Genomic DNA, 65955 nt, shown 5'->3' on the forward strand with positions numbered 1-65955 from the left:
AATAAATCTTTTCCATTTTGAGTGAAAAAGAGAAATGGAGCTCAGGGACACGTTATGTTTACAGGTTTTAACATTCCTACAATACACTTAAATATATATTGCAGGATTTTCACGGATTTTTAAAAAGTACCACTGTTTAAAAAAAAATACAGATGCACAACCCTGTTTGCATCACTCATACAATCTTACTTTCCAAAAGAAGATTTGGGAATCCAATAGGGGAAAATTGGGGACGAGCATGTAGGACAGCCCTCAATAAACATATCACCAGAATGATCGACATTTAGGAGGCCCACTTATTTTGATGATCCATCTGGAAAAAGAACATATACCTTTAAGAAAGGAAATCATACAAAAAATGTGAATGAATATTAGTGGTGCTATAAAAATATAAAATGTCAGTGCACTTAAAAACATTCTTTTTACTTTTGGATTAAAAAGTATATAATTAACTTATTCAGATTGAACAATTTTACCACTAACTATTATAGCGAGCCAAAAATAATAAAAAAATGTCACATTTTATTAGAAAACTGACAAATTAAATCTTGTTTAATGTACTAAAGAAACAAATCTAGACAGTCTTGTTTTATTGGGTCATCAGGTTAATACTTTATTTTGTTTGATTGCAGCAAAGAGAGAGGAAAGGGAGACAGACAAGGGGAAGGGGACAAGAAGAATGTCAGAAAAAGGAGACTACAGACTTTGGGAGATTTGTGGCCACAAGCCTTTGTATCAAATCTAAAGACAAAGTCATCAGGCGACATTAAAACATCTTTTAAAAATAACATTAACATATTCTGTGGGCTCTATATGGCACAGTATTACCCTAGACATGTACACGATACTGAAACAGTTAAGCCACACTCCTACATCTATGAACAGCTTCATAGCGAACAAAGCCATGAACTTTATCTCCAAACCACATTGAGAAAACTCTCATTTTCCATTCAAATTTCTTATGCCATAACAAGGCACCTTAGCAGTTGAAATCTGGCAGATCCACATCTTACTATAGATAGTTTTTTTTTTTAAATATCAAAGCAGAGGCACATTCATTTGAACTAAAACATACAGTAAATAGTTGTATATTACCACCAGATTTCCAGTCCAGTCACCACGATACGTCAATTTGCATGCTTTTGGTCTGTTTGATAACCATGATGGCAAACTATGGCATAAGAAATGGTCCAAAAACATAAAGGTGCCCATCTACAGGAATGGCTTGAGACAGTGTACTGGAGACAGCAAGGCTTTTTATTATTATTTTTGTTGGTTTTTTGTATGTTTTTGTTTTGTTATGTTTTTTTTTTTTTTGTATATTTTACAATGAAACTAACTCACAGAGGAGTCCAAAAGAAATATAATAACAACAAAATACAGAAACAGGTGGCTGATAAACTGCCAAGGGATTCGCTGCTTAGGCAGATTTATTTTGGTTTTCTTATTTGCACAGTCACACGCTCTCTCTCCAACTCATAAAAAAAGGCTCGAGCCACACTAGAGGGGATCTGTGATGCTCCCTTTTAGTCGGCCACATTGTGTTTTTTTAACACTTTTAGTCACAACCGATAAATGCATAAGTGCACGCACACACACCAAAGTACACGTAGTTCATTCAGAGGAGGTGCAGTGAGCTAGAATGTGTGCAAAGACAGGGCGGGGCAATTAAAAAACTTCTAAAAGGGCTACTTTTCCATCTTTCAAAGTGTAGTGTAAAGTTTGACAGAGATATGGAAGAAGAAAAAAGAAAATAAAAGCCTAAAAAAAATAAATAAAAAAGTTAAGAAAAGCTGTGCACACAAAGCCAATTTGTTGAGGATATAAAGAGTTCGGAAGCGAGTGTTGCTCATGCGGTGTGGATAACAAACCCAAAGTTTACTGACATGTTCCTAGGACTACTGTATATATGCATACCAGACGTTATACGGTTCTTTAACAGGTTACTTGTGTCAAAAGAAAAAAGAAAAAAAAGGAACTGAAACCAACTCTACCATTAATGCAGCTGTACTTCATTAACCTCGTGACTAAATTTACATTCAAGACCCCCCCCTTCCATTTCTCCCTTCTTTCACTCAAACCGCTTCCATCTGGTAAGAGGGCTAAACAACAAAAACAACATATTTAACAAAACAAACATATAGATAATTTTACACGTAACAAAAAGGCCCCTGGAGGGCTTCAGGAGAGTTTTGACCCACCCCCTTGGCTGCTAAGCCCGTCCTTTTTGTACCCTAACAAATGACACAGGATCTAGATCAGACCTTTTCCCAATCTACCCTCCGACATTGAGGATTTGGTATTTAATTCCCCGGCATCATTTCTTGTTGATCCTTCTGATTCAGAGCCTAACTGCTTTGTGCCCATACACTTTTGTCTTCCTATAAAGAAATAAGAATGCATGAAATCCTTCCTTGTTGTGATGATTGGGCCTTTTCCTCTTTTGAAGCAAGAGGAAACAAACTACATAATACAAAGGCTGACTGGTCTTTATTCTTTCCTTTTTTAATACACAATTCAAAGAAATGACATGAAAAAAAAATGGAAGTGCAATGGTCTACCAGCCTTTATTTTTTTGTTTTCACCCAGTGGCCAGCTACATTTCCAAAGCAGCTACATATGTCTCCTTTAAGTGACCACTACGTGTCTATTTTGTGCACATAAAATATAAACTATTGCAAATGCTATACAGATCCTACAGTGCCATCTTGTCACAAAATCATCAGGTTTGTCGACATCTGGAAGGATAGTTCAGGATTTTAAAAAAGGTCATAAGTGGAAATCATCTTATGCAGCATACAACTCTCATTTGTCTTCATTTAGTACATATGCAGATTAATTGTTACCAGAGCCTGAAGCTATCGGCAAACCTATGGGGCTAAAGCTGACTTCTATTATGCAAAGAATACTGAATTCTGAGGATCGTCAAAGCGATGCTCATGAACAGCCCTTGATGAACATTTAGGTTGTCATCACATGTGCATTACTTTAGATGGTTGAAGACGAAGAAGTTGATCTTTATTCACACAGGAAATGTCGGTAGCAAGAAGTCCGCCAACAGTGATCTTCCTGTGAAACACATTCTAAGAGCAAAGCATGTAAAGCATTTGCTTTTAAAAGTAAATGTTTAAAATAAAGTAACCTAGTGTAAAAAGTAAAAAAAAAAAAAAAAAAAAAAAAAAGTACTTTCAGTGAACCCTTTTTGTCAAAAAATTATTTTAGGCGCCTTATGTTCAGATATAATAAATAGATAATATCAAGCAAAAAGAAATGAACCCAATGCAAACATGAAAGCAGTAAAAAAAAAAAAAAAAAAAAAAAATTTTTACATAAAAACTGGGATTGGAGGTTTGAGAATTGCCAGATTGAAAGGTCAGAAAATGTCTGCGTTTTGACTGAAACTGAAACATTTATTAGGACAGAAAAAAAAATTTCTTTGGTCATGGGCCCCCCACAATCAACAGTTTTAGCTTCAGCTTCAATATTTCAACTAATCTAAATTTATATGAATGAAGATACTTAGAGATGTCTACTGCAGGTAAGATATTAACAGCTTATAACCTTTAAAGAGAACCCTGTTTCAAAAATCCCAAACTGTCCCTTTAAGAAGGTCAGACAAACTCTTACTTTCATCCATTCCCACCCAACCATTCTTTTGACTTTCAAACGATTTAGATATGAGGAATCTTTTCTAAAAGCACTTCTACACACTGACCTACAGTAGCTATCCTAACAAGAATAGGAATGCTGTGAGATTCTCACATGGAATGGTCTAGATTCAATAATCCACAAGTACTCCGAAATGCACGCACACTCATACCTGCTTCATCCAAACACTGCATGCACAAACTGTCCTATGTATATACGCGTGTACATGCTTGGGTACAGCTTTCATGGACAGTATGACAGCAGGATAACCCTGCATTTCCCGCTCCCTCGTACAAAAATACGCAGAGCCTCTTAGTGCTCCGGCTGTTTTGAGTCTCATGCCCTATCCGGACCCATACAATGCCTTCCCTGAAGATCCTCGTATAGTGGCGACTATAAAGGGAAGAAAACTGGACTAATTCTCCAAGCAACAAACACCCTGTTAGCAGTTTGTATTTCTATAATATAGATATAATAAGAGTCATAGCGGAAAATGAATCAAGCTCCAGAACGTCACACCCTACAAGAGAACAGGAGATGTAGAGTAGCAACAATAAAATAGATGGAGGGGTGACACATCACCTTAAATTTGGCCTACCCACCCTGTTTTTTAACTCCGTCTCCTGCCCTCTACACATAGTTTTGTGATGCTTAACTCTGCTCTTTGTAGAATAAAGTGTGCCAGTCAGCATGGTCCCCCTTCCCTTCACAGCTAAAAACCAAAAGGTTGTCCTCTCTGAGCTGTACACCTTATAGTGCATTTGTATCTTATTGTTTACTGCCGCTTCCATCTCTCTGCTTTTTTCCACTGCCGCTGCTTCTGTAGAGGCCAGGATTTGCAACGAGCGGGTGAGGTGCTGCACCCATGTACGGTCCAGCAGTGGCTGCGTAGTTGAAGATGGTGGGGAGGAAGGGTAGAGGCTCCACCTTATCCCCACCTGGAGCCATCATATTCAGAGTCACTGGAAGTGCTGCCAAGTTATAGGGGTAGGCTAATAGCTGGGGCCCGTAGAGCAGCTGGTAAGGGTCCGGATAAAAGGGCAGCTTGCCCAGGTCACCTCGATCAGGAACTATGACTTTCCCCAGAGGGCCAAAGGGCAAAGCTCCAGGTGGATAAGTGGACATGAGCAGGTTGTCTTCCTGCTTCTTAACAGATCTGTAGCTGTCAGGCACAATGAGGGGAAGGGGATAATCCTGGGCGGGGTAGTCAGCTGGGGTGGTGTCTCCCTGCTGTGAATCTCTGGCAAAAAAAGTGTCCTGATGATCTGGCTCAGGCTGCTGGGAGGCTCGGGGAAGAAGCAACGCATGTGCAGAAGGACGGTCAGTTGCTCCTGTGGGCAGGGTCAGCCTGTCGAGTGCTTGCGAACTGGGATGAACCTGCCGGCTGGCCTGAGCCATCAGTCCAGTAGTTGAAGGGGGCCGGCAAGGCGACTTGGGAGTTTGCCTGCGTGAACAGGCTCCATTTATAGTGGTTGGGGTAGACATATGTTGGGGTGATGCTACAGGGCTCAGAGGCTCCTCTTTAGGGACAATGAGAGAAGTTTGCTCCTGTGAAGGATGAGCAACTCTACTGATTCTCTCTTGCTCAATCTCCATGTTTCTCTTTTGTTCCCTCTGTCTCTCTAGCTCTTCTTCTGCCACCCTTTGCCTTTCAATCTCCCTCTCCCGAGCTAAAATAGAGGACATGGTCAGGTCTTGTGCTTCATTGGGCGAGGGACTCCGGGACAGGGAGTGGACTCTAAGATTTTGGAGCTGCGGTGGTTCTTTGTAACCTGTGTGTAAAATTGTACCGCTCACACTCTGCCTCTCTCTGTCAATAATGACCCCATCCCGTCTGGTGAATCCCCCCTCTGAGTTGGCAGCTGTTGTCATGGAAACAGGAGGAGCAGGAGTGGTTATTCTGGTCTGTGATGTCATAGGCACATTTGGGGAGGTGTTGGGAGATGTCACAAAGTGCAAAGGGCTGGCTATTCTGTGGATCTGACCATCTAGGCTCTTTTTAATTGCCGTGCGGTAGTCAAGACAGTCTGGTCCGTTCATGACAAGCACACTCTGGAGAGAGGAGGGTGCAGGAGGTGGGACATCAGGTTTTATGGGTGTGAGGTTAATTTGACTTTCTAATGGAGGATCTTCAGTTTGTTGTACTGGAGCTATCTCTGGAGAAATAAGTGCAGGTTGTGTCAGTTCAGGATCTTCACTGGTTTCTGGTTTCAGGAATTTGTCTTTAGGTTCGCTCAGATGTTCATCATGCTGCTGTGATGTCAAACAGTCGCCATTACTCGGCAGCTCTGCTGGAGAATAGTTGATAACTGAAACAGAAAGAGAATTGGGAGTTTGTCCTTTATCTGTACCAGGATCTGTGCAAAGAGGTTCAGCAATTGCTTTAGAGGGGGTTGTCTCTAAATTGTTATCTTCTCTTTCTCTTTCAGGAGAACTACTTAAGTCATGACGTCTCATATGGCGACTTAGTGCCGATGATGTCTTGCACACTTTATGGCACTGTGGACAGGTATGTCTTGATAAGGCTCTTCTGCTCAAACGACTCGGACTAAAACTACTACCCCCAAGTCCAAGCTGTCCCTCTTTATCTTCACCAAACTTTGAGAGCTCAGGCACAGATTTAATACCAATGCCTGTCACTTGTTCACCACATTTTGTGGCCACAGAGGGAGCCTCAGTGGGCTTAGGATGTTGGGCTTTCTGGTGGTCTTCCAATTTTTCCCTTGAGGGGAAAGTGGCCCGACAGAAGAGGCATACAAACTCAAGCAGATGGCTCAGCTCGTGTTTGTCTCGCTTCCTGGGGCTTGAGAACCAGCGGCCACATGTGCCACACTCTGCTGCATTCCCATTAGTCCAAGGCCTCCTCTTTATTCCTGTGGGAGCCACTGAGGTAGACAGAGGGGGCTTTGGAGCAGGGATAGGGGGGGTTGAAACCTTGTGACAGGCCTCTTGAACCTGTTCCTCTACATCCTGTTTTTTCTCCTTTAAAGAGGAAGAAAGATTACATTTCTTTATTTCCTCTTCACTTTCCTTGTTAAGTTTGGACAGTTTCTCAGCCTCCTCAGTGGTCCTGTCCTCTCCCTCATCTTGTGATTTCTCCGTTTGTTTATTCAGAAGTCTCTTCAGCCTCTCTGCTCTCCTCTTGAGTCGAATGGAGCGCTTGTACTTGAGTTTCCTTTGCCAGTTCTTTACTCTCTGTAGATGTGCTTGGGCCTTCTTCTTAGGCTTGTAAGAGTAGTAAGGTCGCCATAAATTATCCTCTATATCATTGTCACTGTCCTGCTCCCGCACCCCCTTACGGAAGAAGTACTCCCTCACCTGATCAGGGGATTTGGGCCTTTTATTTCTGACTTCCTGCTCCTCCATCTCCTCCTGGTCCTCCTCATCGTCTCCTGCTTTCTCTCTCCTGTCTCCTTCCAGGCTGGCTCTACTCAATGAGTGGTGTTTATGGTGATGGTGGTGTGAGTGGGTTTGGCGTGGCTCCTTGACAGATGACGTTTCACTTCGTTTGATTTTTGGAGGAGAAAGGCTTTTATCTCTTTTAAGATCAGTTTCAGAGATGCTGCGCTTCACTATGGCCTCCTCACCAATGCGTACAGTTATCTGGCATAATGGCCCTGATTCTTTGGCCTGTGAGCCTCCAGATGCTGATATCACCTTTGAGATTGCACCCTTATTGTGTGATTTGCGAGATTTGTGAAATGCCTTGCCTGTCTCAGTGTCTAGTCTGCTTTTTGAGCCCTGATCAAATGCATCTGAACTGTCTCTTGACCTTTTTCTATGATTATCTGTATTATCTTTTTGCTTTTTGTTTTTTTTGGGACTTCCCTTGCCTAAAATCTGGCTGCTACTTGTTTCAGGGGATGGGCTGGTCACAGGGCTCTTCTCACTTCCAGAAGTAACCTGATTGCTATGCACAATGACTGAGGATGACACAGCTGCTCCATGAACTATGACAGACGGTTTAGTATGTCCATATGTTATAACAGAGGGCATGCTTGTTTCTGTGCCTCTATCAACTTTAAAGGTTTTGAGCTTGTTGCTATTTGACACTTTGAAACTACCTCTCTCCTGCTCTAACTCTAGAGACTCACTTTTATGTGTTCTAACTTGGGGCTCAAGTGCAAGCTCAGATACATCTGTGTGCCCAGCAGCAAGAGAAATTGGAAAGCCATCAGGGAAAGCATCTGGATCAGGCTTCAAACTCTGAGGGGGGGCTCCTGCAATGATGCTCTGCAGGTCCCCTGGGCCCAAAGCACAGCCAAGGCCAGGCAGGGAGAGGGAGGGGGTGTCAGCTGGTGGAAGTAGGAGGCCATTATGTAAGCTGTCACTATAGGTCTTGTAAGGTCTTTTCTGGGAGCGCATGGGGAGAAGGCGGTAGAGCTTGAGGGCATTTGCTCTCTGCTTATAACCCCCATTTGCGGTCTTTTCACTGGATATAAGGCTTGGATTAATCCCATGAATGGTCTTCTGGTGTGTCTTGAGATTGTAGTAGGTGGCAAAGGCATCCCAGCAGAAGATGCACTGGTATCTGCGCTCTCCTGTGTGCCACACCTCATGTTTTGTGCGATACTCTGCCAGGGCAAAGACCTTGTCGCAGTAGTGGCAAGGATATTTGCGCCGCCATGAGTGCACATTAGAATGACGCTTCAGGCTGGATAGGGTCATATAGGAACGCTCGCACACAGAGCAGAAGTAGATCACGTTGCCGTCCACAACCTTCACAAAATGGTTCTCATCTCCCGCCAGCAGCTCTGAGGCTGCTGCATCACCAGCTTGGATACGGGCCAGGAGGTTCCGCACTTTCTTCCCAGGCCGCCCTTTGCTGATGTCTGTCTGTCCCACTATCACTCCCCCTTCCACCCTTACCTCACCTTCCTCCAACGGCTCCTCTTTTGGCTGTACGGTAAGGGAGGGAGGACCCAGGCCTGGCATCCTGCAGGACGCCTCGTGGGATTGCAGTCTCTTGCTGTGGATGAAAGCTTTGCCACAGTAGCGACAGCTGAGGGCGCGGCTGCCACGATGCAGTCGCATGTGGACCGTGAGGGAGGACGCTGAGCTGAAAAGCCGATGGCACACGCCACAAATCAGCTCTGGCTTCATGCTGTCCGAAGGGGGGTAGGAGGATGAGTGAGGGGGTGCGGTTAGACCCTCAGAAGGCGGGGGAGGTGGTGGAGGTAAGGGTGGAGGAAGGTGAAGGGTGGGTGGGTGAAGACTTGGTCTGTGAGGGCTCCCTGTTTTTCCAGCTGGCCTTCCTGTAAGTTTCTCTCTCCTGTCTGCATCCACACCCCTCTGATAGGCTGACGTGCCAAGACTGAAGAGAATCTGAGCAGTCTGAGAGGGTGAAGCTGTTCCATTTGTCATTCTGTGCCTTTCATCCCACCCGTCTCCACTAAAACAGCCTCCTAAAGTCCCACTGGAAGCTCTTGGAGGTGACTTGTGAATCTGACTCTCTGGACTGAGTTTGGAGCACTTCAGAGGAGGTGGAGATTTAAGATCCTTTCTGATAAATGGAGCCATTGAAGAGGAGGAAGAGGAGGGAGAGGAGGACGGAGATCTGTCATGTCTTGCCGGCTTAAAAGGTCTGTGTTTTACATCCATGGTGGCGTCCAGTTTCCACAGCGACCCTCTGTCTGAGCTCTTGGATGATAGACGCCGCCGTTGGGGGGAAGGGGAGGATGAGGAAGAGCTCTGACATCGGTCTGGTGAGGTCATTGACGAAGGGAGTGGGGCGGCACCAAGTGGGAAGCTTAGGGTGATTTTTGCGTTTTTAGGTCCATCATCCATATCCTCCAGCTTGTCATCCAGTGTTGTCTCTATACGATATCCGAGTCTTTTTCCCTTCATGTTTAACTGCTCGGTGTTCTCTTCCTCCTCCTCCTCAGATTGAGAGACCACACCAAGACTGTGGGCAGGTTTATTTAGTGGATCAGTCCTATTCACTGCGTACAAACTGACAGGCGGTTGTTGAACTGGGTGATGGCCACTGAGGGTCACCAACGATGGAGGTGGGGAAGACAAAGGTGACAGCTGCCGACTTTGGTGGAGTGCAGTATCCTTAGCAGCAGTGGATGAGTGGCAGACGGGAGTAAGGCAAGGATCCAGGCGTTGTTCTCTCAGATGTGGCTGAGTAAGACCCGCATGGGGGGGATCCCATACCTTCGCACTGGACACCATGACCAGTCCAAGAAATCTAGAAGAAAAACCAAAGAAAAAATAGCATTAAAAAAATGAACTATCGGGACATCTGCATTAGCAAGAATTAAAACTTTAAGACAAAACATGCATAGAAACAGCTACATTTTTGCATATTTAAATAACCGTTAGAGCTCCCCAGCATATCACAATGTCAGTGTCCACAATAAAAAAAATATCTCATAGGACTGAAATGTAATAATCGCAATTCTAGCTCTATGAGCTCAAATCTTCTATGCCGAAATAATACTCAGCCTGTTCATTGTAGTAGACACCCACACATCACAAAGATTACAGTGGCCAAGATGCTAAAGGTCACAGGAGGCTTTGAAAATACAGATGAGAAAGAGACACGGTAAGAAAGAAGGGATTTATCACAACTAGAATTGTTAGTCTATTTTTCCCAACAATTTGTGGAAACTCAATATTTTTCATACTTAAATATTCCCATTTCCTTATTTTGTCAAAATTGAGAAAATCATCAAATCTAATTTCCCCCATCTTTTAATCCATAATTTTTCAATAGGCCCAACTAATTCTTTTACACAAGCAGTCCTGAACCTGGTGAAGCTTTTTAGGAGAAGTCAAACCAAATAGTCCATGAATTTTGAGTTTCGACTGCTCAGGCATGATGGTTGAGTCCAAAGAAGCAGAGGGTAGGGGGAAGGACTGAATGTGCAGCAGTGCTGGTTTAGATTTCAGCATGCTAAAGCCAAGCTTTCAGAAACACATTCCAGAAATCCATCTTTCTCAGGCTGTGACACAACATTCCCTTCGCCTAATTGTAAGAAGGGTAGATTTATTCATGATTTCCCCAGAATAGTATGGTAACTTAGATCTGGGACATTAGCAATCATTAAAAATAGCTCCGCTCCCTGTTTGTTGAGGCACGTGTCTTCTTAGCATTGGGTTAAATGTGCAAGGCATGATGCTAAACATTTATTTGTGAAGGTGGAGAAAGGGACAGAGGGAAAGAGGCAAAGGAGGCACAGTGGCTTGTGTGATCTAAATGCTCACCAGACTGCTATTATCTCTTTTCTTATCCAAACTCCATCTTAGTGAAACAGCTTTGCTACAATTTCCCAAAAGAAGCTGCACACACACATAAGACATGTCAGTCTTCTATTGTTGTTTGAAGAGGGTGCATGCTTTCGGGTGAGCGGATCACAGAGTAAACAGACAATATAAGGCCCATAATGATGCGACTAGAATAAAAATCCACAGTCATGCTTTTCTGCCTTCATTTTGAAGCAGCCAATCTGCCAGGAAGGCAGGCTGCTGTAAAATTCCACAGGCAGAAACTAGGTCAGCCCTGTTATTGCAGAGCAGAGAGCTGTGGGGAGAGACAGGCTGAGGATGAAGGAGAGTGCAATGGTGACAGAGAGAGAAGGAGTGTGAGGGTAAGAGAGGGAACAGACCGGAGGAAATGAAGCAGGAACAGTCGGACTCAGCGCGCACCATCAGACAGACTGGAGCCCGTGTAAACACTGACGCGAGCTGCACAAACATGCTTTGAACATACACTCTTGCATAGCGACTTTCCTAAAGTTCTCATATGCGTTGAACTTTTTCACATTTCCTAACATTAAAGCAACAGGTATATGTCATGTTGTGATCTCGAGCGACAGACCAATGCACAGCAGAGCATCATTATGAAATGAAGAGAAAATGCAAATGAAAATCCTGCCATTCTTCTGTTAAATCTGAAAATAAGGGGTTAACTTTCACACAACTCACTGACTTTGTAAACCCACTTTTTGCTGCTATGGAAGCTGCAAGTATTTGGAGGCGTGTCTCGACCAGCTGTGCAAAATGAGTCCCTGAAAACGTTTCCCTTTCCTCTTTGCAAAGCAGCTTACTCTCGGTCAGGTTTGATGAGGACAAGGGCAGAGATATTATTTGCCAAAACTATCTGTTTGCCTATAGTGCCTCCCCACCCTTCACCTTCCTACACGGGAAAACCTTATGGGTCATTTTGAAGTAAGCTTAGGATTTTCTGTGTAGTTGTCTTTTTTTTTTTTTCTCCGGGGGGTTGGGGTGGGGGGTCTAAAATTGGTGGATTTGGACCTTCTTATTGCAATGTTTGCTGAGGTCAATATTCCAAAATAAGATTTTAGGGTCAGAAGGGAGAAAATACAAAGAGTACAAGAAAAAAAGGTCAAACAACAACATGGAGAAGACGACAACAAGAAAAAGGGACATGAAGGGAAGGGAACAAGTAAAAAGACCGGTATAAAGTATATATATGTATAAAGGGAGAAAAATTAAGTGGAAAAATGTGGAATAGGAAGAGAGGGACAAAATGTTCATTAAATAATGCATGTGCATTCTGTTGGTTTGTCTGTATCTATGTAATTGAATTATTCTTTTGTGTGTTGTCCTCTTATTTCAGAGGGCCCCTATGCCTGCCTTCGCCTTGGGCACATAATTTCTTCAGAACGCCACTGGATGGAAGGGCTCTATGAATGGCTGCTTTTAAATTTTGTATATTCTTAATTGGATTTAGCTTTGGACTTTCTTGCAGGTGAAGATGCTTTGATGTCAATGTTTCCATTGATGTTTGGGATGAATACCATGCTGGAAGGTTAACCTTTACAGCTATCTAAAGAATTTTTCAGCTTCCAAGATGTTTTCTCATCCAGTATTGCCTTTTATTTATTTGCAAATGCTCATAAATTTTCCTGTTCCAACTGAAAAAAAAAAAAAAATTCCCAAAGCATGATGCTGCCATTACCACGTTTCCCTCTGCTTCTGCAAATCATACAATGTATCAAATAGGCAAAATACTCAATAATGTTTCTGTCTGACCAGATTACCTACTTTTACGTGCCTGTTGGGTGCTACATCTTGAAAAAGTCCTAGTGTCAAGATGCTGATTATGTTCTAGAACAGAGGTCTTCAAAAGCGGGTCCGCGACCCCTTGGGGGTCAAAGGAGGTACTGCATGGGGGTTGCAAATATTTTGGTTGATTAGACTTTTTTAATATTTCCCCCTGCAATTTCCCCTAATTGAAATGTCTTTAAATACACATTAACATGAATTCAACACACTGTAGTAAACAGATAAATGGAGGCAGAAGATGTCTCTCATTTATCAATGCACATATTCAGCGACACACAGGAGCTCTTTCAAGCTGGGCACCGTTTCATTCACAACACCTGTCCCATCAACCAGGAATCAGAATCAGAAATACTTTAATAATCCCAGGGAGAAATTACTTTCGTTACATTACTCCATCTGTAATGTGTGGGACTATAGGACCAGTTTGATATAACACAATTTCATACAATATATATAAGTAGGGGGTCCCCGCTCCATCTTGACATCAGTTTGGGGGTCCTTGGCCTAGAAAACATTGAAGACCCCGTTCTAGCAAAGTGATGCGGATAGGGCTTTTCATATTTAAGGAAAACAATTAGATAATTATTATCAAAGTGTTGAATAATAAGACCAGAACTGCCATTTTCTCAATACTGTGAAGTCCACTTTTTTGCCGTTGTACCGTTTGCTATCAAATCTTTAGATCATGGATTGATTCACTTGCAACTTTTCCATCAGTACGCAGTGTTCTTCAGTCTGTTTGTTTGTTTAGCATTAAATCTCTATTTAAAATCTAAATTTTACAGAAATGTTGCTATTATATTTTAATGTCATTCCCAACTGGCAAACAATATTTACCATTCATTTATTTCGGAACATATTTGGTTGCATAGAGCAGAAAACAAATGCACACAACAATTTTTGGGTTCTTCTATGAAATTTTAAAAGACATATCTAAACTTCTTTCCACCTCATCATTTATGCCTTTCCTAATCAAACAACAGGCTCTTTTGCAAAATGATATTCAAAGCCCAGAGGTGAATCCAAGTGCAGCTCGAGCTGCTACTGGTGGGCACTGAAACGATGTCAACAGGGACAAAGAAAAACAAAAGCATCTTTTGATATAATAAAGTAAATAAACCAGTTCATGTCTATTCAAGATCCGAGCCGAAAATAGAACAGACGGCCAATCCTGTTTGTTCAGGCCTTCTGCCACATTTTGCTGCTCCGTTTTGATACAGGCCTTTATTGTCACTCGCATTTGCTGTGCAATAGATGTCATGCAGGAAATCCCTTATGGCAAGTGCCAGCTTGCTACAAGTAGGCGGACACACTGCGAGACAGAGCTGATGCTAAAAATTTTACCATCTCATCTGATGCATGTTCCATGGACAGGAAAATGCGCACAACGCCCCCCTTTTATTCCCCTTTATCTTCTTGTGACGCACATAGCCCGGTAGAGGCAGAGGCTGCACGACACGCCGTCTCGCTCAGAGATGGAGCTTTGAGATCATGCGCGTATGCATAGAATTGTGTGGCAAACTATTTTTGAAAACTGCCTCATCTGTGAAAACAGGCAGGCACAGGCATCGGGGTGCATCCATCCGCTTATCCGCCTCACGGACAAAGCATAAATGCAACTATGAGAACTGAGAGGCAATCGACAAAAAAGAAACCAAAAAAACAACTACCCTGGCTCCAAACCTCAAATGCAGAAGGATGTTCTGCAAAAAAAACCCAAAACATTGGTCTGTTGGTCTATGTAGAGTGCATCAATTTAGGCTTGTGGTAATGCAGAACCGCAGAGTAGCTGCTAAGATTATGCAGGACAAATTAAAACCAAGACTCCTTGCACCGTACAAAACACATTCTGTTCATTATGACAGAGACCTAAAACTAACAGCTAGACAGCCTCACTTTTAGGATGATTTTAATTTTTTATTTTTTTGTCAAACAAATGAACTGACATTTAACCGAATGACAAAATGAATTTTTAACATAAAAAAACAAAAAACAACTGTTTATTTATATATAACAAATCCTGCTTTAATTTGGGGGTTAATTCAAAACAAACAGCTTATAACTCTACTGGAGGAAACTATCATTTAGACAGCCTGTCACCAGGAGCGCCATCTCTGAGCTTGCATAACAGAAGGCCGGACGACAGAGGAGCTTGGCTGCTACATCAAGTCGAGGCCTTGAACCAGACGTTGAGCAATCTGTTTATTCCTCGCTGAAACTCGTACTGGTGTCGACAGACAAATAGCAGTATTTCCTGCCCTTTTTCCCTTAAAAGAAACCATCTAAAGCTCAAACCACAAACAATAACTTTTTTTCTGACTTCAAAGATTTTGAACACAATGGTATGAATGCAGAAAAATAAAATGATTCCAAACAGTGAATAGGATAACAATAATTTGGAAAAGATGTCTGAATTTATTGCTGAGGTTAAAAAAAAAATAAATAGGGAAAAAAAAACAATGCTTTCAGTTGTTTTTTGAGGGGATGGGGATTGGTCTACATTCGATACTATTTTGTCCAGTGAGAGGTTCAGACTTGCAGAAGGAAAGTATGTCAACTTAGGGAAAGGGAAAAATGCTGCTTTCAAAATATCTTCCATTCATAAAAAATGTTGGACTGACGCAGGGGTAGAGCCTCAGTCCTTGACGCAGCCCTCCCAGATGACACTATCTTTGTATATTGTCTTTTTCAAGCTGGGGTATGAAAGAAACTTTTTTTCATTTAAAAAATGAAAGCACCGTTAATCAAAAATAAAGATATCCATCTGTCTGTCTTAACTTAGCTCATCAAGCAGCATCTTTTCACAATAGTCAGACAAGTTTAAAGAAACAGTAAGAAATAGACTAACAAGTCAGTGCAGCTTTTAAGGCCAATATATGAGGAATTAAAGTTTGAGTTTGAGCAGGATATTAATCAGCCCTCCTCCTCATTACATTTCACTGCAATGGTGTTGACTGCCATGACCTCTGTGACCCTTTGAATGTGAGTTTAACACAACATAATATGGAAAACCCATTCTGTGTGCCAGGAAACATTACATTCCCAGTATCCACCAAATCAGCTTTTCATGCAGTTTCCTGCAGCCATGAGCTAAAACACCTGCACTAGGATGCTTCTTTGCTTTCAGCCTTGCTGTCGATGACAAAACGGAATGAGCAGCATGAGATAATGCAGGTCTTCTGGAGCATTTTTCTGTCCAGAGCACAGTGCTCTGCTGACTGTGCCATCTTGCAGCATAACCCAATCCAAGGTCAAATTCTGCGAGGAAACCGTAAGCCGGGCATACACAGTATGATTTTCTTGCCCTTTTCGGGACAATTCTCCAGTCGTGTTAGAATTATTTTGATTGTACGTCCTGTGTTGTGAGGTATACAGGGGGTAACAAGGGCAGATTAGCGTCTCACAACCACCTCCCGATCAGGAATCGTAATGTTAGGGAAAATCGAACATGTTTGAAATTCAGTCGGCCGTCGTGAAATGTTCGTTGACAAATCCTGGCGTTGAAGCAGAGTTACGAGCCAATTTACCAGAACCTCCAGCACTGCGTATGTGCAAACAAGGTAGCTCTTCTTCTTCTTCCAGATTGAGGAGTCCGACGTGTGGTTTTTGGTTGTGCAGTATGAGCAGGTAGATTGCATCAGAGTCGCACAGTGTGAGAACATGCATCGTGAGCTGTGAACTTTTAAACCCTGCTGTTTCATCGTACAGTTTGAGTTGTAGCTGCGTGCAACGATTAAAAAAATTGCACAGTGTATGCCCGGCTTAAGTGAGCTCAATCTCATGGCATTGGCAACAGTGTGGGTTTTCACTAGGCCTTGAAATTAAGGCTTGCATTTGAGTTGCCAATCACTTCTTGTAAAATATTATTTTTATTCTTAAGAGCATGTTGTTCATGCTTCTTTGTCCTCATTCCTGCTTAATGCTAATAAAAGTAACAGGGCCGTATCTTCATCTGCCTGGCAGGTATAACTTGCCTTTAAACTGCAGTAAGAAAACCTAGAACTTCCCTTAGTCCCTGAGCAACAATCACAGTTAAGCTTGGGTACAATTTGGAGGTGTGGGTGCTTCTCTAAAGCTGGAAGATCTACTCCAGTAGGAAGTGCATACTATTTTTTTATGTGAAAGTGACATTATTGTGACACTTTATTCATGGGTATATGTGGTTAATGGATTGTTTATAGCAACTTTTTACGTATACCCTTTTGCTTCCAGCAATAGGAGTAAGGAGAGGCCATCCGGAATGCAGAGCAACACACTAACCTACAATGTTGGTTAGTTGGTTAGCAGGCGTGGTCCTCCTGTAAACTCTGTGAGGTACAGCTCACACTATCGGGCCCTTTTGAATGGATACACTGGCACTGCTGTTGGTTATGCTTCATTCAAGACCCCAGCATATGTTAATACTACGATAATAAACATACAACCATGGTATCCTTATGGGACTTCTATGTACACTTAAAACAGACAGGGAACTCTAACACACTTTATCACTCTTGAGGGGAACCCACTACACTCCTAATTTGCACCAGAAGACCTCTTCAAGAGCTTGCAAAGACCATCCAGGCACTGGCTCATTTAAAGCACTCTATCAGGTGTGAAACGGATCACATACATCTAAACCTTTTTTGTTTTTTCTTATCCAATTTGAGACTGCAGAACAGAAATAAAACAGAATTGTTTTCTATTTACTTCAGTTCAAGCTGTTTTCCAAATTTAAGTACGTAAAACCCTAACCCCACCTCTTCAAAACTAAGCTTATTAAAGTGATAGAGCCAAAAAAGAGACTGACCCCTGGTTTAGAAGACTGTCATGTGGTAAACACTATTTATAGCTGCATCCAATCCTCATTAATGCCACAATCATAGAAGTACTTATTTGTCTAAAGTCTACCGGTAATTTCTCACCGCTTTGCATTACAGCTAGATCTCATGTAGTTTTAAAGTGTCCATCTTTTCACCTGCAGATTGACTAAGGTCTACTAAATAATGACCTTGCTAAACTGCTTGTTAGAGGTCTCTGTTCGGACACCGAATTTTACTTTTATCCAGCCGACTGATGAGCATTTTAGGTTATGTGAGATCAAGGCAGTTGACTAAAGAAATGAAAGCCAGCATGTTGGGATTGCGCCCTTTCATCCTGAACCCTCTAAACCAGGTAACATCCTCGTCTAAACAAGACTGAAAGTATCCAGTAATGAGAACACGTCTGACACAAACAATCACCTGCTGTGAGCTGAATATGGAAAGAAATACAACTTCAGACGGTATCTGAGCTTGATTCTTTTGACAACAGCCAAACTGTGAACACACCTGAAATGTCAGTAAGTGTCTGTCTGGGTAGAGAAAGCTGCAGGGAAACGCTGCAGCAGGTCAGAGTATGTCTTTCTTTTCAACCTTGTTTTCACGGTTATTTCTGCTTTAAGATTTTTGAAGAGTTAAATTTTATCATGGATGAAACGTATGACGGTGTCATCTGGAGTGTGTGAGGTGTTAAGGAGAGTGTCTTGAATGTGCCAGTTGGGGAGGGCCTCTGTGTTTTTTGGTGAGTGGCGTTATGGTCAAGGGAGGAGCTGGATAGAGCAGCCAGAAGGACTCAACAATCGAGGCAGCAGTTGGTGTGTGAGACGAGGGGGTGGGGGGGGCACATTGTTAGCCGCAACAGCCACTGAACTCTGCGCAACCCCCGGCCAAGGGTGCGTGGTGAAGCCAGCCAGATGGGGCAGAGAGCAGGGAGGAGGTAAGGGGAAGTTGATGTGGCTCATGGAGTGGATGCAATGATTGAGGAAGCATGACTCGTTGGGGTGACGCCGAAAACACGTCCATCTCATCTTCAAAATGTTTGATTTCCTCAACTTTCACAGTCCTCAGCATAATCAGCCATGCCCTCACTTCATGTACCATCACACATGACCGCGTATTTAGAAGTGAACTCACCGAGCTCCGCTAGCTCCCATGAAAATCCTCATATTTGATCTCACCGCAACTCAATTTTGGGAGGCGTTTGGGACACTCTACAGGCGAAAGATGGATCCACTCCCATTAAAAGTGGCGCAACACTTGGGACCTATTTAAGGCACTTTCTTTCTAGAACATTTTCACACATCCAGTCTCCAGAAAGTGGTGTGAAGTCCCTGTGGGAGTCTGAATTTTAAAACAACAGAGATATGCCTCAGCAGAGATGCACCAATGAATTTATCCTTGGTCGACTATGATTGGTGAACTGGTAAGCTGTTTGTTTTTCTATGGATTTAATTATTCCTAACTAGCTCTCACTTAATTCTGAGAATATAAATGCTTTTACCAGCTTTGTGACCTCATCTGAACTTTGAAGGTTTCATTTAATTAAGATATTAGGAAAAGTTTAATTTGCCTTAATGTGTAAGTACTAAAGAAATCCTTCAATTCCTTCACTTTTTTATTGGATTTAAAACATTTACTTATATAAAAAGTCCTGAAACACATTTTGTTATTCTTTGTGTGTATTGAGTTGTAATCACCAAGAGCTGGAACTATTATGCCTGTTCTAAAAAAAAACTGGGAAAAAAATGTAATATACACATACATACTAAAAAAGTCAAAATGCTTTTTTTTTTTTTTTTCAAAACTTAGAACAAGTAACAGTAAGGGTTAAAAATGAAACTAAACTAAACCGACCTTTATGCTGCTTTTTTTAGTTTATTAAAAGTCAGATGAAGCTTAAGACCTGTATTTATGCAGAGACATTTTAGACGACAAGGTAATGAAAAGGGGGGGATCAATTTAGACATAAAACTGCAATTATCAACAAAAAAGGCTTTTTTTCATTAATTCAAAGGATTTCTATCTTTCTCAGTGATCCTAATGGAGATCAAACATGTTGTCTTTCATACTTTTACTTCCTTTTTATAGTGGAGCCCTCCTTGCCATCACCCTAATCTTTAGTCTGCTCCATCACGTTAATTGAAACTCCAAAACTAAGGGATTCATTTTAACATCAATCTGCAAAGTGGAGGAATAAAGTTGTGCTTCTCTGTATGCTTTGATGCATAAATGTGAATACTTTTGTAATTTACTCAACTCTATCAAGGAAGTAGTGACACATTTAATCTCTTTTATGTGACATATTTCTTAGGAGTAAAATCAGAATCAGCTCAAGAAGGGATAAGATGCTTGAACCTCACAGGAAATGGAAAAATTATATCATCGGGGGGGAAAAACTGATATACACCGTGGATTTTCAGACTTAGCAAAGCTTATGGTTGCAGTGATCGCCAGGAAATGCAGGAAAGTAAAGCAAAGCAAAGCGCTGCTGCAGCTTCCTGAACATTGCACATCATATTTAATAAGAAAAACTTTTAAAGCTGGTCAAAACTGCATCAAGGGCATTTTTTTAGCAGCTGTAAGACAGGTGTCTACATCGCTCTCAAATTAATAATCTTTCTAAAAGGGCTGTTTTGAAACTTCAAAAAAAGTTAGAAACAACTCTCCCTATTGGCTGACCTGTGACCCTCCACGCTCTGCAGCAGCATGCATCACATTTTCCATAGGTTGAGCACTGAGGCTTGACTTGGCATCCATGGAAACCTGGAATGTGGAGAAGCTGGCAGCAGATGCTGTGTTGTTTTGGAAAAGGAGGGTCTGGGCTGCAGCAGGGACATCAATGTGCCCTCTGCTGCTCCATGCAAGAGAAAACAAACCAGCGGAAAACACGAGGCTGGTCAAAATGGAGGACAGAACCGGACCCAGTCGGCTTAGCGGCTACGGTTATCTCTATTTCACATATAACTTCACATGGTGCTTCCAGACAGAGGTGGGAATCTGTTTTTTTAAAACCTGCCATCATATTTAATGCATCCTCTGGTGTTTACACCCCACAGACCCCCCACACAACCCCACCCACTTCTCCTCTCCCACCTTTGGTGAAACACAAACGCACGAGAGGATTTCGACAAATTAAAAGTTTCATCGCAGTCTGAAAAGGAGCCTTGAAAAAGAGCTGCGTGGTGCGTCAGCAGGGGAGTATGACGGAGACGAGGCCTGTTACTGGCATTACGCACGCACAAACCCACGGACGGAGCCAGCAGAGACGCACATACACGCTCCAACACACACACACACACTGCATAGACACGCACGAGTAAATTAAAAACCTTTTTCCTCTTCTTCATGCACAGAGCAGAGCCACCAGAACAGCAGCGGTGGAGTGAAGCAGAAAAAAAAGATAATAAAAAACAAAAAAAAAAAAAAAAAATATATATAAACAAACAACCAGGAAAACAAGCAATTTCAGCCTCTCCTCCTCTTATTCTCCATGTCTGTCTCTCAGGAAGGCGAGCATAGAGGAGAACCTACCTCGGAAAACCTCCTGCTGCATTTTTGCTGCGATGTGTTCTCTCCCTTACACTCTCTCTCCCTCTCTCTCCCCCCTTGGACTGTTAGTGCGCACGCCCGCTCACTGTGTGCGTGTTTGAGAGAGAGGGAGAGGCGGTGTGCACACACATACAGGCAGCAGTGTGTGATTCTCACACTCGAACTTGCTTGCTCTCCTTCACTCACTCCCATTTTTGCTTTTTTTTGGTCTTTTTTCTTCTCTCACACCAGTTCTCGACTCCTTAAAAAGAGGAGTTCTTACTGGTTTTGCTCTATTTTTCTAAAAAGAAAATATCAAGTGAATCCTCAACCCATATAAACACCCTCAACTGTCTCCCCACCTCCTCTGAATCCAATCTTTTTATTTGGAAGTGTTGTTCACTCTCTCCAAGACACACACACACACACACACACAGAGATACTTTATATACACAAAGCCCAGGGATAGGGAGAGGGAGGGAGAGGCAGACAGAGTGGGAGAGCAAGCAAGCAAGAGGACGCCATTTAAGCAGTTTGCTACGAGCACTGCAAGTCCCCAAAATGGCTGAAAACAAACAGGAACCACGCCAACTCTAAAAAACCTGGGCACCAAGGACGGACGGATGGAGGGACGGGAGGACGGAGAGGGGAGTGAGAGAGCAGTGAGCTGGAGGGACAGCGGGGAAGTGAGACAGTAGGAGAGCGCAAACTGGCCCGCAGTCACATGGTGGGAGAGAGAGCTGAAGCCAGTAAAGTTGAGGGGAAAATGGAGGTGATACAGGGCCGCCACTGCTGTCTAGCGCTGGGTTTCAATCAACTTTAGGGTACCTATTACCGTCACGTTACAATAGGAAGGTGGAAATCGATGTCGCAACGACATCCTGACTCTATACCCTGCTGGGATGGGGGTCAAACACCTTAAAAGGTAACTCAGGATAGTCAAAAACACAAACACTTTAGCTGTTTAGAATGCAATGAAGTCATGGGACAACCGTTGACAAGTCAGTCAGAAAATGGGAGGGGCTGACCGCCCTAAAGATGGTGTGAAACTGCAAGTAAGGATGTTTTAGATGAACACTTCTCACAGTCCCAGAACAGGGGTTGACGGTTTGAACGGCAGCAGATCTGTCGGAATCTGACAAAATGTTTATTTCGGGTAAATCTGGTGATCTTTGACTGACTGAGGACAATTCCTTTCTGCCACAGAAATCGACAGGTGTTCAGACAGACTACAGTTAAAAACAATCTCTGATTATTGCTGTCATTGGCGTTAAGGTTAAGTATCTGAACTTGTCTTAATGGGTTGGTCTTTGCGTTACAGTCTACATTTTTAGATATGCTTTAAAAAAAGGGGTTTGGTGTATTGTTGAACCCTGCTTTAAAGTGCTACTCATCGTTATCTCTATCTCTCTGCTGTGTCCCTTGGTCCGAATGACTTTCAAAGAACAGATGGGTTTATACTGAGATTAAACCGCACACCTGACTTACTAATTAAGGGGCACATGGTAGTTCTAGTTGTAGTTAGAGGTTTCAGAATAAAGGCAAATGAACACAAGCACACAACACCCAATTGAGGTTCTTATTTGTAGCAGGTTTTCCAACATTTGTATGATTTTTCTTCCACCTTACAGTGATATAGCATAATAAACGATAAGGACCATCATCTTTATTGGTCAGACCAGACCAGCAGTTGTTGTATCAGATTAAATTGTTGCTTTGCAATGATTGCCCTAACCTACTGGCAGGTTACAGTGAAAAAATTTTCAAATTACATTCAATCCATCAGAGGGAGAAACTAGCCCAGGTTGCAGAATTGGGGTCAAACAGGCTTCAGGCTCATGTCTTTCCTCAACACATGTGCTATTTTGCAGTCATGCATCCCAACAGAGAGCTGAACGTTATGTTTTCAAAGGCCTTAGAAGCCCGCTCCCACAACATATTTTACATCTCTATCAAAGCATTAGTAGCGGTATCTGGGGCAGCTGGTTTTGAAGTGTAAAATCAGTGGAATTCCCATTTCAAAGAGAGACAGGGGAAAAGTTGGACCTATGTGAACAGAAACTGAGGGCGCTCATTGACAGTCCATGCCCCCGGCTAAAAGGGTTCAAGTGTTGCCAGAGACAAAGCTGGCCAATTAAATGCTTTTAAAGTTACCTGGGGCCAGACTGGAACTACAGGGATACCATTAGTTTGGGGGTTTTTTTCAACGCTGCTACTCAAACACATCATCTGGGCTCTTAAAACCATTGATCGTCTCTAATTCGTATGTAGAGGGTACTGCCTTGAATCCAGTATGATCCCCTCAACCCCTGGAGGGTTACATTTTGTTTCTGCCCTGACAGGAGGAGGATGAAAAGTCCCGTTCCAGTGGAAGAAAGTCTGAGTCCTGTTTTGCTACATGACCATCATACTTCCCGCTGTCCCTCTGAGTGGTGACCGCCCGGTCTACACCGCCCCCCCCCTCCCTCTAGCTCCAACGCTCACACAAGCACACCAAGTGAACCTTGACGCCAGCAAACCAACCGCCCTCCCCTCCATGGCCTTTCCCTCTCTCCCTCTCTTTCATCACTCTATCTCAGCGTCTTTGTGCGCTGCCATACTTGTCTCCATGGGAACCGCTCCGGGACTGGGTGTTGTTCTTGTGACCTCTCTGGCTAACGGAGTTGGACAAACTTTTTTCCCCTCCTGCTACTTCCATCCTCTTTCGTGCACTCTTGCACGTCTTCAAAGTATGTCCAGCAGCGTGTGTTTGTGTGAGAACATGAAAACTGGATGTGAAGTTATAAAAAAAAAAAAAAAAGACAAAGGAAAGAGAGCCCTTCTGTATGAGACACAAACTGCCCGTTGGCAAAAAAAAACAATGTGTGTGTGCGAGCAAGGCAGTCACCCAGTGCACGCATGTGTTACGGCATTGTTCTGTGGCCACAGCCGGTCGCCAGCTTCGTACTGAGAGACACCCCCTGTCTTCCACATACGCCTATTCATGGCTGTTCGGCCGAACCTGATCCCAGCTTTTCATGCTGCGCCATAAAGCGAGCCATCTTGGTGTAGATTCTGAGCAAATTATCTCATCAACACTTCCTTGAACCAAAAAAAAAAAACGACTTTTAATGAGTGCTTGTTGATTTTAATTGACTTGAACAACTTCAAAAGAAGCACACAAGCATTACCAGTTGAATTATGCAGTTCTATTAGGCTTTGGGTGTTTTTTTTTTTGTTTTTTTTTGCCCAATGGTCTAACAGGTGGATGCTTATCCAAGCATCAAAGACATATATACTAGACGCGCAACCCAATATCAACTCTGCCTAACCCGCAATGGATAAGGTATCAACAATGGATGGATGTTTATTCGTATTAATACACCGAACAGCAGTAGCTGTATAGATTTTAAATACAAAAAAACCAAAAAACTACTAGAACGGGTCATTCATGGTAGGTTTATTTTTCTGTCTTACCTCACCTTTTACAACTTCTCATCAAGTGGAATTATTTTGATTACGATGGTTGGATAAATTATAGGTTGCAGGTTTAAATTTTTACCAGACGAAGCCTTTGCTTTTCATAGCAACATCTACAGTTGATTTCTGTGTTCACTGGAGGGGAAAAGCAGGGACAGATAGGGAGAGTTAAGTTTAGCTTTGAGACTGTTCATCTTACATCCCTGGTTGTCCCTTGCATTGATTGTAGGGTATTTTCAATGTTTATCAAAAAGACAAGTACAAATCAGGTTATTATGTAAAATCCAACATCATTCAGATGCCTTAAAGTTCTATTGGGATTCTTGAACTTTAAATAAACTTTGTGACAAACTTTTCTAGCCTGACAGAGTTAAGCTAAGGTTGGCGCTCAGCCCCAGTTTTTTAATTGTGATGTTTTGTTTGTTTGTTTTTTGTATAAAATCTACTGGAAGCCATCCCCCCAAATTTTTACATGAGTCGGTTTCCATGGAGACTGAACATCAACGGATTGACGGACATTACTGCTGACCGAAGAGCTATGATGATGTTTTTTTAAATCAAATGAAGCTTAAGCTTAAATAAAATCTGGAAAATTTATCAGCTTCACCTGAACCACCTGCAAAGTCCATCGTTCATCTCCAGCCCAGTAACTTCGGGGCCGCTTATTCAAGCATACCTTGATTCTCAGCATCAGTCTTCTGCCAGAGCCAGTGCCCGAAATAACTTATGTTGTTTATGTCTTTATCTGCTTCTGTCTCCTCAAACCCAATTGGCCTTGGTAGATGGCCGCTTACACTGGTTCTGCTAGAGGTTTCTTCCCGTTTAAAGGGAGTTTTCCTCTCCACTGTCGCTACAAGCATGCTCAGTGTGAAGGATTCAAGAGAGTCAACGAGTTCTCCCGAAAAGCTGATTTTTTTATCTTTATAAATACATCTAATATTTTCCTTTTTTCTTTTTCTTTTCAGCTTTTCTCTATGGGAGTCTCTCCAGGTTGAACTTCTTGTTGCGCTTTGGCATAGAAAAATGAGCAATGTGCTGTATCCCTCCGTCTAATAGTAATCTTATCTTCTTATATCTGAACAAATGTATTTATTTTGTTAACATTTCCTTGATTTTATAATTTTAAAATTAAAAGCTTGCTTTGTATCCTATCACATCTATTTCACTTTATTATGTTAGGGAAGGGTTATTGTAGGGTCATTATGTATTTCATTTCATTTTACTTTTAATGCGGGTATTTTATGTGGGTAGCAAAGTTTACAAAGTTAGGACACTATAAAATAATTTTTTGGTTTGAATATTAGCATTTTGTTTTAACATGTTCCCTGCGACAGACTGGCGACAACTGGAGGTAGGCACCAGCACCCTTTGCAACTCCGCTTGGGATAAGCGTGACGGAAAATGGATGGATGTTCACCAATTATACGTAGAAATATAACAATGTTGCAATGCAAAAAAATCTGAGAAGTGCCTATAAAAGGTCTGATGATGTTTGAAGAAGACGATATGTTTGCAGGTTTACCAAGTCCAACTGTCAATTGTTTTCTCCAAAAACAACAAGGCAGCACTGAATTTGCATTTAAATAAAACAGAAACAAATTTTGTCAGGCTGAAGTGAAATCTTCATGGATGTCTAATGTGTGAAAGAACTACGTTTTAAGCATGAGGTTCATTGACATTTGCACATAAACCGAGACTCCATCTGGTGTGCTCAATAATGCTGTGATTCAGGCCTGAAATCTGGCCTGCACTGATCACCAAACTTGGCTTCGTGCTTCCGGGAACAACAGCTGCATGAGTCAGATGTCTTGCATTAGATGAAGTTCACCTTCTAAGTCAGTTTCACTAAATGAACAGGCACACCTGCAGTTAGACTGTGCTGTTAAAGTGCAAAAAAAAAAAGCCTATGTCTGATAAATCTGATGCTTCACTAGAGGTGGAAAAATATAAGCTGCAGCAAAGGAACCATTAGAAAAATTGCATAAATATTGTATTTCTTCTTACTTTCAGGTTGTGTCCTTCCTTTCATGGATAGTTGCGTGAAGAAATCCAGAGGCATAGCTAAATGTTGATAAACATCGCCAGTCATCAGAAGGAAAGGATGACTAACCTACACGCCAGCTGACTTGGCTTGAGATCAAGGTGGGGTTGCAAACAACGCTTGAGTTCAGATATCACCGGCTTCTTAAAGAGGAAGCTGTGGCTTTACAAAGCAGCCAACTCTGCCTCTGCACACAGGAACACAGGCACAGAGACGCAGCTATTTTTTTTATACCATTACAAAAACAGCATCAGGGTTGTTTACTTTTGGAGTTCCACATGAAACTAAAATAAAGTGGTGTTTAATCCCACAGCATTGTCTTACAGACACAGAGGTGGTGTATAGAAGGAAACCAACTCTCAGCAGACAGTGGGAGAGATGAGCGTGCTGGAGCATGCCTTCTACTAATACTTCTCTGTTTACAGAGGCGTATATCAGGGCTGCAGCATAACCAGACAATCTGTGCAACCGATCCATCAGGGAGGACTCTCAATGCAGAATCAAGATTTCAAATAATATAGTTATAGGTAAAGTGTTTTCATTACCTGCTACATAGTTTTAACCAAAGCATAGGAGAAACTTCTGATTCCACTATGGGTCTGGAAATATTTTTATGTTACAGATTTATTTAAAGTTGAGTAACTTTAATGTTCTGTAAGAGTTGCTATTTAAAAGTCAGCAACTCATTCACAGATTGTAATAGTAAGATTAATCTATACATCTTAGATTACATCATTTGATTAAAACCATCTGGATTTTAACTGCATGTATAAAACCAATAAACATTTTTTTCTGGAGACATTTACTGTAAAATTAATAATTATTTCCAGTTTAAAAGCATAATTTTACACCGAAAGAAAATCAGTCATTTAATGATAGTGCATTTACGCACATGTTAACCATTAGTGCATTTATGGGCACCCCCACTGTTTTTGTTGTGTGTCATTTTACCAATACAACACCAGTTGTTCTTAAGCTCTACCATCTCTCAAAGTTGGAATGAACCTAAAGAGGGATCAGCCTCTCCAGATCATCCAGTCAAAATCCATCTGGCATGTTCTCTCATACTTTCGCTCTTAGACTATTATTCTGCTGGAAGACTGAAATACATCTTTCTGTTCTCTGTCAGAGTCCATCAGTTGGTTTTATTAAATAAAAAAAATCCTGCTATTTCAAACAGTTCATAATTTTATGCACAATAAAATGGTCGACAAGGCCTTTAAAAGAGAAGTTTATCTTTTACTTGTTTTCTTCTCCTCTCATCCTCCACACAGTGGTTGGTGACAACATAAAACAGGGCCCTCATCCAGCCTACAGGCCGGTAGCTAAACGAATTGCCCTCTGTTCCTTATATTATACTTATACCCAGGAAGACAGTAAAGGATTACTGAGTAAAGAATCCTGGATGCTAAACTTTAAAATAAAGTACTAATTATGAAAATGCTTTTCTTTTTAAAGGAGCCAATATTAGTGACACAAGTGATTTTGTTCAACACGATTATTTCCTAATGCTAACCAGATGTTTTTAAAGTTTCAAGTGTCATATAAACAAAAGTTTGAATTACTTTCTTTATCACAAACAAAAAGAGAGGCATTAAGGGAAGTCAGTCAATTGAATTCAGAATAGAATTTAAAATCCTCTTTTTCACAAAAAACCTAAATGGTCAAGCTCCATCTTATATCAGAGATACGATTGTTCCTTAAGGCTCTAACAGAGCACTTCACTCTCAATCTGCAGGTTTACTAGTGGTTCCTAGAATTTCTAAAAATAGAATGGGAGGCAGATGGTGCACCTCTCCATAATTTTATGTGACAGACAGGAGGCATCTGATTGGTCAAATCTGCATCCGCTCTACACTATGCGTATTTTCTGTTTGGTACCTTACAGGCTTGTTTTGTTTGTATGACCGCCATTGTGGAAAACGTCTCGTGAAGATGGACTAGCGAGGTGTGCGAGAACGCTGGGACCCTTTTTCCACCTGGTTCCCCGCTCTTTTTCGCCCTCATGTCCCTCCGTTGTCGCACAAACTTGCCCCTTGCGTTTTTTTCACTTCCTCACTGCCTCGACCATATCTAGACCTCAGCTAGTTCCTGACTGTCCCTCTTGCGTTGTTGCGCAGAATAACATAGTACAGACCACGGTTCAAAACTGGGCAGAAATCAAAAATACCTGCGTCATAGCTGCGGCAAGCTCACTGCGACACACTGCTGTGGTAGTGTAACTGGCCCTTTATCTTGAGCTGTCTCTATGGTTATGCTGCTATAGGCTAAGACTGCTGGAGGACATAGGAGCCTCTTTTTCATCATTCTGCTTCATTCTATCTATTCTCCCACTCTACAGTATTTGTTAGTTCAATCTCTAATGTTATGCTCTCTCTGATTTTTCTCATAGTAGCTTCGCCTCATCTGTTCCTGTTTGGCTGCAACACCATCCTGGAGAGAAATATCAGCTGTGCTGCTGCCATCAACACCTTTGTTTATAGATGTTTTTCAGTGTATTCCTGTTTCTCTGACTGTGACTGGCTTGATGTGCTTTCTTCATCCTCAGACATGGGAGCTGGCTCGGAGCTCGTCTGCCTGGCTGTGTGTTTCCTGGACAGGGCCGCCTTTTACTGTAGCCTTTTGTATCTCTGCTTCTTACTGGATGTCTGCTTCTGTCTGATTAAACCCCAGTCGGCCTCAGCAGATGGCCGCTCACTCTGAATCTGGTTCTGCTGGAGGTTTTTTCCTGTTAAAATAGAGTTTTTCCTCTCCACTGTCGCTACAAGCATGCTAAGTGAGAGGGATTGCCTTCGAGTCCATGAGTCGATGCAATCAACTAGTTTTCCCTAGATATAAATGTTTGAATCAATTCGACTGTATGATCTGGTGAACTGTAAAGAGCCTTGAGATAACATGTGTTGTGAATTGGCGCTATATAAATAAACTGAATTGAATTAGTCCTACTGTATAAGATCCCTTTTTTAAAATGTGATTAATTTTAAAACCAAACCCTACTCTAAAAGATTCCTCAAGGTAACAATTAATCAGTTCAATTAAGTTTGGATTAAAGAGATACAGAAGTCTTTTCAACCCCTTTCTGGAAACTGATTGGAAAAATCATACGCCTTCTTCATTCTAATGTGAAAAGATTGCTGATTGAACCCACATCCTTCCCTTCCTGAAAGATAACAGTGAAGGATGGAAACCTGCATTTTTATCTGGATGATTTAATTCGCTTAAAACTGTCCTGAACAGATTTCAAAGGCCTCAGGAAAACACACAAAAAAGGGTTTCACCCAGTCACCTGATGAGTGCTGTTAGAGCGTCACATACAGCTATTCTAGACTTGCCTGATTATACCACGGTAGGCGGATCCATCAACGTATCAAGTGACACACAGGGAGTTTTATCCACCGGAGGCTGATAGGCCCACTTTCAGGTCGCTTGAGTCGGCGCTCTGAACTGCAACAAGCATGTTTGTCTGCAGCTGCTGAGCCTCACAAACCAACCTTGGATAGAGAGGAGATAAATATGTGAGGAGCGGGATTCAGGCGGGTGTATGGGAGAGTAGGTTCAGTCTTGAAGCAGTCTGGCATGCAGTGAGCCGCTGGCAACAGGAAAAAAAACAGGCAGAGGGGAAAAGGACAGGAAGGTTTTCGTGTGCGGATGTTGCCAAAGGAGACTAGAAAGGATAGGTGGAAAATTATCTGGGAGGGGAGCGGTTGATATGGTGTGAGGGAAGGAGAGTGGGGGACTGGTTTTTCCACTGACACACAGAGAGAGAGGGTATGGTTAAATCAAATTAATTAGCTCCATCTCTAGGCAGCTACTCAGGCATGCTTTGCTGGCAGGGGTGACGGTTGGAAAGAGAGGAGGACTGTAGGCATGGGAGCAAAGGAGAAAGCCTCATAGGACACGGTGGAGGGCTGACAACCCTGCTGTGTTCTATGTGCACCATTCAGGACAGACAGGGAGCTCTGTGAGGGGAGGGGCGCGTCATTCTCTGATAAGCTTGAGGGCTTGTTTTGCTGGAGCTGCGTAGTCATAAGGAGGAGGAGGAGGAAGTGCCTGCGTGTTGGCTGGTGTACTTTGAGGTGATGCTACTTCCTGTTTCTAGACAGCCTGCAAGTCTGACGGCACTGTAAACAAGCCGCGCTCTTTAAATAGCACTCCAGTGACAGTGGCACACAAAGGGACTGATGGTTAGGATAGCTGTCACATCCAAAGTAAAATCACAAACTGGTGAAACTTAATGCATTATAAAATAAAACCACCAGACCAGAGTGAAGCACAAGAGATGGCATGCTAGGAAAAAAACAAAAACATGCAGTGGTGGTTCTAGATCAGATTTACCACAGGGGGGCCAGGATGTGCATTTGGGGAAAGAGCCACCAGAGACATTTCTGAGGTTTACCTGCAAAAATAAAAGACAAGATGAACCTGACGTTTACAGTTTTTCTGGATTGTTTACACACATTTCTGAAAACATGCCTCGTATTCTCAGAACTCTACACACAAATCCAACAAACACACACACAATGGGCAAAACCCTTCAATTCTCCTGCAAAATGAAACTTTACATTCAAAACAGTTTTATCTCTTCACAAAAGGCCATTTTGTGTTCAGATGACACACACAAACTATCATATGAACAGACAATTAAAAAAAGCATTTAAACACTGATGTGCTCAGTGTAAAACACCATTCTCCATTCATCATAATGACTTTTTGTTCAGTGTTACACTTACTACAGACATTAAATACATAAGTGCGTTGTAAAATATTTTAGAATATTGTTTTTATACTCAGAACACACAAATATACTGTAACAAACATGTTTTATTTTTCCCACAAAACAATGTACACAGTGTACATCCCAACTGACACAAAGTTGCACATACAGTGCAGAAGATTTTACTGTATACAGTTACAGTAATAATAAAAAAACAAAACAAAATAAACTATGCTGCATCCTCTCTTCTGTTTCGGTCTGGCCACAGCACCTCATCTACATCACAAGCAATGTTTTCCCTGGCCAAGCAGCGGGGGAAATATCGCCTAGCATGGCGAATCCAGCCATGAAAAGCATCAACTGCTATATCTCCACATGCGTCTTCCATAGCTTGGAAAAGGGGTATACGCGTTTCTGAATTTAGGTCGTACACTTTCCATCTCCAGGCAGAAAAAAATTCCTCAATAGGATTGAGGAATGGAGAATATGGAGGGAGATAAACAACTGAAAAGCGTGGGTGGTCAGTGAACCAGTTATGAACCAGAGCAGCCCGGTGGAAGCTTACGTTGTCCCAAATGACAACGTACCTGAGCTGCTCTGGGCCGTCTATCTGATCTGGTGGAATGAGTGTGTTGTGTAGGGTGTCCAGGAATGTGATCAGATGGGCAGTGTTGTAGGGGCCAAGGGTAGCATGGTGATGGATGATGCCATGGTCGGTCATCGCTGCACACATTGTGATGTTCCCTCCGCGCTGGCCAGGGACTTCAACAATGGCACGCTGGCCGATTATATTCCTTCCCCTCCTTCGTCTTTTTGTGAGGTTGAATCCAACCTCATCAATGAAGAAGAACTGGTGCTCCACTGCATCCACCTCCAGCTCAAGGACTCTCTGAAACACACATGACAATATCAGAAGTAGACATGGAGCGGTCTCTATTGTGAAGCACAATCATTATGATTACAATATAATAGAAAGAAATATGTATGATTTATACAATGTTGACAGTATGCATCAAAGGTGGGAATGTACTGTATAGGACGTACTTGCACATAGTTATATCGCAATTCTTTGACCCTTTCTGAATTGCGCTCAAATGGCACCCTGTAGACCTGCTTCATCCTCAGTTTATTTCTGTGCAAGACACGGTCCAGCGTTGATAAACTTACCCTATCAATATTTTGAAATATCTCATTGTTTTCTATTATTTTTCTTTGTATTTGCCGTAAGGTAATGGCATTATTTTCAAGAACCATGTTCATGATCTCTGTTTCCTGTTCAGGAGACAGAAGACGGCCCCGTCCACCTCTTGTTGGTAATCTTTCAGTTCTGCAATACAAAGAGTGCAATACTGTAAATACTGTGTAGGAATACATTTCCCAAATACTCGAAACACAATGTCCTACAGAACAGTCCACAGGTAATACTGTACTACTGTACTCATTGAGTACTGTATTGATATGCAGTACTGCAGTTTTGTAGTGAGAGTAGATTTCTTACCTATTCTCATTGCGGAAAGTCCGGATGATGGATGCTACAGTGTACCTGCTCAAATTTGGCTGTACTCTTTGCCCAGCCTCCCTCATTGTTAGGCCATGGTTGACCACATGGTCAACCAAAGTTGCTCGGATCTCATCAGAAATGATTGTCCTTGGCCTTCCTCGTCCTCGTCCTCCCCATCGTCCTCCTCTTACTCTCACTCCTCTGGCTCTGGCTCTGCCTCTGTTTACAACATTGGCCTCCATTGCTCCAAAACAGAAGAGCTCACCTGTTGCCCTTCTATGCTAAAGCTCTGATTGCTGAGTGGAAACATGTGTGTTAGGTGTTTGCCCATGTGAGGAGTCAGTGTGCATAGTAGGGAAATTAACTTTAGAGTTTTGAATAACAGTGTGTTCCTTGTGAAAACAAAAGATTTTCTTCATGACAATTGTGTGTAGAGTTTTGGAAAAAGTGTGTTTTAGAACTGCAATTTGAGTGTAAAGCAGGAATTGTGCTTGTAGTTTAGCAGAATTGGTTCAGGGGGTTGGTGCATGAGTTACATTTTGTGGTCATTGTGTTTCAAGTACCAATATTTGTGTGTAAACAATCGAGAAAAACTGTAATACAGAAGAGGATTACGGCCGCTGGACAAAAAAAATCAAAAATGACTTTACAGTAATCTTAGAATTCTGACTAATTCTTATTTTATTATCATAGAATTATAGCTAGTTATAATTATAGCTAGTTATAATTGTGTTTTAAGTGTTAATTTATCACGGGCTTCAGCAATAGAGTCCTGAGTAAATTAACTTTTAATAATGAGATTAAAGTCAGAATTCTGAGATGAAAGTGAGAATTCTGAGATTAAAATCAGAATTCTGAGATTAAAGTCAGAATTCTGAGATTAAAATCAGAATTCTGAGATTAAAGTCAGAATTCTGAGATTAAAATCAGAATTCTGAGATTAAAGTCAGAATTCTGAGATTAAAATCAGAATTCTGAGATTAAAGTCAGAATTCTGAGATTAAAATCAGAATTCTGAGATTAAAGTGAGAATTCTGAGAGTAAAGCCAGAATTCCGAGATGAAAATCTGAATTCTGAAAGTAATACCAGAAGTCTGAGATTAAAATCAGAATTCTGAGATTAAAGTAAGAATTATGAGATTAAAGCCAGAATTATGAGATGAAATTCAGAATTCTGAGATTAAAGTGAGAATTCTGAGATCAAAATCAGAATTCTGAGAGTGAAGACAGAATTTTGAGATTAAAGTGAGAATTCTGAAATTAAAATTAGAATTCTGAGAGTGAAACCAGAATTCTGAGATGAAATTCAGAATTCTCAGATTAAAGTGAGAATTCTGAGATTAAAGTCAGAAGTCTGAGAGTAAAGCCAGAATTCTGACATTAAAGTAAGAATTAATTCAGAATTAATGCATAATTCAGTAGCCTATTTTCGAGTGGCTGTTTTTTTTTTCTTTCGTTTTTTCAATGGCCCTAATGCTCTTCCACAGATTAAAGCAGATAGAGAATAAGAGCAAATACAAAGATGGGTTGGGATTTGAAAGCGGTGAGGAATTCCTGGAAAGGAGAAAAGAAATTGCACAACTATGCAGAGAAAGCTAGATAAAGCAAGTAGATTCACAAAGACAGGCATGAAAGACAGAAACATCCGTAGAGAATGAATGGGAAAAGAATGATAGAGTAGGAGCAGGACAGAGGATGCCAGAGGTCAAAACGAGAACAGTAGAGAGCTCAGTGCATCAGAGTTGCCCAGACAAATGTTGGCTGCACTGTAAGAACCCAAGATTAGCACTAATCTGATTGCAGGGTGAGGTGGGATCAGAAGAAATTAATCTAGCACCCAAATAGTTCCCGGAAATGACAGAAAGGACTCTAAAGAGATATAAATCTTTCTCTTTAATTCATAGTGTATCCTCTGCCATATCACAAGCCTGTTCAGCTTCCCTTCTACCATCTACTGATTTCTGCAAATGAGCCAACAGAAAGAGGGGAGGGGGGGTTAAAAAGAAAAGCCTGAGAACAAGGAGGGCTTCAAAAGAGCTGTGACGATCTCGGCACTGGTGCTGGCTTAATCTCCAACTCCTCACACCTGCTCACTCCACCCTGCCTGCAATTATCTCTAATTGGTCCCACTTCTATATATAGCTCATTTGGATCTGTTCCCAGTGCCAGATCGTCTCAAACCATCTTTTGAGTACCTTCCAGCTCTTCTACTGTTTGCCTGCCTACCTGTTACCTGACCTGTTTTTGCCCTTTTTCTCTCCGAGCCTGCCAAACCCCTTATCTGATTCTGACTGCCTGCTCTGAACCCAAACCAGTAAACGGACCCTCGAACGGACCTGGACCTCTCTTTTGGATTGCCCCTCTGTACCTTCGCTTGGACCCCGTCTCTGAATCCACAAACGAACTGCCTCTGGAGCTCATCGGCCTAAGCCCTCAGCTGACCATCCGCCGCTCAACGGCCACCGTTTCCACAAGCCCCTTCATCGATCGGACTCCTGCCCCGGACTCTAAGCGGTGCTAATCGCCCACCCTGCGACCCAGTAACAGGTTAGTGATCCAGCCTCAGTTCCTCTCTAGCTCTCTGATTGCTGATCACTGACCTGTTGTCTCCGCCACAGGGGGTTTCCTGACCGAGAGCCGCCTGTACGCTCCCCTCGCCTTCCATTATAAATAAAAACTGTTGCATTCTGCTTACCGTTCTGAGTTGTTTCCTGGGTCCAAAATCCTGTACGTTACAGTACGATCTGGCCAAACATGGACCCATCACCAGACGGTCAGTGGCGGGCCGGCGTGGAAAAATCCATTTCAGACTTAGAATCCGGCGTGAACGAAATTTTACTCCATCTTCGTAACCAGGCTCCCCCAGCCCCACCACTTCCGCAAACAGTTCCTGATTCCGCGTCACGTGCTGTGACGTCATTTCCTGAACCGCGTCTGACTCCGCCAGAGCTCTTTAGGGGCGATCCCGAGCATTGTCGGGCTTTTCTCACCCAATGTGAGATTCATTTTGAACTGCAACCCTCCTCCTACCCCACTGAGCGTTCAAGAGTTGCTTATGTTATTTCCCTTCTCACTGGTAAAGCGAGACTGTGGGGAACCTCTGAGTGGCAGAACGACTCCCCATTATGCCACTCGTATTATGAGTTCTCCAGGGAGTTAATTAGAGTGTTCAGCCCAATATTGCCCAGCAGGGAGTCCACTAGGGGGCTTTTGTCTCTGAGACAAGGAGACAGGCCAGTTTCTGAATACATCATTAACTTTCACCTTTTAGCGGCCGAAAGCCCGTGGAACGAGCCCGCCCTCATGGATGTCTTTATCACTGGGTTGAACGATAGAATTAAAGATGAGCTCGCTACCAGAGATTACCCTAGAACCCTGAAGCAACTAGAGGACTTAGCTACCCGCATCGATCTCCGTCTTATGGAACGGCGGAGGGAACGCCGCTCAACTTTTTCCCGACCATCTTCGTCCTCCCCTAATCAGGCAGCGCTGCCGCCCCCTCAGGTTCTGGCAGACCCTGAGCCTATGCAGTTAGGGAGAACTAGACTCACTATTGAAGAGCGGCGCCGCAGGTTCCAACACAACCTCTGTCTCTACTGTGGAGGAGAGGGACACCGAGCCAACACCTGTCCGTTAAAAGGGCAGACTCAGTAGGGGGGGGGAGATCCCTACTGAGTCATACCAGGGTCTACGTCTCCTCCGATTTTCTGCTACCTGCTACTATTTCTGTCTCTGCCAGAACTCATGACCTGTCTGTCTTTATTGATTCTGGGGCCGATACCGAGTTTATGGATGAAGGACTGGCCAAGAGACTTAACATCCAGCTTCTTCCAGACCGGTCTCCTCACAGCATCCTAGCACTGGACGGCCATAAGTTGCATCACTCTCATCTGGTCTCCTAACCTGTCGGGCTTCTGATTGGAGGTAATCACAGCGAAGTCATCACATTTATGATCATTAACTCTCCTCAGGTCCCCATTGTCTTGGGCAGCACCTGGCTCAAGAAACACAACCCTCTTATAGACTGGCGGAGGGGGGAGGTTACTGGCTGGGCTTCTTCCTGTTCTGCCTCCTGTTTGAGGTCGGCCCAACCTCTCCAGTCACCCGTGAGTAAGCCTGAGGAGGCCTACCCTGACCTTTCCCGGGTTCCCTCTGAGTATCACGACCTTAAGGAGGTGTTTAATAAAGCCAAAGCCACTAGTTTGCCTCCTCACCGCCCTTATGACTGTTGCATCGACCTGCTCCCCGGAACCACTCCCCCTAGGGGCCGCCTTTTTTCTCTTTCTCCCCCTGAGTCTGAGGCCATGCAGAAGTATATTGAGGATGCTCTGAGGGCAGGTATTATCCGCCCCTCCTCCTCGCCTGCTGGCGCGGGGTTTTTTTTTGTGGGGAAGAAGGATGGTTCACTCCGTCCCTGCATTGACTACAGGGGGCTGAATGACATCTCGGTTAAGAACCGATACCCCATTCCTCTGATGAACACGGCATTCGATCAGGTCAGGGGGGCTAAATTGTTCACTAAGTTGGATCTTAGAAACGCCTATCACCTGGTCCGGATAAGGGAGGGGGATGAGTGGAAGACAGCTTTTAACACTCCCACGGGTCATTATGAGTACCTGGTAATGCCCTTTGGTCTCACAAATGCACCCGCTGTCTTCCAGAACCTTGTGAATGAAGTCCTCAGGGATATGATTGGGAGGTTCGTCTTTGTTTACCTTGACGACATCCTGATCTACTCAACAGACCCCATTTCCCATAGACAACACGTTCGCTCTGTTCTGCTTCGACTTTTACAGAATCAGTTATATGTCAAAGCGGAGAAGTGTGAGTTTCATGTGACTACCACTGCCTTTTTGGGTTTTGTCCTGTCCCCTGGCCGGATGGCCATGGATCCTGCCAAGGTCCGGTCAGTCACAGAATGGCCCACACCAACCGACCGCAAGCAGCTTCAGCGGTTTCTTGGCTTCGCCAACTTTTACAGAAGGTTTATTCGGAATTATAGCCGAGTCGCTGCCCCTCTCCATGCCCTGACCTCAGTTAAAGCGAGGTTCAACTGGAATGAAAAGGCAGACCAGGCTTTTCACAAACTAAAGCTCCTGTTTACCTCTGCCCCGGTTTTGGTATCCCCTGACCCGGAAAGGCAGTTCATTGTTGAGGTTGATGCCTCCAGTGTGGGTGTTGGGGCAGTCCTCAGCCAGAGGACAGAAGAAGGCAGAGTTCACCCATGTGCCTTCTTTTCCAGGAAGCTGTCTCCAGCTGAGAAGAACTATGATGTGGGCGACCGGGAGCTCTTGGCAGTCAAGCTGGCATTGGAGGAGTGGCGGCACTGGCTGGAGGGATCTAAACTGCCTTTTCTTGTGTGGACAGACCATCGGAATCTGGAGTATCTCAGGACGGCCAAGAGGCTCAACCCCCGACAAGCCAGGTGGACCCTTTTTTTTAGTCGGTTTCACTTCACTCTCTCTTACAGGCCTGGTTCCAGAAATGTCAAGCCTGATGCCCTCTCTCGAATTTTCGAGTTGGAAGAGGACGTTGATCGGGCACAGGACTATATTCTTCCTGACTCGGTTCGATGTGGTGTTACTCGGCTCGGTCTGGAACAAGAGGTTAGAGACTCCCTGGTTGGGGTGAATATTCCTGAGGCCTGCCCCGAAAACAGACTTTTTGTTCCTGATCTCTTACGGGGTAAGGTCCTCGAGTTCTGTCACTGCTCCCGGCTGTTTTGCCACCCTGGCATTATCAAGTCCTTAAATATTGTTCGCTCCCGTTTTTGGTGGCCCACCCTGACCCGGGATGTCAAGGACTTTGTCTCGGCCTGCACCCGTTGTTGCCAAGCCAAAGTCTCACGTCGTCCCCCGTCAGGCCTTCTCCGGCCTCTGCCTGTTCCCTCCCGGCCCTGGTCTAGTTTGTCAATGGACTTTGTCACTGGCCTCCCTGTTTCTAAGGGCAATTCCGTAATCCTTACCATTGTGGACCGCTTTTCTAAGATGGTCCACTTGGTCCCCTTAGCTAAACTCCCCTCTGCTAAGGAGATGGGCTTCATCCTGGCGAGGGAGGTTTTTTGCGGCTGCATGGCCTCCCCTCCGACATTGTCTCAGACAGGGGTCCTCAGTTTGTGGCCCGTTACTGGCAGGAATTCTGCTCTTTACTGGGGATCTCAGTCAACCTCTCCTCTGGTTTTCACCCCCAGACCGACGGTCAAACGGAGAGACTCAATCAGGAGGTCGAAGCTAAACTTCGCCTTCTATGTGATTCTGACCCCACTACTTGGTCCCAAAATCTGCCTTGGGTGGAGCATGCCATCAACTCCACACCCTCCAGTTCCACCGGGCTCTCTCCCTTCTTTGTTGTGTACGGCTTCCAGCCGCCGGTGTTTTCCGTCATGGAGAGGGAGGCCAGGGTCCCGTCTGCCCGCCTTTCTGCACTAAGGTGCCAACGTGCCTGGAGAAGGGCTAGGAGGGCTATACTTACCTCCTTACATTCTCAGGTACGAGCAGCCAATCGCCGACGGATTCCAGCCCCTCTGTATCAGCCTGGGGATAAAGTTTGGCTTTCCACCAGGGATCTTCCCCTCAAGGTAGAGAGCAGGAAGCTGGCTCCTCGGTTCATCGGCCCCTTCCCCGTCTCCAAGGTCATCAACCCGGTGGCGGTCCGTCTGCGCCTTCCCCCGTCAATGAGGATTCACCCTACGTTCCATGTGTCCCGGGTTAAGCCCGTCAAGACCTCCTGCCTTGTGCCCACCTCCAGGCCCCCGCCTCCCGCCCGTCTGGTTGATGGTTCCCCAGCCTACACGGTGAGGCGCATTCTTAGGTCCAGGAAGTGGGGGAAGGGTCTTCAGTATCTCATTGACTGGGAGGGCTATGGTCCGGAGGAGCGGCAGTGGGTACCTTCCCGGTACATCCTGGACAAATCTCTCGTCAGGGATTTCCACAGTACCCACCCTGACCAGCCTGGGGCGTCTGGTATCCGCCCTTGAGGGGGGGGCTCTGTGACGATCTCGGCACTGGTGCTGGCTTAATCTCCAACTCCTCACACCTGCTCACTCCACCCTGCCTGCAATTATCTCTAATTGGTCCCACTTCTATATATAGCTCATTTGGATCTGTTCCCAGTGCCAGATCGTCTCAAACCATCTTTTGAGTACCTTCCAGCTCTTCTACTGTTTGCCTGCCTACCTGTTACCTGACCTGTTTTTGCCCTTTTTCTCTCCGAGCCTGCCAAACCCCTTATCTGATTCTGACTGCCTGCTCTGAACCCAAACCAGTAAACGGACCCTCGAACGGACCTGGACCTCTCTTTTGGATTGCCCCTCTGTACCTTCGCTTGGACCCCGTCTCTGAATCCACAAACGAACTGCCTCTGGAGCTCATCGGCCTAAACCCTCAGCTGACCATCCGCCGCTCAACGGCCACCGTTTCCACAAGCCCCTTCATCGATCGGACTCCTGCCCCGGACTCTAAGCGGTGCTAATCGCCCACCCTGCGACCCAGTAACAGGTTAGTGATCCAGCCTCAGTTCCTCTCTAGCTCTCTGATTGCTGATCACTGACCTGTTGTCTCCGCCACAGGGGGTTTCCTGACCGAGAGCCGCCTGTACGCTCCCCTCGCCTTCCATTATAAATAAAAACTGTTGCATTCTGCTTACCGTTCTGAGTTGTTTCCTGGGTCCAAAATCCTGTACGTTACAAGAGCATTTGGATGTTGAGGAGGAAGGATGAAAGGAAGATGAAGACGCTCGGCAGCGGTGGAGATCAGCCAAAACAAACACCCAGAGAACAGGACATTCTCTTGTGGACTGAAATGGGTTGGCCTGTTCCAGCGGGCTCTCAGAAACATGCCTCCAATCCTGCGTCATGCATTTTTATTACAAAACAGCAGCCTGGTGCCCCGCTTAAACTGAAAGAAAAATGTTCCCCAAAAAAACTCTCAAACTAACAATAATAATACAGAGTAAAAGTAAATGGTGCCCCGCTTAAACTGAAAGAAAAATGTTCCCCAAAAAAACTCTCAAACTAACAATAATAATACAGAGTAAAAGTAAATGGTGCCCCGCTTAAACTGAAAGAAAAATGTTCCCCAAAAAAACTCTCAAACTAACAATAATAATACAGAGTAAAAGTAAAAATAAAATAAAAATAAAACTAATTTTAAATGCTTTTAGAGAAAGTTAAGACTATCCACCATATAAAAAAGATCAATAAATAACTGAGCTTTTATTAACCTAAAGCCAACCAGTTGTAATTATTTTTCTGGTTGTTTAATTTAGAATAAATCAGATATAAAATCTGATCATCCCCTTCCTATCATGCTCTGCATCCATTCTTCCTTATTTCCTCCTCCTGACTCACACCAGGCCCATCACTATCAGACAACAGCGCCCCCTGTAGATTCAGAGGGACCCTGCAGCCCTCAAACACGTTAAAAAAAAAAATTCCAATCTAATCTAACTTTATTTATAAAGCACTCGTTGTGCAGAAAAATATATAAACACAAAATATATTTACTCTAAAACAGATGGATGCTGTTAGGTCGATGCCACACAAATCAAAATAATTTATCTTATATAAAATTAACACATTAATTGAACTCAAACATAACAGTAAAAATAAATCTGTTAAATCAAATCATTTATGTGTTAAAATCCCCTCTCATATATATAGATATATCTATCTATCTATCTATCTATCTATCTATCTATCTAGATATATATATATATATTTTTTTTGCATTTGAACATTATCTTTTCTTTCTTGCAGGGTTTGTACAACTTGAATTAACATTTTAGATCGCTATAAAATGTTTTAAAAAACTTAATTGCATGTATTGTATTTAAATTAAATACTATAGAGTAGTTTTCCTAACTTTATCACCTTCTTACATTACAATCAATGACTCTGGGTTTAAGCCAGCTACCTTGATCACTTTGATCAAAACATACTCCCTTTTAATGAAGCAGCTGACAAAGAATACTATAAAAAATTATTACGTTCAGTTATTTAAAAGTTCAATAAAGAAGTTTTGATTGAGAGGTGTAGTAGTGTAACTGAGAGGTGTAGTGTAACTGCAGAAAATTAGATCAGCTCTGTATGAAAATCTTAAAAGATGGTTCCGAATTTTTCTTTTTGGGGGGTGGGGGTTAAATACAGAGAGCAGAAGGCTCAATTTGTTATTGTTCATCACTTTACATTGTAAAAAATTATATTAAAAAGTCTCTCTTTAAGTATTGTAAAATCAGTTTGACAATGCATCCATATATATTTTAACGCCAAATGAAAACCCCTCAGAAACGTCACGCTTACTTTTTCAATCCAAGCTGTGATGTGGCAAATAAAAGAAAAACAACACAAAATTGAAGTTACAGAAATGTTGATGTTGCAAAATATAATCCAGATCTTGTTTCCCTTATCGTTATTCTTCATGCATGTCCTTAAAAAAGGCACAAACAAATGCAATTATTTTTTTTACAAACGTATCAGACTGCAGACAGAAACCTTGTTTTCTCATGAAGGAAAGTAGAAAATATGAATTCTAAATATATTGACTTTGAAATTAAATTATTTTTACACTTCATGACCTAGCATTAAAACTAGATCATTAGGAGTTTGTTTTGTTTTCAACAAAATAAAGTACCTACTAACTTAACCCCTTATACGGCAACTTACTGTTTTTGATCACTTGCATACCCTTTACAAATGAAGGCCCAAAAAGCTACCGTAATTAAAAAGTTAAAAATGGAAAGTTAAAAGGTTAATAAGCCTCTAAGGTTATGTTGTACCTAAAAAAATGTTTCTTTTACTCGGAGTGTTTTTCATGAATTTCTTACAGAAGCACTTTTATTTTTCTTAATATAGTCGGGCAAGTTGCCGTTTCTTGTTACTACATCGACATGCATTTTTTACCATCAAAATGTCCATATTTTTTAAATGTTAGAAAGGTAATAAGGTCTTGTCCTGGATTTCAGTAGCACACTACAAAAAGATCTAAAAATTAGTGAAAATGTCTTAAGATAAGTGTATTTACCCTTAATTTGAGTAAGTAAAAAAGGAGCATTTTTATCCTCAAATTAGATTATTTGATATTATGCACTTGAAATAGTTGAGTGCATTTTTTTTACTTATTTTAAATGTAATTTTTTTGTGTGTAACTTAGCTGCTCAAGTTAAGAAAATGCACTTATATTAAGAAAAATTTACTTAATTAGATTTCAGATATTTGCAGTGCACTCTTTGATTGAAATTTAGATATTTAAAGTCTCTCACTGAGTGCCCTATAAAGGAATAAAAAAAGCAACATGCTGGCAATCCAGGATAAATTTTCACTATTTCCCTCTAATGTCTGCAGAATATTTAGCCACGAGAAATGGAAGATATCAAATTATTGAGAGTAATGGTTGGAAATAAAGCAAAGAAACTATAATATTTGAGCAATATAACCTTTGCAACAATTAATTTTGTGCAAAAAAGATGCATCCTACTCATAACTACACCATCAGTGCAAATAATCGTTGGATTATTGGCTGCTTTTACAATCATATTTTCAAGACTCTTTTAACTGCACCTGTGGCTGCAGGCACTAACCTCATACTACATTTCACCAGCAGGGGGAGCTCGTTGAAAGCCCTCCTGGCTCGTATACGTTCACATTAATAATATGGTTGTGAAATATCTTGTACTGTGGAGGCTTTTCACAGTGAAAACCAGAGGGGGGAGCCAATAAGGACTCCTTTGTACACTCATGGTATAGCATGGCACATGGCGAACAAAGTGATTTACTGTCGCATTCCTCTTTGCATTCCTGACCAAGTGGATCTGCAGATCATTTAAGTTTTGTTTTCCTGTCATCTTGGCTTCAGCGATTCGTTTTCTTTAGAACAACTGGTCCCAAAAAAATTAGGAATACACAAGTTATTACATTCATTGAAACTATTTCAACTCACTTCACAGTCAAGAAATTAGCACTCTTATGTAAAATTATGAAATGATCCACACGTCGCCCATTACGTTTCTTCAGACTCTTTATTTACACAAACTTTAGCAAGTAATACAATAAGACAAGGGTTGATTAATGGGGATCATCAGTGATCAGACATAAATAGCAAACATTTAATCAAGCTAACACTGTGTAATTACAACAGTAAGGAGGCAGAAGAACAATTTACTGTAAAATCGAATTCATTATGGTCTCATAACATTAACGATCCTCTACTTGGATTTTTTTAGTGTGAAAACAGACAACAAATGAACTTTTAACGATTTAAAGTTGTGTTATGTCCCTCTCTGAACACCGTTTATTACAATTTCTGTGCCTGCCGCCTTTGTCCCCTTTTACTATAAGGCGATTTATTGTTTAATACATAAGAGGGTTTATCTAATTTATATTTGACAACCGAACGTAAATACGACTGAATTTAATGTTCAAACACCGTCTATAGCTTGTTATAACAGACTAGTTACACTAAACAGTCACCCTATTTATTTTCTCAGAAACAGGTAGTGAGCTAACAAAATGGCTTCAGCGTAGGATTTACCACTCAAAGCATTCTGGCAAGCTAGCTTGTACCTTTCAATAACAGAACATTATGATGTTTAAGTGACAATTCGTCGACCTAAGCCACTCTTTCTCGTCGAACACGACCGTATAATAAGGAAAACGAGACAAGCGCATATCTTGCCTGCTCTTTAAACAGGAGAGATTATTCCAGACTCCATCTTTCCCCGCTAACAACAAGAAGCCTTACAGTCGGAACGTCGCCATGTTGGCTGCTAACAGAGCAGGGGAGCTAACCGTCGTTTTAGCGGTTTTTTAACTGACCTGATAGCTAACAGATGTTTTAACTATTCACACGTTTAATATATACATATATAATTGAACAGTAATAGCGGAGACGTATAAAGTTAAAAGTAAAATGGTTAACTTTAAGTTGAACACGAAGCTAAACCGTCGGGCCTTCCTTTGAGAATTAACGTAAGCCTCACAAACAGGGAACAACTTATATACGTTCTTAAATTAAAACAAAGCCAAGTCTGACAGGATATAAATCAAAAAAGTACATAACAGCGTGGAAAAATACACTTTTGGTTGAAGTAATTTAAAACACTAAGATCAAATCTTTCTTAAAACGATTAAAACATAATAAATAAAAATATACTATTACCTTTGGAGGTGCAGATCAGTCATAAACATGTTTAAACCATTTCAGTTGTTTAGGAATAACATCAAAGTAACACAACGCAAAAAAATCATTGCTTTTCAGCTTTCACTCGAAACGTGGCCTATGAGAAAACTGTCCTTTTTTCTAAAAAAAAATAAAGCGAATCTATAAACAAGTCACCCAAAAATCCTGAAATAAAGCAAAAACCTAACACATATTCATTAAAGTCATCCAGTTCTGTGAAGAAATTAGCCTTAAAAAACAGTTAAGGCTTTCCCGGGGGTTTCCTAGCGGGCAGGCGGTAGCCCCCACTCCTCTGCTCGGCCATCCGTCGTAGTTGAGTCCGATGCTTCTGATGAAGTCCCAAAAATGCCCCAAAAATACTAAAAGACAAAAACAAATCTTAGTAGAACTTTAAAATATCTCAAATACCTATCCGCTGTGCGATGTTTTAAGTATAAAACTTGCATGTTATTTAATAATACTCCCTCTTTTCATCACGACATGAATAGGCCTTTGCTCTGAGCCTCTTTTCTTAGAGCCCAGGCTGATCCAGAGCGAGACGAACGAGAGAACAGAGATTTTTTTTAGTTTTGCTCAGAGGGAAGAAAGTCGAATCGGTCAGCCTCGGCAAAACTCGGAAAATGGGAGGTTCTACATTAAATTATTTAACAAAGCTTGAATTCTTCATCACTATTGGGCTTTTCTTTCTCTCTCCTTAATTTTAATGACAAAAACGACCAATCCAAGCTGTGTCTCATAAATATTTATACCTTGCATGAAAATCATCGCTTGCGTCAGACTTTGTCGATGAAGCAAGCCAATGAGAATGAACTCCTAAGAATTTAGCACCCGCCTTTAATTTTTATTTGCTAGTGGATGTAACGTGTACTCCAATTGGCTGTGCGTCGAATCGTTTTATTTATTCATAACGGTGCCTTGAACAGCCAATAAGCGTGTTACTACTGAGTTTCATACCCCACCTTCTGAGAAAACTGCCCTTGTTTATATGACTAGGCATCCCCGTAGCGAGCTCCCAATCTATATAATCAAGCGTCGGAGCGCTCAACTCTCAGAAGCGCTCAGAGCGCTCCAGTGAGTAGATCGGAAAAGGGGAGGGAGCGGTAGTTGTTCTATATAGATAGGAACTGAAGTTAAATAATTCAGCTCCATAGGCAGCCGACATCAGCGATACCTGGGATATTGCCTTCGGAGACTTTCCGGTCACCGTTGGCGGCTCGACCGGAGTCGAGGTGACAATTTACAGCCTGTTCCTGCTCACAAAGCGGCGTGCCGAGGAAGGACGCGTCTCTTTGAATAGACAGGATGCACGGACCGCCCTCCGGTGACAGCGCATGCCCATTGCGCACGATCAAGAGAGTTCAGTTCGGCGTCATCAGCCCAGATGAACTTGTAGGTTTTCTGTTTCGGGTTGGGATTTCTATTTAATCCGATAACTGTATCAGAATTGACACATTAAATTATAAAGTATTTATAGGTTAAAGTAATTAACACCTAAGTCAAAGACATGGTTCTGTTTGCAACTGGAAAGTGTTGCAGTTAGCCTAGCCTAGCTAACTGTGGAAGGCTAGAGCTTGAGCTAACTGGCATGTTGCAGGAAGTTGAGCAAAAAGAATCAAACTTTAAGCACAACACTTTTAATCTAAACATGCATTTAGATGACTATACCCCCCCCTTTGAACCCTTACGTCTGTATTGCTATCTTAGTTAAGTTTTATGACTTAACATTTAGAGTTTGTTTCTGTTTGTACCATTTTAGCATTGTACTATGAAATATTATCTGGAATAACAAATAAAACTTCAAAAATGTAAAATGAATGTTTTGTTTATATGTTATGTCTTTTTTTTTTATATGGAAATAAATCTGCATTTGTCTTGAATACAAAAACGTTTTACTGACAATTATTGTTACACAAGCTTTGTGTTTACTTTTTAAGCTTAGTTATTTGTTCTGAAATATTTAAAGGTAATTTTAGCCAAGTTTGATTACAGTAACAGATTGAGTTTATTACAGTCCATTTTGGTATCAGTAAAAAATATCGCTTTTATTGCAGCAATAAAATCAAATTGTTTTGTCTTCATCAGAAACGGATGTCAGTTACTGAAGGGGGTATTAAGTACCCCGAAACTACAGAAGGAGGTCGCCCTAAACTCGGTGGCCTTATGGATCCAAGACAAGGGGTCATAGAACGCAGTGGGAGATGTCAGACATGTGCAGGTAAAAGTTTTGTCATGGTTTAATCACTTAATTGAAACAAATCATGGATATATTGGCCTAATGAATACATTCCTTCTTTCAGGCAACATGACTGAATGCCCAGGCCACTTTGGACACATAGAGCTGGCAAAGCCGGTCTTCCACGTCGGCTTCATATCCAAAATTATGAAGATTCTCCGATGTGTCTGCTTCTTCTGCTCCAAACTATTGGTGGATTCGGTAAGTGCCTTCACTTTAATACAGTTATTCTAAGCAAAAATTAATATTCTGTCAAAAATAACTTCTACGATTAAATCCATGATCTGAAGCATCTAATCAGAAGCATGCCTTTTACTGTATTAAAGGCTCTTCCAACAAAAAATGACACTTAATGCTTTCGAGTGTCAATAACTGCCAACTCCTATGACGTTTGACAGGAAAGTGTAAATCACACTCAAATTATGAGCATCTCTTAATTAAATTGAAAATTTATTTGATTAGCTTTAATTTCTCAACAAATAAAGTTATTTCACGCACTAGAATGAAGAAAGTGAACCCAAAGTGTGCACATTTGCACTATATTAGTTGCCCATCAGGGTAGCAACAAGTCTTTGTGTGGTCCTTCACCACAGTAAATACATAAGTAACAATATACACCTATCATAAAAGGAAAAATACAAATTAAAAAACACACTCTCAATCAGAAATATAAAACATTGATTTAAGAAAGATTTTTCAGAATGACTTTAAAACATCTAACATTTTGGTTCCTTATTGCAACTGAAGGTTCCACCAACCAGCAGCTCTATACAACACTGTCCTCTGCATCGCACAGGTTCTCTCTGCTGGAGCAATTAAGTTGTCGTTTGCTTGTTGTTTTGTAAAATAACTGTAACTTCATGAACTTAATTAATTTTTAGAACACAAGGGCTTAGGCCTTAGCTTTAAAAAAAAGATAAAAAAATAAATATATATATATATATATATTCTTTTAAAAGTGAAGGTTTTCAATAATCCTCTTAACAAATAGCCAAGAGAGTTTGATGTATCCGCTCATTGCTTGTCTATAGTGGACAGCGAAGGGCCAGGGGCGCCATATGGGGCCATATGCCTGAACAATAATCAGGAGGAAATAAAACTAATGATTTTAGAACTTTATTGCAAAATCTGCCATAAAGTAGGCACAACTTCTAATGAAAGATATGTCCCTACCTGTTTTATAGCATCAAACCCACTGAGGTTAAAGTTACAGACACCTAAAAACTCTCTGCCCTCCATTAGCATCTTAAATAAACATCTTAAATTTAGAGCTTAGTAACCTCCTCTTCTATGTTGTAGAATCAGAATCAGAAATACTTTAATGATGCACTATTTAACATAAAAAAGGATAAATGGTGTTGAGTTTTAAAAGCTTAATCAAAAATTAACACATTTATTCTTAATGACTGGTGTTGCAATACTCTTAAAAGTGGTTTTCTTATAAGTTAGTAGGAAAAGTAGCACTTTTTTATGAACTAGTCATAATAATCAGTAATATCCTGATGCCAATAAGCATTCTTTTGTTTTATTTTTTTGTAATAACTGATACTTTTTTTCCTTCTGGAGTGTTTCAGCCTACCCTTTTTTTTTGTATGTTTATATAACCTCTGAAGAACGCTTTTTACCTTAAAAGTTAAATCCAATTTATTTATATAGCACATTTAACAACAAATGTTTTATGTGCCGTACATAAAAACACATACACATAAAGCAGCAAGAGTTTAAAATGAATAGATAAATAAAAAGGACACAGAAGAAGAAAAGAGGAGAAAAAATATTTGACTGTTTGACTCTTTACGTTTGTTTTAAACTAAAAAACAAAGCAAACGTGGCCTTCCTTTCACTCTGTATTGATTACCCTTTTTTTGTTCTGTTTTTTTGCTTCTCTCTTTCTAGAACAATCCAAAGATCAAAGAAATCCTGGTTAAGTCCAAGGGCCAGCCAAGGAAGCGTTTGACCCACGTGTATGAGCTTTGCAAAGGCAAAAACATCTGTGAAGGAGGGGAGGAAATGGACAATAAATTCGGAATGGAGCCACAGGAGAACGAGGAGGACATCACCAAGGAGAAGGTACCTGGATGAGTTTAAATTTTCTTAAGCTGTTCTCAACCGATTTCCCAGCCACTTATCTGTGATTAAATGTATGTTAGGGTCACGGAGGCTGTGGACGCTACCAGCCGCGCATCAAACGCTCAGGCTTAGAGCTGTATGCCGAATGGAAGCACGTCAACGAGGATTCCCAGGAGAAAAAAATCCTCCTGAGCCCCGAACGCGTCCACGAGATCTTCAAGCGGATATCGGATGAAGAGGACATCATCTTGGGCATGGACCCCAAGTTCGCGCGACCAGAATGGATGATTGTAACCGTGCTGCCTGTGCCTCCGCTGGCCGTGAGACCCGCCGTGGTCATGCAGGGTTCTGCTCGCAACCAGGTGATCTGATTTCAAGATGGATGTTTGTCGTTGTTCCTCATCCTGCTCTGTTTTCACTGCTGAGAGAAAAGGTTGTTTAACAAATGAAAAAAATTCTGTTTTAAAGGATGATTTGACCCATAAACTAGCGGACATTGTGAAGATCAACAACCAGCTGAGAAGGAACGAGCAAAGCGGTGCAGCTGCTCACGTCATCGCTGAGGATGTGAAGCTCCTTCAGTTTCACGTGGCAACAATGGTTGACAATGAATTACCAGGCCTACCAAGGGTGTGTAGAAATTTCTGATGCAGCTTGATTTTGAGCTTCTAAGAGAAGCTGATCCTCCTGTTATTGTTTTTTTCTTCTTGGCTAAGGACTTATTTAATTTTTTTTTTTTGCCAGGCAATGCAAAAGTCCGGCCGTCCTCTCAAATCCATAAAGCAGCGCTTAAAGGGTAAAGAGGGAAGAGTTAGGGGCAACCTGATGGGCAAACGTGTGGACTTCTCCGCCCGAACCGTCATCACCCCGGACCCCAACTTGCAGATCGACCAAGTGGGCGTGCCCAGGTCCATCGCAGCCAACATGACCTTTCCAGAGATCGTCACACCCTTTAACATTGACAGGTACGGCTGTGGAGCTCCAGACTCCCATCTTTGCATTGCTGTTTACAGACTTAAGCAACATTAAAGCTCATTTGATTTCTTGATTTATTTATTAGATTGCAAGAGCTGGTACGAAGAGGCAACAGTCAGTATCCCGGAGCCAAATACATCATCCGAGACAACGGAGACAGAATCGACCTGAGGTTCCACCCTAAACCAAGTGACCTTCACCTGCAAATCGGCTACAAGGCAAGATTAAAACAACACGCCTATTTGTTTGCACCTTAAGATGGATACAGTGGAATTAGCCTTTAATCTGTCAAATCCAGCATATATATTACTTTGCAACATTTGTCACCAACTTGGATGCTAATTTATTTAAATTGTAGCTTTCAACTGCTTGTTTTTTTCCTCTTTAGGTGGAAAGACACATGTGCGATGGGGACATCGTCATCTTCAACCGACAGCCAACACTACATAAAATGTCTATGATGGGGCATCGAGTTCGGATCCTGCCTTGGTCCACGTTCCGACTCAACCTCAGGTATTAAATAAAGAGAGCCTAAATTTATTACCTTTTCAGAAGCTTATAAGAAAATGATAAATATCCCAATCCGGGCCTCTTTTGTCCCTGATATCACCTTGAGTCACGTGAGATTACACAGTTCCTTACAGGGTCCAAATTCGGTACTATTTGAGCACCGGTACCATATGTATGAATTGAAAACTAACTGGGCTAAAGGGTATTATCATAGCAGTGATTCCAATGGTTAATGTTGATCAATAAAAAGTATTTTAACAGGTTAAAAAAATTGTTTTTTTTAAGAAGGCCTGATATCCATATTCTGTGCATTAAAAGAGGGGTAGATGATAAATTTTCTTCCTTCTGCTCCTTTTCATTCATGTATTTTAAGTTGAATTGCAATATTCTTTACAAATTTAAAACATTTGTTTTAGTAGCTGATAAGAGCTCATATCCCTGTTTCCTGTAGCGTAGCTTGAATTTTTCCTGGTCTTTGCTCCTGCTGATGTCAGTGGTTCTCCTCTGTGCAGTGTCACCACTCCTTACAACGCCGACTTTGACGGGGATGAGATGAACCTCCACCTCCCTCAGTCCCTGGAGACCAGGGCGGAGATTCAGGAGCTGGCCATGGTGCCGCGTATGATCGTCACACCCCAGTCCAACAGGCCCGTCATGGGTATCGTGCAGGACACCCTCACCGCCGTTCGCAAATTCACTAAAAGAGACGTGTTCCTGGAGAGGGTGAGTAGACGGAGCTCCTAATTAGAAGCTTGGTAAGATCCTTGGTGTTTACTGCAGGTTTCCCCCTCCACAGGGTGAGGTGATGAACCTCCTCATGTTCCTGTCTACCTGGGATGGGAAGATGCCTCAGCCTGCTATTCTCAAACCGCGTCCTCTGTGGACGGGCAAGCAGATCTTCAGCCTCATCATTCCAGGACACATTAACGTGATCCGAACACACAGCACGCATCCGGACGACGAAGACAGCGGCCCTTACAAACACATCTCACCTGGCGACACCAAGGTATACGGCTGTTTTTTCTTGTTTTTTTAACCTATGGGTTAAAGAGATAACCTGGGGACAGATTGCTGAATTAAAGAATGTATTTTCTAACAGGTCATAGTGGAGAACGGGGAGTTGATCATGGGCATCCTGTGTAAGAAGTCTCTGGGAACCTCAGCTGGCTCCCTCGTCCACATCTCCTACCTGGAGATGGGCCATGACATCACCAGACTCTTCTACTCCAACATTCAGACCGTGGTCAACAACTGGCTGCTCATCGAAGGTAGCTTTCTACAGTCTAATAAGACTTGGATTTCATTTCAGGTTACAGTTAAGAATTTATTTGCAAAATAATTACTTTTCCACGCCTTTTTTTTGGTCTCATTTAAAGTATTGTTTCTAGTTACCCGTCCATTTGTTTGATTCATCCATTCCTCCCTCAGACTGTTGCTTTCTGTCCATCAAACGTAGATGTTTTTCACCTTTCATTAAAATATCTATTATATATTGTGAAATTAATGTGTTCTTGATGCCAACAGGTCATTCCATTGGTATTGGTGACTCCATTGCTGATGCCAAGACGTACCTGGACATCCAGAACACCATCAAGAAGGCCAAGCAGGATGTGATAGAAGTGAGGGAAATATAGCTCCCAGCATATAGAACAAGGCTTTAACTTTTTTTGTAAGCAGAGTTTAATTGTTCATTTTTAATTTTTTAATCTACCAGGTTATTGAAAAAGCTCACAACAACGAGCTGGAACCCACACCCGGTAACACTCTGAGGCAAACCTTTGAGAACCAGGTGAACCGTATCCTGAACGACGCTCGTGACAAAACGGGATCCTCTGCTCAGAAGTCCCTGTCTGAGTACAACAACTTTAAGTCCATGGTGGTGGCTGGCTCCAAGGGCTCCAAGATCAACATCTCACAGGTAGCGCATCGTTAACGCTCTGGTCGATTTGTTTTAAAAAGAGCTGAGTGTAATGTGTGCTGGATTGTCTTTCAGGTTATCGCTGTGGTGGGCCAGCAGAACGTGGAGGGTAAGCGGATCCCATTTGGGTTCAAGCACCGCACCCTGCCTCACTTCATTAAGGATGACTACGGCCCTGAGAGCAGAGGCTTTGTGGAGAACTCGTACCTGGCTGGGCTGACACCGACAGAGTTCTTCTTCCACGCCATGGGAGGCAGAGAGGGTCTGATTGACACGGCTGTCAAGACAGCCGAGACGGGTATGCTCAGATGGCAGCAGGCTGGCTTAAACACGCGGATCTTTAGGTCTATCAGCTAAGAAAGACCTCGCCTTGCTTCCAGGTTATATTCAGCGTCGTCTGATCAAATCTATGGAGTCTGTGATGGTGAAGTACGACGCAACGGTGCGAAACTCCATTAACCAGGTGGTGCAGCTGCGCTACGGAGAAGACGGTTTGGCAGGAGAGAACGTCGAGTTCCAGAACCTGGCAACACTGAAGCCCTCCAACAAGGCTTTTGAAAAGAAGTCGGTCTCCATCCAAAAATGAAAAACATCCTGCGCCTACTAGCCGCCCTGAGAGCCCGGGATTCACCTGTCTCCTTTTTATCCCAACAGGTTTCGCTTTGATTGCACCAACGAGCGTGCGCTGAGAAGGGTGTTGCAGGAAGATGTGGTCAAAGACGTGCTGACAAATGCCCATGTGCAGAGCGTTTTGGAGAGGGAGTTTGAGAAGATGAGGGAGGACAGGGAGATTCTGCGAGCCATTTTCCCCACTGGTGACAGTAAGGTGCGCAATCATATCGGCTGTAAGGATTCCTGAAATGATTCAAAGACCTCGGGAACCGGGGACTTGTAGTGAGCTGCTTCTTTTATAACATGACTGGTAAACATAATAAATTGTTTAAAATGTAAGGAAATAGATGTACAGAAATGGGAATAAAGAAAACTGTTCTCAATCAAGCATAAAAAGGAGAAAAGAATATTGAGTCTGGATTGTTGCACACTTGTTTCTAAATGAATATCCTAAGCATAAATGAATGTAGTGAGATCTGCTCTGGATGGATTTGCAGCTGCATCTCTCAATGTTACTCCCTTTTATTCAATTCAATTTAAAAGATACTTTATTATTTCCCAAAGTGAAATAATGTTAAAAATAAAGATATAAATGCTGCATTTTACTAACGTCTTTAAGACTTGTGGAAATGCTTAAATCTCTATCACCCTTATAACCTCAATGCGCTGTAGATGACTGTATGGAGTGCTCATCTTGTGCAATGTCTCTCTTTCCCTGTAGGTGGTGCTGCCGTGCAACCTGGCCCGAATGATCTGGAATGCTCAGAAGATCTTCCGAATCAACACTCGAACCCCGACAGACCTAAATCCTCTGCGAGTTGTTGAAGGTAACAATAGAATTAAACTCCCAACCCATCTTTTAAAGTTATGTGCATTACTTGCAAGAATTATGAGTTGTGGAACTGACTAACATAAACTGGTTTATAACTTGTTTAACAAATAGAATAATTTGTGTGGGTTGACTTCATTCAAACATGCATGTTCACCCTCCTCAGGTGTTCAGGAGCTTAGTAAGAAGCTGGTTATCGTCAACGGTGACGATCCTCTAAGCAGACAGGCTCAGGAAAACGCCACACTGCTCTTCAACATCCACCTGCGGTCCACGCTGTGCTCAAAACGGATGACGGAGGAGTTCCGCCTGTCCACCGAGGCGTATGACTGGCTGCTGGGAGAGATAGAGACAAAGTTCAACCAGTCCATTGTATGTTTAGAAGGTTTCAGGAGCTCTTAATTTTCAGCTGAGGTTTCAAAACGTGAAACGATTGACCCTCTCCTCCCCCTCCTCTTGCAGGCCCATCCTGGTGAAATGGTGGGTGCTCTCGCTGCTCAGTCCCTGGGAGAACCGGCCACCCAGATGACTCTGAACACTTTTCACTACGCCGGAGTGTCGGCCAAGAACGTCACCCTGGGTGTCCCTCGTCTGAAAGAGTTGATCAACATCTCAAAGAGACCCAAGACGCCCTCGCTTACAGTTTTCCTGCTGGGTCAGGCGGCGCGTGACGCAGAGAGGGCAAAGGACATCCTGTGTCGACTGGAGCACACAACGCTGAGGAAGGTAAGGAATCTAAATTTTTAAAGTTATGTGTTTTAAAAGCTGCGATTTTAAACAAGCTTCTCCTTTCAGGTGACTGCCAATACCGCCATCTACTATGACCCCAACCCCCAGAACACGGTAGTGGCCGAGGATCAGGAGTGGGTGAATGTCTACTATGAGATGCCGGACTTCGACGTGACCCGCATCTCCCCGTGGCTGCTGCGCATCGAGCTCGACCGGAAGCACATGACAGACCGTAAACTGACCATGGAGCAGATCGCCGAGAAGATCAATGCAGGTGGGTTTTCCGTCAGGGTTTTACACCAAAAGAATCCACCTTCCCTGCTGAGTCACACTGCGTTCTTTTTTAATCTCAGGTTTTGGAGATGACCTTAACTGCATCTTCAACGACGACAACGCTGAAAAGCTGGTGCTCCGAATTCGAATCATGAACAGCGACGAGAATAAGTTTCAAGAGGTGAGTGATTGTTCTAAATAGGTAAGACCATATGCAGCGTTTGGTTTGGATTTTAAGAATCCGCTGCCTGTACAGGACGAGGAGGTTGTGGATAAAATGGACGACGACGTTTTCCTGAGGTGCATCGAGTCCAACATGCTGACAGACATGACGCTACAGGGTATCGAGCAGATCAGCAAGGTAAACGCGTCAGAAGTTTTCAAGTTTCTTTTTAGTAGAATAGAAGTTAAAATTCAAATTAATAAACATGTTGACCGTGTCTCTTTTAGGTGTACATGCATCTGCCTCAGACGGACAATAAGAAGAAGATCATCATTACGGAGGACGGAGAGTTCAAGGCCCTGCAGGAGTGGATCCTGGAGACAGACGGAGTGAGCCTCATGAGGGTGCTCAGCGAGAAGGACGTCGATCCCGTCAGAACCACCTCCAATGACATTGTGGAGATCTTCACGGTACAAAGGCATTTCCTTTCCTTTCACTAGGAGTTGTTTAGATCCTTTGTTTTTAACGGGATAATCGTTGAAAATTATTTTACCGTCAAAGGTTTTGGGCATCGAAGCTGTCCGAAAAGCTCTGGAGAGAGAGTTGTACCACGTCATCTCCTTCGACGGCTCCTACGTCAACTACCGTCACTTGGCTCTGCTTTGTGACACCATGACCTGCCGTGGCCACCTGATGGCCATCACTCGTCACGGCATCAACCGTCAAGACACTGGACCACTCATGAAGTGTTCCTTTGAAGAGACGGTATAATTTCAATTTCTTATCAACTCAAAGGAACTCCTTGGATCCTTGTTTGCTACTTTGTAACAAACATCTGGTATTTCTTCCCTCTTCTTCTGCAGGTGGATGTGCTGATGGAGGCATCTTCTCACGGAGAGTGCGACCCGATGAAGGGCGTGTCGGAAAACATCATGCTTGGCCAGCTCGCCCCAGCAGGGACCGGCTGCTTCGACCTGCTGCTAGATGCTGAGAAGTGCAAGTACGGCATGGAGATCCCGACAAACATACCCGGCATCAGCGTGGCGGGACGTAAGTGGACTTTCTTTTTCAGTGTAAATGTGTCTGGATAGATCTGTTGCAAGAATTGTAGTTTATGCTGTGTGTGCTTTTCTTTCTAGCCACTGGGATGTTCTTCGGCTCGGTTCCAAGTCCCATGAGCGGTATGTCTCCTGCCATGACTCCTTGGAACACCGGGGCCACCCCAGCTTATGGAGCTTGGTCCCCTAGTGTTGGTAGGTTCATATTCACACACTGCCTTGTGTATTTTTCTTTCATTTCAATACGTTCACTGACTCTTCATTTGGTCTCTCAGGAAGCGGCATGACCCCTGGAGCAGCAGGTTTCTCTCCCAGTGCAGCATCTGATGCTAGCGGCTTCTCTCCTGGATACTCCCCAGCCTGGTCTCCTACACCGGGGTCACCAGGGTCTCCAGGACCTGTCAGTCCATACATCCCATCTCCAGGTTAGATGAGTACACAATATGGTAGTGTCACATGGAGAAAAAAAAAATAAAAAATGACTGCTTGTAGAAATGATCAGTTGATTTCCTCCACTGTACTCTACTGGACTAATGTCTGTAAAACTGTCTGGACTGCTATACGTATTGGGTAATTATTTAAGTTCCAAGCATAAGGCACCGTAGTGTTTGGCATTAAATTGTTTTACAAGAGAAAGAGAAGTTAAGGAGTCAACTAATTAAGAAAAAAAAACTCTCTTTGCCCAAAGCAACTTTATTAACGTTGAGATGAAAATTATTAGTTTTCTACTAGCTGGAAAGACGACTCAGAAAAATGCAATACTTTTAAAAGTTGTAAAAATCATGTACTCATTGTGGCTCCCACTGGTATTATAATATTAATAATAATAATCTTTTGATTAACTGTTAATAAAATGTTTGATTATAATCAATACATTTAATTGATTTTGTAGCTTTTTTAAACCTCTAAACTTCCCTAAAATACTTTATAAATGGACGTATTAATAGTTGTGCTGCTCTGTATCTTAAGATAAACGATCTTTGGTCTTTTCTTCTCAGGTGGAGCTATGTCGCCAAATTACTCCCCCACCTCCCCCGCCTACGAGCCGCGTTCCCCTGGTGGCTACACCCCACAGAGCCCAGGCTACTCTCCAACATCGCCTTCCTACTCGCCTACCTCTCCCTCTTATTCCCCCACAAGCCCCAACTACAGCCCTACGTCTCCATCTTACTCCCCCACTTCGCCCAGTTACTCTCCAACGTCCCCTTCTTACTCTCCAACGTCCCCTTCGTACTCCCCGACGTCCCCCTCATACTCCCCCACCTCCCCCTCGTACTCCCCGACGTCTCCGTCATATTCCCCGACCTCTCCAAGTTACAGCCCAACATCGCCCAGCTACAGCCCGACGTCGCCCAGCTACTCCCCTACTTCACCGTCCTACTCGCCAACCTCCCCCTCTTACTCTCCAACGTCTCCATCCTACTCCCCCACATCCCCCTCCTACTCCCCTACCTCTCCGTCCTACTCGCCGACCAGTCCGAGCTACAGCCCCACATCGCCGAACTACACCCCAACGTCCCCCAGTTACTCTCCCACCTCCCCTTCCTACTCTCCAACGTCACCTTCCTATTCCCCAACTTCCCCCAACTACACACCAACCAGTCCAAACTACTCCCCCACTTCTCCCTCCTACTCCCCTACGTCTCCCTCTTACTCTCCCTCCAGTCCACGTTACACCCCTCAGTCACCCACTTACACACCCAGCTCGCCTTCGTACAGCCCCAGCTCTCCATCATACTCCCCAACCTCACCAAAATACACCCCAACCTCACCCTCATACAGCCCCAGCTCTCCGGAGTACACCCCAACATCGCCAAAGTACTCCCCAACGTCGCCGAAGTACTCCCCGACTTCGCCCAAGTACTCCCCCACCTCTCCCACTTATTCCCCGACGACTCCAAAATACAGCCCCACCTCGCCCACCTACTCCCCTACCTCCCCCACCTACACCCCTACCAGCCCCAAGTACTCCCCAACTTCCCCCACATACTCCCCAACCTCACCCAAGTACTCGCCCACATCTCCCACCTACTCGCCCACTAGCCCCAAAGGCTCCACCTACAGTCCGACCTCCCCCGGCTACAGCCCCACCTCCCCTACCTACAGCCCGGCCATCAGCCCCGACGACAGCGACGAGGAGAACAACTGAGCTGCGGAGGTGGCGAGGGAGCAGCTGAAGGAGGACAGCTTTAACCGGCTTTAATGTCTCAGTTACGGGGCTCGTGAATCCACCATGAAACTGCCTCCCCCCTCCGGAGATGTTCAAAACTGTTTGTGAAAGATTTGAGCCGCTTTACCTAATGGGGGGTGAAAATGTTGCCTTTTTTTGAAGTAGTTTCTTTACTTTTAAATTTCAAAACGGGGTGTTGAAGAAAAACTGATGATCCCCCAATGGGAATGAAAAGGGGAGGAAGATGTGAACATTTTAAGTGTGGTGTCCTGCATCCAGTCCCTCTCTCTTTCTCTCCTGTAAGTGCTGGTTGCGTAGTTGACGATGAACATGTTGCCAAAAACCTAAGAAGTCAAGATTGTAATCAGTGTGAAACATCAACCATAGGGATATCACAAACTGTTTCAGGTTTAATGTTTAAGGAAACTTTTTTTGGGGGGGTTTAACTAAAAAAGTATCATCAGCATAGATGCTCACTTTAAAATGGAGAGCAACTGGTTTGCAGTAATGGACTTGAAAGTTTAAGCCTACACATGTACCCATCGCCTCCATCTTCCTCCTTTACACCCCAGAAAACTGAAAGATGTCAGAAAAACCACCCACCAGCATCCTTTTTGTCTACCATTTTAGAGACTTGTGGGTCAAAACCAGACAAAAAAAAAATGCTAATCTTCCCTAAAAACTGGGAATCTCAGAAAAGAAAACAAAAATTCTGATTTTTGATTTTGAATTAATGAAGAAACAGAGCTCAGAATAGACGAGGGATAATTAGTTTTGGTCTTGCTGCTTTTGTCTATTTCTCAGAAGTAGTGCACGTCTATACATATTGATAATTTTTTAATCCCTCATTTAGCAAATTTGTGTCCTATTTCTAATAGCTGAAGTGTACTTGCGTTCTATTCAGTTTATTTATGAAGTTAATTACTATTCTGTACGAGTATGAATAGAGAAAATACTACTTTTGTTTTGTTTTTCTCGTTGCTTTCGGTGACTTTGTAGTCCTGTTTGCAGGATGTTCTCTGGGTGAAGAGGTAGGGGGCAGATCTTAATTTTCTGCCTTATTCAACTCATTTCAATATTTTTATTTACTTCATCTAAATGGCCTGAAAACTAAAGGCTTCAGAGCATTTTCTGTCCCGTTTTTACACAAATCTGAGATTATCAAGCATTGCCCTCAAGAACAAATGGTCCAAAGAGAACTGCCCTATTAGCTTTTCTTTAAAAACTTATCGTCTTCACTACAATATTATCAACTTGGCTTTCCATTTCTTCAAATAGTTTGTACCCTCTGATTAATTGGGTTCTTGTATTTTTTTTCTTGAACTAACTAGTATCCCTACCTCTTCATCCTGGAGTGATTCTCATTTCTAAAACCAGTGTTTATAGTATTTTATTTTCTCCATGTGTTTAACCTGTGATGAGGGGAAATCATGGGGAAGAGGTGGTGTATGCGTTGGCTCCGACTGGGAGTCCTGCTGAGATAAAAATGCTTTCTGTAATATTTTAGGTTCTGGAGATCTTAATGGAATCTCATATTGGTTGATGGACTGCTTCAAATAGCCTTAGACACCAAGCAGGTTTGGTGGACGTAAATTCCACAGTCTTGCATTTCGTCCACTACTTTTTGCATCCAGCGCTGTCGTCTTAACTGTGTGCTGTTATGTCAGTCCACGACAAGACTCCTATGATGAACGAATGAGTGAGTGAGTGAATACATTTGTGTGAACGGTGTCTGAAACAATGCGGGGTCTCAAGCTGAGGAAAGAACTCATCTGTCCAGTTTAAGGAAGGTTTAACTTAAAGTTGCCACTGTGTAAAAAGTCAAGTCAAGATCTCATTTTCTGTATCTCTGTTCTGTTTGTTTTTTTGACTTGAAAAAAATGAATAAAAGTTTTACTATATTAATGTCTTGGATTTTTCTTTTACTTACAGGTGTTAGTATTTACCTACAGTACACCTGGTGCAACATGGTTATTTGCATGTAAAAATGAACAGACTTTTTTTTGGTCATTTTGTTTACAAGTATACAAAACCATATTTCAATGCATACAGCTTTTCAACAGAAAATCACGCTCTCTTTGGTGCTTCTATAAAAGGTAAAATGTAAATATTTATTAGGAATTGTTTTCTTAAAAATATAAAAGCCTAACTATTGCTTTAATTCATGGGTGGTTGCAAACAAGGGCCAGCAGAGGCCAGTGCCCCATAGAACTGGTCCCTGCGCCAATGATATAATCCTGGATGCATTTCTTATTATATGCGTTGACACAGAAACTGTCATTAATTGATCTCTTGGACCTGTTCAATCGTTTTACCTTTTTAGTTTTAAGTGATCTTAAAAGCTGGAGGTATTACACTTGAGCTTCAGATGTACTGATTTAGGATCATGGTTTTACTGGAGCACTGACTGGAATTTAATAGTGGATCTATAAAAAGCCTGACATGGCAATTTTGATTGATTTATTTTTTTGATATATAACAAAATCCTTTAAAAAGAGTGTTTCAATCCCTTTTCCCAAATAAAAACAATGGCTGTCTAACAAAAATGATTTATCTGCACAAGATAACTTTTTCAAATATAAAAAGTTTAGAGCAATGAAAGTGGCTGTTTTTATAGACCTTTGCAAAGGTAGATGATGGCGTTCACATTTAAGAATCAGACAACCACAGATCTCCCTAAATTAGGGCAATCAGGGCCAATAATTCAGCGCACCCCTACTTTTCTGCAACTAGCTTTTTGGTTACTTTCAAAAAATTTGTTCACACTTTTGTTCTGTGTACCCATTAAAAATAATGGTCCCACTTTGGCCCTCCTGGTAAATTTGGTCTAGAAACACCACTGCTTTGATGCAATGTTTTTTTGTCTTTTTGTTTTCTTCTAAGTTTTAACATGCATCAGGGATGTACACAGATGGACCTTATGGGGTTGGAGCGCCTACCTTTTTTTGTATTCTTTACCAATAACTGCCCTCCAAAAGTCATTTTATTTATTTATTTTTATTTTTTATTTTTACATTTTATGTGGTGAGGTCTGGATTTAAAATCTTAATTTACCAATACACCCTAGTTTTTTTGAACAATTTACCAGATTATACCACCCCCTTGCCTCTCTCAAAGAACAAGCAGCGCACAACGGACAAGTGGCCACACGGTGGCGCTGCAGCTTTATGACAAACTGCCTAACCTTCCAATAAACCTAACCTGTGCATTTGCTTTGTTTTTTTTAAGTTGTAAGGCTGAGAACGCTTTCCTGCTGTTTTTTCTATGGCCACCAGGGGGCAGGAGAACATATAAAATGTACAATTTAAATGTATCGCATTGAAATATATAATTAGTTTTGTTTTATTGTAAATACAGTAGACATGTTAGCTCTCAACTTTTTATTGGTAATACTTTACAATAACCATCATTTCTAAAGAGACAATTTATTAGTGATAAACAAAAAGTTTATCAATGTTTGATAATCATTTATAAACTGTAGGCCTGTCTGAACCATTTCTAAAAGGTAAATAGATCATATTTCCCTGCCATGTTAGATTAGCCTTAATCTAGCCTTTATTTCTAATTTAACTTGCCCAGCCATGTTGGGCTCAATACTTTCATAAATTATCTATTTACCTTTTAAAAACTATTCAGTTGCAGTTTTGTAAATGATTATGAATAATTGAGGAACTATCTGTTAGCAAATGAGCAGGGTAATGTTGCAATTAATGTACTATAAAAAGTTGGAGACAAAGATGATTAAATGTGAGGTATTTTTTTTTGCATATGTGTAAAAATAGGATGTCAACTATGAGTTATAATATGTAATTAGCAGACATTTCCATAAGATCTCAAGGTCTGTAGTTTAATCAATCTTTACTTTCCAAAAATATTTCCTCCCACCAGCTACATGCGGGTGTATATAATGCTTTTTGCAACCATATTCTCTGCTGTTGTTTTAATTTAGACTACAATGATTTCATAACTTTTTCTGTTTATAGATTTAAAGTGAAAAGTCACATGTTAATTAGAATTCTGAAGAAAAGTGATGTGATCCATAGACCTGTACAACCAAGCAGGATTACTGGGTTAGACAACTTTAGCCTTCAAACCTTACTTTCCGGTACCATGAAGCTGGATTCATTCTTAGCAAGACTAGTTACCATAGTAATGTATTCTGAACTGGAAACCTGCTCCAGGGCAGGCTAACTTTAATGATTGATCTGAACCTGCCAATCAGCTGCTGTTTGGAGCCTTTGATTGAAGACCCGATTTAATTCAGAGAGAAAGCTTAAACAAAATAATTACAAAGGAACTTGAAAACCAAAAAGCAGTTAAAACAAAATATGTTCTGACAAATTTACCAGGTTTGAATTTATTCACTTAGTTTTCCTTTTGTTTTCTTATCTATAATGTCCTCATTCACTGCTGGCATCCGCTTGTCTCTTGTATAATGGTTCATATAACCATGTATAATGATTATGGGTGAGGAAGATTTTTTTTTCTTTCTTTTATATATTTATATATATATATACATATATATATATATATATATATATATATATATATATATATATATATTTATATATATATTTATATATTTATATTTATATTTATATATATGAAAATAAAAAAAAATCACTATGATCACTATGATGATAAGAACAATACCAGTTAATCTGTTCATAATACTTTCTATTAAAGACCCAGGAGCTCCTTTGTATGCAAGTCATTTAATTTCAGACTAACTTCCAGAAACTTGACCGTTTTATTATGCTTTTTTTTGTTTTTGTTTGATTTCTAATGTCTAATATTTTAATCTTGAGTATATGTTGCTCTACTAATCCTTGTTTTTCTTTTTTATTTACTGGAGGAGACAGCTGCACCGTTCCTAGTATTACAACTTTAGCCCCTGTCTTAGCCCCTGTTGGTCTCTGTTATCATAGAGATATTTACTTTAATACTTAATTCCTTATTTTGTGCAAGGCATATTTTGAGAGTGATGGAATCCAATTGTGAGATAGGTATCTGGCAAATTTCAGCATCTACAAGTAGAACTCTATATGAATTATTATTCGTTATGGTAAAACAGACTCGGCATAATAAAAAAAAATATCCTGCTACCAAGCAGAGTTGGTTCACAGAGTTACTCACAGTTTCATTTTGAAATGAAAAACAGATATTTACCCCACAACTTATTCTCAGTTTTTATTTGTCCTAATTTTCTAAATCTGACCTGTGTGTTTCCCACCAGCTAATTAGTAAATGCCGTTCACCTGTTTACTCACTCTCTGCACCTGTGCCCTGCCCTATTTAGATGGTCAGCTTGCTGTTAGTCTTTGCTGACTAAGGCTTCCAAGAATTTGTCTGTACTTTGGTCCAGACAGCCAAATCATGACCAAGAGATTGAGAACACATGACACTTGATAATTAATTTCTTTATCATAAGCAAGATGAATATACATTTTATTGCACATTTTTCTAATATTAGGCATTTTTCTAATATTACACAAACCTTTTAAAGCCCTCATGTAGCATGTTAAATTTTAACATAACTACTATATAATCACAATACTTGTTTTGGACTCAGATTTGAGTTTGTTTTTCATGATCTGTGGTCCTATTTAGACAAAAAAAGTCAGCATGAAAACCTCAGAGCAGCTGTCAAGCACAGCTGAAGAGGAGTGATGACGAGGGCTTGTCTTTACAATAACAGGGCCTGAGAACCTTTCTACTCATGGAATTCATCTTAAACTCTTTAGCATAGCAAAGCATTGCAGAACTAACCCACAATGATTTGAATCGACTGGTTGTTGTTTTAATTTTGTTTTCTATAAATATCAACAACATTTTAAACCTATAAAAAGTTATGTCATTTCTGCTACACCTTCTTATGTAGACCTAAGTCTCAAGTTAAAGTATAACTTTTCAGATTTCTCTCTCGGGCTGATATTAAGGAAGTCTGTTTCCCAGGCGGGGAAGTGGCACTGCGCTTTTTACTGCTTGGGTAACACCCTTTTACACATGGCCTTTTGCCTGAGAGCGTCACTGATTCTCCTCAGCAACATACAGTTGAATTCAGAAGAGTACACTGTGTAAAATGACACGCAACACTTTTTTCAGTATTAGAAATGTAACCAGCCTGTTTGGCTCATGCATTTATTTCGAATGCCCTCCTCAGGAGGTGTTCCAGGCATGTCCTATTGTGAGGAGGCCTGGTGGAAGGCCCAGGACAAGCTGGAGGGACTATGTCTCTAATCTGGCCTGGTGTTCCCTTGGGGTCCCCCCAGAGCAGCTGGAGGAGGTGTGTGTAGATCAGAAAGTCTGGGCATCTCTGCTTGGACTGCTGCCTCCGTGACCAGGCCCTGGATAAAGCGGAAGAAAATGGATGGATGGGTGGATTATATTTATATTATACTAGAAATAAATGCAGATATATTACTTTCTTTAAATAAGATCATAAGATCACATTCTATGAAATTCAGTTATTATAATAAAAGGAGATGTTCTGTTTTTCCTACAGATGTGTTTTTGGTTTGAAATAAGTGTTTGAATCCCTGAGAAGTAGGAGAAAAAACAAAAAAGAAACATTAGATTATAGTTTGCCCATTTAGAGACATGCCATGTGGTGAGATGAAAGAAGTACTGTGTTCCTAAATTATAACTGTTATGAATGGTAAAGAAATAGGTTAGAGCACAGCTAAAACCAGGTTATAGCTGTGCTGCGTATAATATCTATTTAGGGCTCAGAAGATGTACCTAGATAACTAACCAACTAAACATATATTAAAACCAAACAAAACAAGGCCATGACATTGAAACTTATTAAAAGAATAGTACACCCAAAACATGATTAGCCTTCATTTTCTACTCACCCCCATGCTGGACAACACTCTGGAGTACTTTTTTGATATCTCAAATGCATCTGGAGATCTGGGTGGCTTCTTGCTGTCTGCTGACATTCAAATAATGGAGGTCCATGGTGCCCGAGACAGAAAGGTCCATAAAAGTCCACAAAAAACGTGTCAATATTCCTCCATACTGCTCGTCCAATGTATTCCAAGTGTCCTGAGTGGGTAGCATCATGAATTTACTCGAAACGAAGTCATTTAGAATGTTTTTAGAGCATAAACAGTAGTGTATAGGATTTCCTAAAAGCACGTTCACGAGTCTACGGAAACCGCGGCAGACCAAACCAGATGAAAGTGCGCATTCAGCGTCTGCTCTGCCAATAATGCAAGCGTAGAGGAAGAAATGTGCTGTTTACCTGTGCAAAGAAAGAAACAACGAAAGAAAAATGTCTGAGGACTTCAGTGTTGAGGAAGAGCATGAGTTCTTTGCCGAGCTGAATGCCCACTTTCATCTGGTTTGGTCTGCCGCAGTTTCCGTAGACTCGTGAACGTGCTTTTAGGAAATCCTATACACTACTGTTTATGCTCTAAAAACATTCTAAATGACTTTGTTTCGAGTAAATTATGGACGCTACCCACTCAGGACACTTGGAATACATTGGACGAGCAGTATGGAGGAATAT

The 65955-nt window shown here is 42.0% G+C and overlaps 3 protein-coding genes and 1 long non-coding RNA gene across 7 annotated transcripts; 2 read left to right on the forward strand and 2 right to left on the reverse strand.

The window, feature by feature from the left end:
• Positions 1-587: 587 nt before the first annotated feature.
• On the reverse strand, positions 588-30064 carry zbtb4 (zinc finger and BTB domain containing 4). 4 transcript variants are annotated; one of them, XM_038284962.1, is made up of 2 exons: positions 29844-30064; positions 588-9841 (listed from the first exon to the last, which is right to left on the reverse strand). In XM_038284962.1, the coding sequence occupies exon 2, from the start codon at positions 9823-9825 to the stop codon at positions 4417-4419; it is 5409 nt and encodes a 1802-aa protein (XP_038140890.1). In that variant the 5' UTR covers positions 9826-9841; positions 29844-30064; the 3' UTR covers positions 588-4416. The 4 variants fall into 4 exon arrangements, with proteins under 4 accessions (XP_038140890.1, XP_038140891.1, XP_038140888.1 ...); XM_038284963.1 differs by lacking the exon at positions 29844-30064 and adding an exon at positions 26475-26599; XM_038284960.1 differs by lacking the exon at positions 29844-30064 and adding an exon at positions 21015-21185.
• Positions 18772-29114, forward strand: LOC119783437. The gene is made up of 3 exons (XR_005280792.1): positions 18772-18906; positions 26481-26612; positions 29060-29114. It is a non-coding gene; the product is annotated as an uncharacterized LOC119783437 (long non-coding RNA).
• Positions 30065-30966: 902 nt separating the features above from the next.
• On the reverse strand, positions 30967-32983 carry LOC119783434. The gene is made up of 3 exons (XM_038284958.1): positions 32724-32983; positions 32270-32552; positions 30967-32114 (listed from the first exon to the last, which is right to left on the reverse strand). The coding sequence occupies exons 1-3, from the start codon at positions 32966-32968 to the stop codon at positions 31455-31457; spliced, it is 1188 nt and encodes a 395-aa protein (XP_038140886.1). The 5' UTR covers positions 32969-32983; the 3' UTR covers positions 30967-31454.
• A 13218-nt stretch (positions 32984-46201) lies between these two features.
• Positions 46202-59102, forward strand: polr2a (RNA polymerase II subunit A). Its single transcript, XM_038284937.1, has 29 exons — positions 46202-46288; positions 46982-47114; positions 47197-47333; positions 49029-49202; positions 49283-49564; positions 49671-49832; positions 49947-50167; positions 50263-50395; positions 50566-50690; positions 51200-51410; positions 51484-51693; positions 51787-51955; positions 52212-52306; positions 52402-52605; positions 52681-52903; positions 52986-53169; positions 53260-53431; positions 53939-54044; positions 54213-54418; positions 54509-54772; positions 54842-55049; positions 55129-55229; positions 55305-55409; positions 55499-55681; positions 55773-55976; positions 56075-56261; positions 56351-56464; positions 56545-56694; positions 57268-59102. Exons 1-29 carry the CDS (start codon positions 46202-46204, stop codon positions 58416-58418), a joined length of 5901 nt encoding a protein of 1966 aa, XP_038140865.1. The 3' UTR covers positions 58419-59102.
• Positions 59103-65955: the final 6853 nt, after the last annotated feature.

This window comes from Cyprinodon tularosa, unplaced genomic scaffold (genome assembly GCF_016077235.1).
Source record: "Cyprinodon tularosa strain WSP-4 unplaced genomic scaffold, ASM1607723v1 ctg204, whole genome shotgun sequence".
Lineage (NCBI taxonomy): Eukaryota > Metazoa > Chordata > Actinopteri > Cyprinodontiformes > Cyprinodontidae > Cyprinodon > Cyprinodon tularosa.

Coding starts and splice junctions, on each gene's coding strand:
- zbtb4 (XM_038284962.1), bottom strand. CDS start 9,825: ATGGTGTCCAGTGCGAAGGTATGGGATCCCCCCCATGCGGGTCTTACT.
- LOC119783434 (XM_038284958.1), bottom strand. CDS start 32,968: ATGGAGGCCAATGTTGTAAACAGAGGCAGAGCCAGAGCCAGAGGAGTG. Junction 32,553..32,723: donor ACTTTCCGCAATGAGAATAG/GTAAGAAATCTA, acceptor TTTGTATTGCAG/AACTGAAAGATTACCAACAA. Junction 32,115..32,269: donor TGCGATATAACTATGTGCAA/GTACGTCCTATA, acceptor TGTGTGTTTCAG/AGAGTCCTTGAGCTGGAGGT.
- polr2a (XM_038284937.1), top strand. CDS start 46,202: ATGCACGGACCGCCCTCCGGTGACAGCGCATGCCCATTGCGCACGATC. Junction 53,432..53,938: donor TCCCCACTGGTGACAGTAAG/GTGCGCAATCAT, acceptor CTTTCCCTGTAG/GTGGTGCTGCCGTGCAACCT. Junction 56,695..57,267: donor TCCATACATCCCATCTCCAG/GTTAGATGAGTA, acceptor TTTTCTTCTCAG/GTGGAGCTATGTCGCCAAAT.